This window comes from Taudactylus pleione, unplaced genomic scaffold (genome assembly GCF_031769625.1).
Source record: "Taudactylus pleione unplaced genomic scaffold, aTauple2 ptg000040l, whole genome shotgun sequence".
NCBI lineage: Eukaryota > Metazoa > Chordata > Amphibia > Anura > Myobatrachidae > Taudactylus > Taudactylus pleione.
The window spans coordinates 66532-125246 of record NW_028284442.1 but is presented as its reverse complement, the minus strand read 5'-3'; the positions used below and the strand labels follow the sequence as shown (position 1 = coordinate 125246).

General features: G+C 41.0%; 2 protein-coding genes across 3 annotated transcripts; one reads left to right on the top strand and one right to left on the bottom strand.

Annotated features, from left to right (window-relative positions):
* Positions 1-336: 336 nt before the first annotated feature.
* On the bottom strand, positions 337-28727 carry TDG (thymine DNA glycosylase). The gene is made up of 10 exons (XM_088454343.1): positions 28569-28727; positions 24400-24665; positions 16637-16863; positions 11918-11987; positions 10078-10213; positions 9900-9982; positions 9718-9812; positions 8395-8566; positions 8023-8151; positions 337-2278 (listed from the first exon to the last, which is right to left on the bottom strand). Exons 1-10 carry the CDS (start codon positions 28589-28591, stop codon positions 2154-2156), a joined length of 1326 nt encoding a protein of 441 aa, XP_088310469.1. The 5' UTR covers positions 28592-28727; the 3' UTR covers positions 337-2153.
* A 7492-nt stretch (positions 28728-36219) lies between these two features.
* UQCC6 (ubiquinol-cytochrome c reductase complex assembly factor 6) lies at positions 36220-44626 on the top strand. Of its 2 annotated transcripts, none has more exons than XM_088454341.1 (3): positions 36220-36331; positions 43290-43409; positions 44307-44626. In XM_088454341.1, the coding sequence occupies exons 2-3, from the start codon at positions 43302-43304 to the stop codon at positions 44391-44393; spliced, it is 195 nt and encodes a 64-aa protein (XP_088310467.1). In that variant the 5' UTR covers positions 36220-36331; positions 43290-43301; the 3' UTR covers positions 44394-44626. The 2 variants fall into 2 exon arrangements, with proteins under 2 accessions (XP_088310467.1, XP_088310466.1); XM_088454340.1 differs by having other exon boundaries at positions 36247-36331; positions 43286-43409.
* The last annotated feature ends 14089 nt before the right edge of the window (positions 44627-58715 follow it).

Genomic DNA, 58715 nt, shown 5'->3' with positions numbered 1-58715 from the left:
GCACACACACACATACTATAGAAGAAGTGCCCACACACACACACACACTATAGAAGCAGTGCCCACACACACACACACACACACACACACTATAGAAGCAGTGCCCACACGCACACACACACACACATACTATAGAAGCAGTGCCCACACACACACACTATAGAAGCAGTGCCCACACACACACACACACACACTATAGAAGCAGTGCCCAGTCTGGACAAATTGCATTGTTCTATATGTACGTACATCAATTATACATTTGCATTGTAGAGCAAAGTCGCTTTATTCAGATTAAAAAAAAAATAAAAGTAACACAACAGTCTTCAAAATACAAGATCAGCTCCAAAATGTTGCAATCTTTTATATTTAATGGTTAATTTGACAAGTAAAGGAAGTAGACATTTTAAAATGTTTGATTTCATCTTCAATATGCTAGTTGTTGATGCTAGTTTGTGTAGGCAACAAACAATCAGCAGTAATAAAGCACAAACAAAAAGAAAACACTTTCAAAAAGCAGTATTGGTAACAATGTGTAATGCAGTATTTTAACAAGACAGTTGCTAAAAATACAAGAAAATAAAATATATACACATCGTATATTTTTCAATTGACAAACTCACACTATGGGACACTGCTGTCCTCTTAGCAGACATGGATGTTAATACATAATATTAGAGGTGAGCAAAAATATAAAAACATTTCGCACACATTTGTGTTAGTCTATTTTTAGTTTTGACAGGTTTCTCATCTCTAAACAATATGTATCAAGGTCCAGTTATAGCACCAATCAATACATTATAATGTGGAATGTCACATATTTGATATTTTACCATGGAAATAGTATTCCTATAGTTTCAATTAGAGGTAAGCGGTTCGGATCTTCCTGCCAAGTTTGGATCTCAAAATGAGGCAGAACGAGGCAAAATCATCATCTTATACGGACAAAACGTCATCTTTGTCTGACATCTGTGCAGAGATGTCCGTGAAAGATGTTTTGCCTTGTTCAGAGATCCAAACTTAACGGGAAGATCTGAGCCAAAACCGAACCGCTCATCTCTAGAATGAATAAGTATTTGCCATTAAAACTCAAATATGCAGTACTTCAAAATGGATATTTGGTGCTCACTCTGTGTGAACTTACAATATCCTGTATGTAAATGAATACAACTGAAGTACAGCTCGAAGTCTGACTTGGATAAAACCAGTTCCATATTTTCACATATAAAGCACGTTGTGACCTCTCACAAGAGTCCGTTTGTGGAAACAGAATATGCACTACAAGATCGCAGCAGGGGCTCTAGTCCCGGCCATCTTTTCCATAGTAAAAGGATTCCATTCACACTACGGTCAACATATAAAAAATAAATACACGTTTTGAGACTGGATTTTAAATCAAAAATAGACATTGCTTTTAAATTATGTAGATACTTCAAGTACATAAAACACAATGCAAGATATTAAATAAAAATGTACGTAAGGATTCAGAATTCTTACTGCAGCCATTGAGTAATTTTTATCATCTCAAAGTATGAAATCAACTTGTAGCTGAAGTGACATTAAACTACAAGACATAATACAGTACACAAACCTTTCCCTGCAGAAGTCAACACTACTACCAATGAACAACAGTCACGTCCAGGTGGGTAGACCACATGCATGATATAAAGGCTTTCATGAGCAATTTATAGCTCACATGAAGTAAGAAGTCACATAATTATCCATTTTGTTAAAAGGAAACCACGATGCCCAACATTTACAGCACCACCTTTAAAATATACCCATACAAAGGCTAAAAGGTAGTTGTAACAGGTAAACGTTATTTTCCAAAAATTAAAACACCAGAATGTGCAGAACATGCAGTTTGTGAACAACTGCATTAAAACAGCAAATGTCAAATAGAAAAAATGATGTACCAAAAACATTTACTTTAGTTAATGCTCTAAAAGTTCAAATATATAATTGAAAACTACCTACTTTTAAAGGTAATAGCTACTACTAATGCTTACATTATAACAAAATAAAAAGGTAAAATTTTGAAACAAAAAAACAAACAAAAAAAAAACTAAAGGCTTCAGTTAAGCAACTGAGGTTCAGTCCCTTGTGACTGCAATAAAACTGCAGTGTGCTTGCATAGCTTGGAAAGCAGACAAGTCTCAAGCACTGCTGCCTTCCTCCTGCTGTTCTTCACAGTGGTTGAATGTAGACATCTGCTCAGCAAAAGGTTGAGACATCCACTGTCCATTCTGAACCTGGCCAGCAAACTCTGAGTTACAAGGTGCTAATAAAAAAGTAAGATAAAAAAATTAATCATAAGAATACTACTGCAACAGTTGAATTGCACAAGATACTCACTAGACTAAAACGAAAGCGGAGAGGTTCTAAACAGAAGTCGAGCTAAAAGAGCAAAAAATGTTTTAGCGGAGCATTAATACATCCTCAAAGCTTCCCTGCAGCATAGTGTAGTTTGCACTTCATCTTTTTCAAAGACCACCATTATATTTTAGTAAGTTTACGGTTCTGATGGCACAGTTGTAATACGTGAGGCAAAGTCAACACTTGTCAGAAAAGTGTGTATGCCTCCGCCTACCCCTTCTGTCCGACTCAAGACCTGCCTGTCTACTGCCCCACCAATCAGCACTCACTAGGGGTGGAGCCATGTAGTACACTATGGACCTCATTCAGAGTCGGTCGAAGCGGCCGCACGGTCGTACGGGAAAAGGGGCCGGATATGCAAATGATTCCCTCGCAAGTTGCATCTCTAAGTTCGGATCGGTAGCTGGCCGACCAAGGGGAGGAAGCGGCCGGAATTCAAAAAAATACGCCCCCTTCTCGTACGCATTGCACGTCATCTCCGGGCATATAAGGATTAATCGAGACCATCGGAACTGGTCGTAGAGCTTAAGGTTGACCATACCCTCTCTTAAGCTCTACGATCATATCAGTGTAAAAACCTCCCATGTCACATGTGCCATGACGCTACTTTGTTAATTATGCACTCCCATAAACCATATGCACTCCCATAAAACGCCATTTGCATAATTAGGCACGCCTGTGTTCGGATCTCCACTCCCCCGTTTTCATGCACCTTCCCCTGTTACCACCCACAAACACCTCATTCTGTCACTCAAACTACCGACCTGGCTGTGTTCAAGGAGAGAGAAATTTCTGATCGTAGCGGCTAGTTTGCGCACGCGCATTGCGAACTTTACGCATGCGCAGTATAGCGAACATCGGTGGCGTACGACCGTGCGGCCACTTCGACCGACTCTGAATGAGGTCCTATGTCCCCTGCAACCTGGAGCTCACTCAGACGAATTAGGTTATATGGAGTCTGATTCAGAGGTAGCCACTACTGCGTCTTTATGCTAATGCTGCAGCCAATGGGCTTCCATCTGAGACTCCCACTGGATGCGGCGCTAATCCACTACTGTGCGTATTAAGATGCACCATTGGAGACTGCACCTACCCTTTGGCAAATGCAATTTCTACGTCTGAACATGGCCGAAGGGGTCAGGGCAAGTGTGTCTTTGGATGCAGTCGTTGACCGGGACATGCCTGCATAAGGCTAGCCCCCACCCAGAACACTCCCAGAAATGCCCACCAGAATTGCATGGTTCTGCATCTTTGTGCGGTAACCATCCAGACACATATGCAGTTTCAATCGGAGGCATCCGCAGACTGTAAACATTGGCCGATTGTGTGCACCATGAACATTATGTGCACCTCTCAATCAGACCCATGATCTCCTCATGGAATCAAAAAAAGAAAGGAAAAGAAAACTCTTTTGGCTGGGGGCACAAACTTAATATAATCTATTAAAACAAAGTTTATTACATAATCTTCAACTTACGTACATAAAAGACATACCATATATAGACAGACAAATTACACAAAGGTTGTATATTTAAGTATCACACTGTTAATTAAACTATTGTTGGACAAATGTATCGTGTTCTGGTCACTTAGTAGTCATCTAAAATGCTTATTGTGATCCAGAATATGTCCTCCAAGTATGAACTGCCGTGTTCATATGTCAAGGCAAAAAATATTTCTAAAAAACATATAGGATGAAGTATCTGTAGGGAATGTCACCAGACTGCCCCCTTACAGTATGGGGTAATATCTGTCAATGATTTGGATTGCCGAAATGAAAGAAGGAAAGAAAGAATAGTGGGTATTCAAGAACTGCACACTTTTAGGAGTGAAATACTGCTGTTAATTCATCTGCATGCATCGAATGATATTAATGAGTGTTAACCTTCTCAGTGTCAGTTATAACAGTCAGAAAATTAAGATGAGTAATAGTCATACTGAAAAGAAAGAATCAAGAATGCCATTCATCTGCTTTCATATCTCTATGCTTCAGCGGTATCGTGCAGAGGAGATAATGATGAGAGTACATATATTGACAATAATTGATCCCTTTTAATAGTTGCATCTGCTTTCGGTCCTACTGTGCCCGGCTCCTGCGGGCCAGTACCGATGAGAGTGCGAAGAAAGATAGAAAAATTCGGCTAAAGTCTGTAGTATTCCACATACATATTAAATAAAGTAATGTACAAATACATATGTGTACGTTTAGATACTTCAAAAAATATCGTTCCGTCCCGACATGCCAGGTACCCAATAAGTAATTAAAGACATTTGCTAATGATATAATGCTCCATCCTCGATCATAGTATTCTCTCTAGTTTGTGTCTAAACTCCTAGCCAATGATATGTGCTGTGAGTGTTTATCCTGCTATCTATCCTGTGACTAGTGTCTTTCACTTTACATAAAGTAGTAGGTGAGAGCTCATGCCTTGTCTTGTACAACTGAGAGTAAATATAATCACAGCACACCTGAGGATCTAGACAGCATTAGGTATGATAGGAAAACTCTTAACACTATCGTTTGCTAGTAGATAGTGGCCTGGTTGATTTAATCGATGTTTCTCCTTTGATAATACCTAGAAAAAATCATCACGATAGCCATTCCCCCGTTAATTGGGTATTTCAACAATCGATGGTAGTAATGTTGTACTAGGTATCACTCAATATTATACACCTGTTGTCACTGGCTTGAATATACATTTCCCAATGAATTGGAAAGTATCATCACATTAGACATTTCCTTTGTGAAAGGGTGTGGCAACAATTAATGGTAATAACGCTGTCTCAGATATCACTCAATAATCATCAGTAGTTGTCACTGGCTTAAATACAGGTTTCCTTTGTTAGACAATGTAATAGATTCAATCTATATTGCCTCTTTTATACTCACTACAAAAACATCATGATTTACATATCCATTGTGAATAGATGCTGTGACAATCGATGGTAATGATACTGTCACAGATATCGCTCAGAATTTGATCTAAAAGTTATCACAAGCTTGAATACAAATTTCCCTTGTCTCTGTCACCTCATTCTCAATTCTTACAACTAATGGCATAAAAGGTGAGAGACTGTATGGCAACAGTTGTCACTGGCTCAAATATAGGTTTCCCTTGTCAAACAGCATATAAATATGGCAGGGAAACTCTCACGACAAACGTCAATAAGTAAACAGTGATGTGATTATTAACACATCACTGATTACTGACAGGGTACTTCTCACTACACATACACAATTGCAATGCTCAACTTTACTGCTACTATCAATTCTGTTTTCAAGCTTGTGATAACTTTTAGATCAAATTCTGAGCGATATCTGTGACAGTATCATTACCATCGATTGTCACAGCATCTATTCACAATGTATATGTAAATCATGATGTTTTTGTAGTGAGTATAAAAGAGGCAATATAGATTGAATCTATTACATTGTCTAACAAAGGAAACCTGTATTTAAGCCAGTGACAACTACTGATGATTATTGAGTGATATCTGAGACAGCGTTATTACCATTAATTGTTGCCACACCCTTTCACAAAGGAAATGTCTAATGTGATGATACTTTCCAATTCATTGGGAAATGTATATTCTAGCCAGTGACAACAGGTGTATAATATTGAGTGATACCTAGTACAACATTACTACCATCGATTGTTGAAATACCCAATCAACGGGGGAATGGCTATCGTGATGATTTTTTCTAGGTATTATCAAAGGAGAAACATCGATTAAATCAACCAGACCACTATCTACTAGCAAACGATAGTGTTAAGAGTTTTCCTATCATACCTAATGCTGTCTAGATCCTCAGGTGTGCTGTGATTATATTTACTCTCAGTTGTACAAGACAAGGCATGAGCTCTCACCTACTACTTTATGTAAAGTGAAAGACACTAGTCACAGGATAGATAGCAGGATAAACACTCACAGCGCATATCATTGGCTAGGAGTTTAGACACAAACTAGAGAGAATACTATGATCGAGGATGGAGCATTATATCATTAGCAAATGTCTTTAATTACTTATTGGGTACCTGGCATGTCGGAACGGAACGATATTTTTTGAAGTATCTAAACGTACACATATGTATTTGTACATTACTTTATTTAATATGTATGTGCAATACTACAGACTTTAGCCGAATTTTTTTATCTTTCTTCGCACTCTCATCGGTACTGGCCCGCAGGAGCCGGGCACAGTAGGACCGAAAGCAGATGCAACTATTAAAAGGGATCAATTATTGTCAATATATGTACTCTCATCATTATCTCCTCTGCACGATACCGCTGAAGCATAGAGATATGAAAGCAGATGAATGGCATTCTTGATTCTTTCTTTTCAGTATGACTATTATTCATCATAATTTTCTGACTGTTATAACTGACACTGAGAAGGTTAACACTCATTAATATCATTCGATGCATGCAGATGAATTAACAGCAGTATTTCACTCCTCAAAGTGTGCAGTTCTTTTATACCCACTATTCTTTCTTTCCTTCTTTCATTTCGGCAATCCAAATCATTGACAGATATTACCCCATACTGTAAGGGGGCAGTCTGGTGACATTCCCTACAGATACTTCATCCTATATGTTTTTTAGAAATATTTTTTGCCTTGACATATGAACACGGCAGTTCATACTTGGAGGACATATTCTGGATCACAATAAGCATTTTAGATGACTACTAAGTGACCAGAACACGATACATTTGTCCAACAATAGTTTAATTAACAGTGTGATACTTAAATATACAACCTTTGTGTAATTTGTCTGTCTATATATGGTATGTCTTTTATGTACGTAAGTTGAAGATTATGTAATAAACTTTGTTTTAATAGATTATATTAAGTTTGTGCCCCCAGCCAAAAGAGTTTTCTTTTCCTTTCTTTTTTTGATTCCATTGTATCTTAACTCTAGGAGAGCACCGCCAATCGTGTATATATAAGTTGATGGCATCAGAATTAGTGACATTTCCAACTACAATTTGAGATTGATCACTCACTGCCACACAACTGTAAACATTGGCAATACTAATTTGAATTTCTCAGCCTGTGCGGGGACACTCTTCTTCTTTTTTTGAATACAGCCATGATCTCCTCATGCCAGGCAGTGAAATGGAACATACCTGTGACACCCACACAGCAGCGGCAGCACAATGGACACTGTTTTGTGATGTGACTCACACAGCTGATGAGAATTTTTAGAAGAAGAAATCAGGCTTATATTTAATATCTAAGATCCCATGTTTCAAAGAACAGAAATTAATGTTTCAACCCAGAAAAATCAAGGTTTCACTTCCGATAGTTAAGTGATATCCAATGTTTTAAATATCTGATTCAAAACATTAAACCATCAATGTTTCTGATTTGATTCCCACCCAATAGAACACTGCTACTAATTGACAATGTCCATTTAATAGGTTTAAAGAATGTTAGTTAACCACTGAAAATTAATGCCTGTATACGCACGCGAGGAAAGTTCCCGGTGAGTCTACCTGATGTTTTAAAGATACAAACATTTAAAAGCCAAAACCAACCTGTTTTTTCTTTTTAAATATTTGTCCCAAAAAAAAAAAATTTGGACAGACTCTCCGATGCCTGTATCGTGCAGGATATTACATTTACCCCATAAGCTGAGTGTTACCTGTAGGATCAGGCAAGTTACACAATCCACCTTCCCCATCAGGTGCCTGTTCATTAAGATTCGGGAAGGCAGCAGCATCATATCCGGGATCATACTTCTCCTCCTTTACGGCTTGTTTCTTTGCATCCTCTGTACAACAGGAGAAAATGTACCAGATCATCAGCACCAAAATAATGCATTCAGTGTACAGAACAATTAGATACAAAACCTCCAGACAGCTTATGCTAATTATTCCTTCTGCACAGGACATGCCAGTGAACAGTCAATAAATATATTCACGGCTGCATGCATAGATTTATTCCAAGTCACAGAGTGGGGGTCAATATGAACAATTTTTAACTGCCATGACATTGGTAATCAGAGGAACCCTACCTTGTGCCAACTGCAAGTTGAAGGTGTACTGCACCTCCTGGACTTCCCTGGCATTTTCTGTACCCTTCATTTGGTCTCTCAAGTCTTTTAACTTGATGTAGTGATGTACCTTGTCCTGTGCTCGGGGAAACTGTGCGCACCTGGCACTTGATGAAGGCATGACGTAACACATCTTGTTCCAAACAGAAAGGGACAGTGGGAATGAAACAGATCATACAAATCACCACACTTTATATTCTAAAATGTCAGAGAATATAGGTGAGCTTCATTGGAGAAAGTACCTTTAAATTCTATATATATATTAAAAAAAAAAAAAAAAAAAAAAATAAATTTTTTTTTAAAGACTTACTATTATTTCTCTGTCCTTGCTAAACAAAAACACTGCTATTCCTATCTCTGGACCTTCTAGAATTATCCACTAAAGAAGGGACTACTTTGTGCTGCAGCTGGTCAGTGACAAATGACCTCTGTATCACCACTGCTCCCCACACAAGATACAAAAATACCCTCACCACATATACAGGGCTGTTAAAATGAAATCATTCCTAACTAGAGCCCTCAGGAGCGAGTTCCAAGGCTCTTCATGAACGAAAATTCGGACAGCAGGTACTTAAGACGAACTGCTAACCATTTATTAAAAATATTAGTTTAAAATGGTCACCAGATGGCAAAAACAAGTCACTTAAAGAGTGCTACAATTGCTAAGGAAACACTTTACTGAACAGGTAATCAGCCACTGCTTCCAGATTCTTGGCTGTGGGGTGTTTTGAAGAGCCAGGTGTATCAGGAAGGATGTCATACAGTACGCTGACAGATGTGAAAAACAGACCTAGCTGTCATAGGCTGGTATTGCTCCAGACACATTGCATTCTGCTACAGAGAATGCTGTTCTTCTAATGAAAACAGTTGTTAATTGTTTCCTTCACTGTGTTCAACAAAGTAATTTGTATAGCTACACCACCTCCTGGTGCCAAAATTTCTAATGAATACTTTCATTTTAACAGTCCTGTATTCTAAATTCTATAAAGGTGCCTACAAGCGGTACTAGATTTTAAACGATATTGCAGTTTTCGACCGATTGGAACGACAAATCGTTTAAAATCTGTTTTGTGTAGGCACGATAACGATTGAGAGATCGGATCGTTGCCTACATCGTTCCGTGTGTAGGGGCCTTAACTGTTGAATACTGTAGCTTTTAAAACTGGAAGCTATTTCTGAGGAGTACAACGAAATAAAATAGCCACATTATTATGTGACAATTCCATTGTTTAAAACATTTTAGAGTACAATAAAATGTATTTGTTCTTAAAGCCGTATACTGACTGTTTCGGTGTCTGGAATTCTGTGTGGCTGGATTCCAAATTCAAAATTTTTAATCTTGACGCCAAAGATTTCTTTACTAAAAATTTCATATATACCTGCAAGGAAGAAAGAACATTGCATCAGCTTTTAAACTGTAAACAGAAATATACTGAAATAGTTAGAAGTGTAGGTGCTCATCTCACATTTTCCATTAAAGACAGCAATACGTGGCTTATATTTTTGTAGCTTTTGTAAAAGAATTCTCCCTCCTTCTCGAAACTCCTTGCTAGAGAGGACAGAAAACAAAGAGTAAACATTACAATACATTGAAAGACAATCCAATAGCACATATATACCGATTTCCACTTAAATGATTCTCACCTAGAGAGGTCCTTGCTTCCTGGTGTGGTCCTCTCCACCATGTTGGTAAAGCCAATGCCGTAGTTCTCTGGAAGAGCATGGTCATCTAAGTGGTTGAGCTGCTTGTCACTTAGTCCTGACAGGAACAGACACTTCCCTGGGATAGAGATCTAGCATTACTACTTTTTCTTTGCAAAAGTAATTAAACACTTTTGTTATGCATCAAATATATGGTTCCTATAAAAAAAAAAAAAAAGGGGGGTTCTTCTCCCCGACTTTCTAAATAGATAACGAATGGGATGAATGTGTTAATATATATCCTATATATTGATATGGCTACCTGTACTATGCAGCTACATTTCCACATAATTCTCCATATTTTCTATAATTGGTACAGTGTCACCACCATTACAGGGAATGATACCAACTCTGCAAAGGTCTCAGAAGGCAATGGGATTTATTTTCCTATTCACAAATACAGTGGGAATCCTATGGACAAGACAAATAGTTTGAATAATTTATACAACACTAAACTGCAAAAGTGGATTGGGATTGACGGGTGAAATTAAATAGAGAGCATTATAATAATTCAGAGTAACAAAAGGTGATTATCTGGATAATTGAAACAACAGTAGCACAGTTAAGTGATACAGACTTTCCTGACATAAGTATTTTCTCAAAGCACTTTCTATCTCAACATTAAGGGCTGGTTTGACAAAAAAAAAAAAAAGTTGCAACAAAACATTTAAAATTACGGCTGCGTACATTAAAAGCTTTCTTTCCTAAGCATACTAGACGGCTTTTTACTCTGATGAAGAGTAAAACAGAGAAACGTAGTTGATACCAGACTTGAACAGCTTACAGTACAATACACACACAAGGACAACATTTTTAATTCTTGGTGTCAGAACCTTTTCAGAAATTCATCAAACAATATACTTTTCATTTTGGATAAACTTGTATTTTAGATTTAGTAGCCATTCGGTAATGTAATATTTATAGCCAAATTGTAAAATATTACAGAAATTTCAGGGAATCATGACCTCAGAATGTGTTTTCATTGGTTTCTAGCAAATATATACATTTTTTGTTCTCTCTTACAGGATATGAGCAATTTTAGGGAGCTATGTGCATCTCCATTATACACGCGTACACTTTTGGATCTCCAGACCCTCGCCAAATCATCATTACCTTCCTCAATTATGTTGTATTTGTACAGTATGTCAATGATGTTGTATCTATATATTGTGAGTAAGCCACATTCCCGAGCCAAGTTACTTGGGGGGAGGATTATTACTCTAAGAGGAGAGAAGACGGTAATAGAAAAAAGATGCACTGTACTGAATGGTACGTTTTGAATGCATACTTATACCTTTTTATAAATAGAAAAAAGGTCTATATAAAAAAAAAAAAAAAAAAAAAAATACATAAGAAAAACAAACTTCCTTTAGACAAACACAAAGCATAAAAAATGGTTTGGAGCCATTTTAAAAAGGCATAAAATACGAACTAATCTTGAGACTATAAACAGCCTTTATTTAGCTTGCTTTTACTTGTAGTTGTATGTTAGGTATCTACTTCAATAACCTGATGGCCTGTATTAAACGCTTCAAATTTCTATTTAATTGGTACGAGGTCACCAGCGCCAAATGGGATTGATACTAATTCTGCAAACCTCTCAGAACGCAATGAGATTTATTTTCCTATTCAACAATACACTGGGGAAGTCTGTTGCAAGACATAGTTCATATGATAAAAAAATAAATAAAAATACATCGTTAGTGATGTTTAACGTGTGATATTTTTGCAGAACGACACCAGAGTATTCATACACTTTACAAATGCACGCGCATTAACTTACAGAAGTGGTTTCCGGGGCCAGGGTAGTGATGGCCTTTGTAAGCTGCCATAAGACCTGGGTTAATTCCAATCTGAAAATCAAATTTGGAGAGGATCCACAAAATTAGCCTGTAGCATATTTTAATGCCTAGAAAAAGCAATATGTAAAAATGTATGTCAATGGGATGACGTCCGTTCTGTGAGTCAATGCCACCAATTTATTACACTATTTTAAAGCAACATGACAGGAATTACAGTGGGTTTTATAGACAGTTTATATACACAATTGTCAAACAGAGGTTATTGGCTAACATTTTTCTTTTTAACAGGTATATTTAAAGTTGTTTCCTTACATGGAGAGGCATAGGTCACATCCACAGGCGGATAAACAATTATTGGCTAACATTAACAAGATAGAATAGCATTTAAATAGCTATCCAGCATAGGTTGTACATAGCATGTATTCTATATAGTGGAGATTAAAATCAGTGAATGACATAAAATATATCAGTGATATTATATATGGGTCAGTACGAGCTCAGAAAAAATACATGTTTTGAGCTGAAAATACCATGGCTTAATTAAGTGACATTTGTAGATTCAGTGTCAGATGTGGATTAGCATATTTGCAAATGATCCTATGAATTTGGGAGATGCACGATTTTAATCGAAATTTTTCTTTACAATATATGGACTTGAATCAGGAATTTATAATTTGCCACTACTAGTCATGAAAAGTGAAAAATGATTCTAATTTCATAATCACTGAGCATAATAATTGGAGAGGACCCACAAAATTATTAAACATTGGGAATTGAAAACAAGAGCGGTTTAGGGAAATAACCAGCTGGCAATGGCAGGTACAGACAATTTGCTTAAGCTAGTTTATATTCTCCACAAACAATGGACTATATACTATAGTGCTGATTCAAAGTATTATGTGTACGGAACTAAATGGACCTCACTGCCCCATCTCATCTGCTTGTGGAAGGAGCAGTCACCATTATCGGTGTACACTGGCACCAGCTACCAGAGAACCCCGCACAGCCCACAATTCTGACTACATGACCTCAATCAACTCTGCTTACATGTGATTGCCAAGTTACTGCCCACTTCAGGCCCTTCAGCCTCAAATAGAGAAGAGGCTGTGTTGCATATGACTTGGGAGTCCCAAAATACATAATTGAGTGCATCAGCAATACAATTTGATAACTAAGTCGGAGTTACGCTGCAGATCTTATTTGTCATATGCGCACCATGCAAAGACTGATGTGACTTCTTCTCTGCATTCCACAGGTAAATTACAACTACTGCTCCCATCAGATGCTGTTTTAGTGATTGCCTCAGCACAGTTTTGAAAATTTATACTGGGTAAATTACAACTACTGCTCCCATCAGATGCTGTTTTAGTGATTGCCTCAGCACAGTTTTGAAAATTTATACTGGGTAAATTACAACTACTGCTCCCATCAGATGCTGTTTTAGTGATTGCCTCAGCACAGTTTTGAAAATTTATACTGGGTAAATTACAACTACTGCTCCCATCAGATGCTGTTTTAGTGATTGCCTCAGCACAGTTTTGAAAATTTATACTGGGTAAATTACAACTACTGCTCCCATCAGATGCTGTTTTAGTGATTGCCTCAGCACAGTTTTGAAAATTTATACTGGGTAAATTACAACTACTGCTCCCATCAGATGCTGTTTTAGTGATTGCCTCAGCACAGTTTTGAAAATTTATACTGGGTAAATTACAACTACTGCTCCCATCAGATGCTGTTTTAGTGATTGCCTCAGCACAGTTTTGAAAATTTATACTGGGTAAATTACAACTACTGCTCCCATCAGATGCTGTTTTAGTGATTGCCTCAGCACAGTTTTGAAAATTTATACTGGGTAAATTACAACTACTGCTCCCATCAGATGCTGTTTTAGTGATTGCCTCAGCACAGTTTTGAAAATTTATACTGGGTAAATTACAACTACTGCTCCCATCAGATGCTGTTTTAGTGATTGCCTCAGCACAGTTTTGAAAATTTATACTGGGTAAATTACAACTACTGCTCCCATCAGATGCTGTTTTAGTGATTGCCTCAGCACAGTTTTGAAAATTTATACTGGGTAAATTACAACTACTGCTCCCATCAGATGCTGTTTTAGTGATTGCCTCAGCACAGTTTTGAAAATTTATACTGGGTAAATTACAACTACTGCTCCCATCAGATGCTGTTTTAGTGATTGCCTCAGCACAGTTTTGAAAATTTATACTGGGTAAATTACAACTACTGCTCCCATCAGATGCTGTTTTAGTGATTGCCTCAGCACAGTTTTGAAAATTTATACTGGGTAAATTACAACTACTGCTCCCATCAGATGCTGTTTTAGTGATTGCCTCAGCACAGTTTTGAAAATTTATACTGGGTAAATTACAACTACTGCTCCCATCAGATGCTGTTTTAGTGATTGCCTCAGCACAGTTTTGAAAATTTATACTGGGTAAATTACAACTACTGCTCCCATCAGATGCTGTTTTAGTGATTGCCTCAGCACAGTTTTGAAAATTTATACTGGGTAAATTACAACTACTGCTCCCATCAGATGCTGTTTTAGTGATTGCCTCAGCACAGTTTTGAAAATTTATACTGGGTAAATTACAACTACTGCTCCCATCAGATGCTGTTTTAGTGATTGCCTCAGCACAGTTTTGAAAATTTATACTGGGTAAATTACAACTACTGCTATACTAAGAGCAATTTATCTAAAGGAAGTTAGGAATGTATTGTGAATCTGTGTTGGCCTCCCCCTTCTCACAAATTGTTTATCTTAGACTTTATTGCATCCCAATTTAGTGTGTGTTAGAGCTTTTGGGGTGGGGTCCCAATCAGTGAGCACAGAGACACATGTTTGTAACTTTAGATATTACTGCTCCCACAGGCTGCATAGCCGGAGGCTGCCATAGTCTGTGTTAAGATTCAAAGTGTTCTGATTATAAGTGTAAATACAATTTGATAACTAAGTCGGAGTTACGCTGGAGTTAAACTGGAGGAAAACGAAACTCAAAACCAGAGCACTTTCTGAACAACAAGAAGCAACATACTTATGTGAATGAACAAAATCAACATCTTCTGCTGTATCCAGGCAACTACTTACTGCACTCACTGCTTGGACACTGCAAGTGCTCCCCTGTCTGTGTGCTGCTCTTGTTGATTGATCTTTGTTGAACAGAACACTTTGGACTGGATCAGCTCGGGTACATTGTAATTTTGTCCTCATTCATTTTGTATTGCCTTTTCCAATTGTGTCACATCTATCCACATTAATCATTTGTTTATAAACTAATTCCTGCACCCACTACTCACATACCTCTCCTTTATATATCACTTTTGGAGCTGCGCTCATACATTAGCAGCACTGTTCTTTACATGTATTTTTGAACATTTAACAACTTTAATCCACACTGACTCTATATCTCACTGTCTCTACATCACACAGCCTCCACTCCAGTTTACATCTCAATTATTACCTTGTCCACAGCATGAACACCCTTACTTCACACAACCCCCATATTCTATGTCCACATAATCCTCTACTTTATCCGTCCCTCTCTTCCCCCTCCTGTTTCCTCCACTTGCTGTTCTTCCTTTTTTTCTCTCATCAGTCTGCTTCCAACCCTCTGCTTCTTTCCCCCACTTCTCCTATACCTCCACTCTCAACCACCTCCCTCCATGGTCTTGTTACCCCACTACTAAGCCCCATTCCCTCCTCGTTCTGTCTGTCACCTCCAGGGCTGCCAAGAGAAATTCTGGGCCCGGGTACTGCAACATCCTGTGGGACCACATCATGTATGGCTGCACCCATTTGTGAGTGGGTCTAGCATGTGAGATGCACCCACTCACAGGAGCATGGCATAGCACCCAGCAGCTGGAACTAAAGTAGTCACTACTGTATTAGGATGGCGGGACAGTCCCATAATAGCTGCATTTCTTGTCAGGCTGTATATAGATGCTAAAATGTAACACACAAATTAAAGTGCTTCTACTTTACTTTGTACATCTCTCATGTAAATAACACAAACAATCTATTTTCTATCATAGAGATAGATGTATGAAGGACTTAATTTTTACATAACATCAGGTCGTCTTATACACACACATTCCGCAGCACATATCCTAACCCACTGCTCCATGCTCCTTCTTCACTATCTACCCCTCTGTGTCGCCCCTGTCTGTCTGCCCTTCCCCTTTAGAATGTAAGCTCTCACGAGCAGGGCCCTCATCCTCAAGTGCTTCTCCTCCCCCTACTTATAGTATAATTTACTCCTAACTCCCTACAATGGCACCTACCACCTGGTTGCTCATGTCCTGCTGCTTGTGTTTTGCAGCTGAGTTTATAACCTTGTCCTTGTCCTGCATTGTTTTGTATTACTATTAACTGTTTTTCTTGTGTGCTCATTTATGTACTGTGTAAGGCGCTGCGGAACCTTTGTGGCGCCATATAAATAAAGGATAATAATAATAATAATAATAATCAGCGCCTATAAATTTCTACTATAAAATTTAAATTTGTAATATTTAGCAAAGTGTAATCCTATGCGTTACTCTTGTCCAGTATGAATACATTTAATAGTTGTTTTAGGCAAATCGGCTATAAACAGTAATAACTAGTCCAGTAATGTGTAAAACCAGTGTTAGCCATGTGTAAGCAGCAGTATGCTACAATGTGTCAGGTGATGCTTACTTACAATCACTATGTCCAAATTAAAGGTTAGAATATCTGGTAGAGTTTTAGTCATGAGCTCAGCCTCAGATACACCATTAAAACGGTCCACTTTTCTTTTAACTTTGAAGGTGTCTGTGATTTTCTCTTGTTTTCCCGATTTGGGGGTCTTTGTGCTCTTCGCAGCTGGTTTCTTTGGTTTGGGCTCAGCTGGAGCTTTCCCCCTCTTTCTTTTTCCCTTTGTAGGCTCTTCTGAGCAAGATACAACAACAAGATATAAATATATACATTCCCAGCAGGCATACAAATGAATGACAACCACAGATATCAGCATACTAAACATTTGCATTAGAAGGGATATACCTTTATGAAAGTACACTTTTCTTTGCAGTACATGGTACATTTATCATTTAAAAAGCAATTTAGTTCAACCTTTTGATAACGTCATTTTTTTTCTAGGAGTTCATTATCGGCATCCATTATTAAAAGATAGGTAGTCTTCTTGTGTTTGCTGGATAGTACCCTACTAACTTATTTAGAGAGGTATATTGCGAGCATGACTGGGTGTTAATGACAGTCAGGGCGGTATTCAATTGTTTTGCCCCTTTATGCGCCCAACAGGAGCTATTCAATTGTTGCTCCTATCGGGCACGATCAGCTGCCAGCGCACCATTCAGCTCACAGCCCCAAGGGTTCGAGCTGAAATGGGCGAAGAGTGACCTGTTTGGGTGCCCAAATAGCACTTTTCTCAATCGCGCCCAGCACTTTGGTTGGGGGTAGCCATTTTACGTGGCTAAATCCAACAACTTTGGGCGCGATCAGCGCGTAAAACAGCAACAATTGAATTGCACCCCGCGATCTCCCGTCACTTTAGATGGGAGGAGATCGGGCGCACTATAACAATTGAATACCGCCCTCAGAGTATAACTGAAAGCTCAGATAAAGCATGACTTGACAGGCAGCACTACTCTAATGATTTGGTACACGTGCAAGGCCTGATAGGGTTAGCATGCATTGAGAAAGGGGTATGGGAGGAGAAACAACCTCTTCAGGGGCAAGGACAAATCATTTCTTGGCCAGTTAATGTCCCATAAGATGTTCTTTCAACATTATAAATGGCTTAGGCCAGAGGTTCCCAAACACGGTCCTCAAGGCTCCCCAACAGTTCAGGTTTTAGAGATATCCATGGTTGAGCACAAGCGGCTTAATTAGTACCTCCATTTGATTTAAACAACTGTCCTCAACCATGGATATCTCTTAAATATGAACTGTTGGGGAGCCTTGAGGAGCGCGTTTTGGAACTTCTGGCTTAGACATTTGTATGAAACAAAAAATATTCCTAGGACTAAATACTTAACTCTTTGGAGATAGACAACGAATGGAAGTCAGGGTTTCCCAGAAATTAAACTACTAGTATGTTAGACCTGTCAATTGCCAGATTGCTAGCTTTGTGCAGAGATATATATATTTTTTTAATCCTCTCTAGTTTTTTTTTCCCCGTTTCACCCATCTCCCAATTTCCTTCCCCGTTCCTCATGTTTTTTTCCCCTTTTCTGCCATCTCCCCATTTTCTTCCCAACTCCGCCAGCAACACCTCCGCTCAAAGTTCAGGGCTCAGTAGAGAGTAAGGGCCTGATCAGCTTTGGGAATAGAGTGAGATTTAGCACGTAACTGATCATCTTGGGTGAAACCATACTGCACTGCAGGTGGGGCAGATGTAAAATGTGCAGAGATTTGGGAGGAGTGTGTCCAAACTGACATCTAAAATTGCAGTGTAAAAATAAAGCTGTGCAGTATTTGTGGGCTACATGCAAAAGCAGCCAGTATTTACCCTACATGCAAAATAAATTTTATGTATTTGCATCCTTGCATTGCAACATGGTTTGTCCTGGTTCAGTTACGTGCGTTCTCTCCACTCTATTCTCAAAGCTGAATCAGGCCCCAAGTACCAATCAATCAGCGCCTATTTGCCACGTCACAGGCCATGTTTGAAAAATGACAGGAGCCGATTGGCTGGGACTTTATCTCCATCCAAGGCTTAGTAAAATAGACTCCAAAGTCCCTCCTGCACAGCATCACTCTAGCTACCTTTGGTAAAGATAATGTGGCAAGTTATGAACCCTTATCTCCAACTGAGACACATTGTTGCCTTTTGTCATTGTCTAGTATCCCCACGCTGCTTGAATTCATTTGAAAGACATTGCCATAACAGGCCACTTTTGAAGGGCACGATTTCACTGTACAACTTACTAATGCATTCTCCCCAACCACCTACTAAATTTCAGTTAAGGGGCCTATCCATTACACAACCTTTTGCACGATCCGACCAAAGCCAGTAGGTTTTGGTCACATCGTACAGAAAGTTGTGTAATGGATAGCCGGCAAGGACCAGCGATGCGCGTGCACGCTGGGTCCTTGCCGCCCCAACTATCTACTGAACATGCCCGTCAATCTGACAACGATCGTCAGGTTCGGCAGATTCAGAGAAAAGAGGTTGGGTTCCTGCACTGAATGACGTTCAGTGACCGCCATTCTGAACGCTAGTCGTTCATTCTTTCAGGTCGCCTAGTGGATAGGCACCTTAACAGTGGTAATCTGGCCCCTCTGGAAGACTAGTCATTCTACACGGTAAGTGAGAGCTTCCCAAGTTCTTCAAAAGCCACACAAATATAAAAAAAAAAAAAAAATTATATATATAAGATAAGATCTTAGACAAACAGTTAGGCATCTAGACTTGAGGATCCGAGTAGCCAAATAAATAAGCCTCCTATCTGAAGTACAACACTGAGCGGATGGAAAAACAACAGCATCTCTTACTAATAAACTGCACTAATTTTCTCAGAATCAGTGGCTTTTGTGTGCTTTAAATAAAGCCTTGTTCCATTGTCCACGATCACAGGAACTACTGATATTCATTATCTCCATAATACATACACTTGCTCCTAGGAAGTGTAAATACCTTATTGCTTTCATACAAACCACATAAATCTCCTATTCCAACAACAGGCAAACTACACCTACTTCCATTTCTGTCCAACTCTAAGCTATCGTCCATTCTCCGTTAAAGAGTATTTATGACACACACACACACCTGATTAATTTCGATTCTCAGGAAGTTGAATGGTCCATATGCTTGTTTTCCTTTATTACTGTGTAACATTGGCAACTTAAAATGGTGTTGCTGACCTACTATACTATGTATGAAAACAAACAGAAAGAGAGTCATAAATGTCCATTAGTGTGCATATGAATGACCCCCTTCTAATTCACTATTACACTTCAAAATCAATAACAAATATAGCATATGTATAATGAATAGCCGAAAGTGGGACTGGTGTCATGAAAGTGGCAGTTTAACCTATTGTGCTTTTCATCTCCAGATCATGCAATTAGTGGATTGGTTTAGTTATTTCTTCTATGTAATAGATCAGCAATTTTATTATCTAGGGATAAATTTACTAAAGTGAGAGTTTTTAGAAGTGGAGATGTTGCCCATAGCAACCAATCAGAAAACACTTAACAGCACCTTCTAGAAGATAATAGCTAGAATCTGATTGGTTGCTATAGGCAACATCTTCACTTCTAAAAACTCACTTTAGTAAATTTACCCCCTAGTCTTGTAGTAATGACATGTACTTATAGCCAGTTAATTATGGTTTCATATAAAAAGTTTACCTTGTGTTTTTGTAATATTGGAATTATGATTTAATATATTGATTGATAGGCATTATGGTCCTCTATATATGATTGACAATTTTTGGGACCGATACAATTCAGCGTGATGCAGGAATCAGACTAAACTAGGGCAGCGATGCTGTTTTCCGGCTTAGCTTGTGCACCAACAGCATCGCGGCCAGCACTTATGTCTGAGAATGCTGGTTACTGCGACTAAACACCCGACTTAAGGCGGGGTAACCGGCATTCCCTGACCAAGTGCAGGGCACAGCATGGTCACTTGAATAGCTCCAGTAACACCTTCCCGGCACTATTGAAATCACGCTGAATTGAATTGCCCCCTTTGTGTATATACTTATGATGAATAATTTCTTTGCATTATAGTGATTTTCGGGATCAAAATCTGTCATTTCCATGTATGTCCAATTTGTCAGCAATTATTGTCCCTTATGTTAAAGTTGTGGTCAGCGACACACATTTTGGGGCGCATTCGGAGTTAGGTTGAATTTGAGCCTAAACTGCAAGTGCCAAAAGCACCCTAAAAAACAAACAAAAAAAAACACATTTTGCTTAGCTCGCAGAACTGGCCATATACACACTCAGGTAAGCAAGGATAGCATATGCGTTTCATTTATTCCTGGAGAGAATAGTAGTATTTAGACCACAATGCAGAGACAAAAATTAAAGTTTCTAAAAATCAGTCAAACCAATCAGTCACCGACTTCCCCTTTAAAAGATGAAATGGATTTATTGTTGCAGACCAATTGTTAATATCAATGCAAACCAACTGCATCAACAGCACTACTATAATATTAGTATAAGTGGGAGGAATACACATGCACTCAACCAATCTGAGTACCCCCAAGTGAACCACCTTCAAACAAACGTACAGCGACCTTGCAAAAGTATTCACACCCCTGGCTTTTTACCTTTTTTGTTACATTACAACCTGTAATGTATTTATTTTTTTAATCTGAATTATATGTGATGGATCTGCACAAAATAGTCTAATTTGGTGAAGTGATATGAGAAAAATATATATAAAAAAGAATCTTTATAAATAAAATTCTGAAAATTGGCATGTACATATGTAATCACCCCGTTTGCTATGAAGCCCCTCAAAAGTTCTGGTGCAACCAATTACCTTCAGAAGTCACATAATTAGTGAAATGAAGTCCACCTAGGTGAAATCTAAGTGTTACATGATCTGTCAGTATAAACACACCTTTTCTGAAAGGCCCCAGAGGCTGCAACACCACTAAGCAATAAGCATCACACCATGAAGACCAAGGAGCTCTCCAAACAAGTCAGGGACAAAGTTGTTGAGAAGTACAATTCTGGGTTGGGTTATAAAAAAAAATATCCAAATCTTTGATGATCCCCTGGAGCACCATCAAATCCATCATCATCAAATGGAAAGAACATTGTACCATAACAAGCCTGCCAAGAGAGGACCGTCAACCAAAACTCACAGACCGGGCAAGGAGGGCATTAATCAGAGAGGCAGCACAGATACCAAAAGGTAACACTGAAGGAGCTGCAGAGTTCCACAGCAGAGACTGGTGTATCTGTGCATGTGACCACAATAAGCCGTACACTCCATAGAGCTAGGCTTTATGGAAGAGTGGCCAGAAAAAAGCCATTACTTAGTGATAAAAATAGGAAGACACAATTTGAGTTTGCCAAAAGGCATGTGGGCGACTCCCCAAATGTATGGAGGAAGGTGCTCTGGTCAGATGAGGCTATAATTGAACTTTTTTGGCCACAAAGGAAAATGCTATGTCTGGCGCAAACCCAACACATCCCATCACCCCAAGAACACCATCCCCACAGTGAAACATGGTGGTGGCAGCATCATGCTGTGGGGATGTTTTTCAGCAGCAGGGACTGGGAAACTGATTAGAGTCGAGGGAAAGATGGATAGCGCCAAATACAGGGATATTCTTGAGCAAAACCTGTTTCAGTCTGCCTGTGATTTGAGACTGGGACGGAGGTTCACCTTCCAGCAGGACAATGGCCCTCATTCAGAGCCGTACGCTCTGAGCAGAGCGCACGCTCTGAGCAGAGCGCACGCTCTGAATGAGGGCCGGGCTCCATTTTCATGGAGCGTCCTCCTGGACGCTCGTATAGCTGTGGGTCACCACCCACAGGCTATACGAGCGTGCTTTGTGATGGCCGCGTTGGTCGAGACCATCGCGACCATCGAATTTGCGAGCCGGAGCCTGCGGTTGAGGTTTTCAACCGCAAGCTCCGGAGTGATTTTGGCTCTATCAGAGCCAAAATCACTCCCACTGACATCACTAGTGATGTCAGTGGGCCGGCTTCTGACGGGAGGCGTTCCCGTGGGAACGCCCCCGTCAGGGAGGCACGCCCCCGGCACGCCCACCAAAGGGGGCGTGCTGTCAATCAACAATCAACAGTCCTTCGCTCGGCGCGTCTGGCGCATGCGCACGACGGAGCTCCCTCCGTCGTGCGCATGCTCAGTGCATAACATCGACCCACTTGCGAGCGGACAGCCGCTCGCGAGTGGGTCTGAATCAGGCCCAATGACCTGAAGCATATTGCTAAAAGCAACACTCAAGTGGTTCAAGGGGAAACATTTAAATGTGTTGGAATGGCCTAGTCAAAGCCCAGATCTCAATTCAATTGAGAATCTGTGGTCAGACTTGAAGATTGCTGTTCACAAGCAGAAACCATCCAACATGAAGGAGCTGGAGCAGTTTTGCCTTGAGGAATGGGCAAAAATCCCAGGGGCAAGATGTGGAAAGCTCATAGAGACTTATCCAAAGTGACTTGCAGCTGTAATTACTGCAAAAGGTGGCTTGACAAAGTACTGACTTTAGGGGGGTGAATAATTATGCACGCTAAAGTTTTCTGTTATGTTGTCCTAAATGTTGTTTGATTTACAATATAAAAAAAAAAAAAAACTTCACAGTTGTAGGCATGTTCTGTGAATGACATGGTGCACACCTTCAAACAATCCATTTTAAATTCCAGGTTGTGAGGCAACAAAACATGAAAAATGCAAAGAGGGTGAATACTTTTGCAAGGCACTGTATATGCATCAGTCTTGTGGTATCTTATAGAATGTTCACAGCCCTTTTACGTTTTTGTCTGGTAATGCTAGAGAGAGTATGTTGGCACTGAATAAGTGTTACGATAAAAAAAAAATAAAAAAAATATTTACAAACCATTCACCCCTCAGGATATTTTCCTATTTTAAAAGTAAGTAGCTGGCCAAGGAAATAAAAAAACATGACTAAGATCAACATCTCCATAGCATAAAGAGGCTATCACAAGATATCCAAATGCTTCCAGCTTGGACTTTCCACTGTAATGCTGGGTACACACGGAACGATCTGTACCACCAACAACTTGAAAAATATCTCTCAGTGAAGTCATCCTGCCACATGTCTGAACAGGCAAAGTTGACGATATTGTCCAGATTGTCCTACATGTACAGACGATCATAGATATCGTTATCATTCATGCGGGAACACACATCGTTGGTTGTTCACTGCATAAAAATGAACGATATATCATTGATAGATATCGTACCGTGTGTACGCACCTCAAGAAACTCTAGGAAATGTCATATGAGGGGACTACTCAAGGCAAGACATGATCTGATATACCCAGAAAAACCTTTGATAAACTGTTCAGGAACACGTCATCATACATCTATCCTTTTTGTGCCATATGCAGCGTGACAGCCAGTGCGACTTAAATGCTCCACCACAGGTAGCGATTCCTTTGCTCGGGTACTTCACAAATTAAGTGGGAAATGCAATTGTTTGCGCCAGTGGCTTTAACTACTGGGCGACTGACAAAGCAATTAAATTGTTGCTCGGCTCGAGAACAGTAGCCGCCGATGGCAGCATTTTTGTTCGCACTCTTCTGAGGTGGCAAGCAGAAATTTGGGTGCCTAAGAAAAACTCTTAGCTGGCTTCAAGAAATATTAAAATTGTACTTGATGCCAAATGAGGTTTAAAGTAATGATTGATAAGAAGCCCAAACTATTGCACATGACAAATTCAACGTTTTATCATTGGTTACATTTTGCATCTAAATAGTAGTTTCCCCAATGTATACATAAAAAGATTTTGTTTTTACCTTGCACAGGCTCCTGAGCAACATATGGGACCTCAGTTGATGTTTGCATATTAAGAGGTTCATGGGCTGGCACACCAGTCAAAGTGTGGAGAACCTGAGGCTCGTTGGCCGGCATGCCAGAAAAAGCCTGCAGCTCATGTGTTGGGACTCCTGTAAGTGTGTGAAGAGTCCTCTGCTCATTTCCCAGTTCCATGCTTGAAGGAGAATTCATCATTTGGTGGAATGGATAGGCGTAAAATGCCTGGGCTTGTTGGAAGTTGTAATAGCTGAAATAAGGAAAACTATTGTTTTTAGGAATTACAGCTTCTTGGAAGAACAAATGAAAAGAGTGAAAAATTAAGACATGCCAGGACGATATCGCCAACATACCCTCCAACATGACCCTTTCCATCAGGTACAAAATGCTCTAGCTTATCATTAACTTCAGTGTTTAAACACAATTCTCACCAATTTAATTATTTTAACACAGGTGACTGTAATCATATTAAGTGGGAAGTCCAGGAGCAGAGCATTTTGTACCAGATGGAATGGGTCATGTTGGAAGGTTTGCGCTTTACCTGTACTAGCTTAACATTTTTTCTTGCCTCCTTGAGATGAGCCCATTTCTTCAGCATGTATCTGGTAATGTATGGGAGCCAATGACAATCAACCATTTGCTTCTAAACAATGGAACATGGACAAAACCGGTCGTTTAGACAAATTGGTTAAATCCGTTTGATTAACCAATTTGTCTGAATGACCATTTTTGTTTGTTTTCCAGATTTGAGAACAAATGGTCAATTGTTATTGGCTCCCATACATTACCAGATTTTCATTCCAACCAGCCAACTAGTTGGAGGAAAGTTGGTCTGGTGTATAGCCAGAGTTAAGTAAAGGATCCCATACATCAGGCGGCTGTTTCCACGATTCCCCAAATTTCTTCATGTTAAAAATTTCTGAAATGCTGATCACAATCATAATTTGGTCGAGCTCAGCAAATCAGGGAAATCCAACAATGTTGGATTTCACCGATGCCCCGATCCTGGCGTCTGGGGGCCTTTACACGGAATCAGTATTTGATGCCGGCGGCTGAATATCCGCCAGATCAAATACCGACAGCGGAACTTCGACGGACCTAATTTCCGACTGGGGCTGGTAAGTATCGCCCCCCCCAACCTTCTCTTGGTGGTGGCTAACCCTAACCTCCCGCCTAGTGTCTAACCCTGACCTCACCCCACCTAAACATAACCCCCCCCATCCCCGCACCCCAAGCATCCCTAAACCCCCCCTTTCCATACCCTCCCTGGGGTCCCTAAACCTAACCCCCCCGCCCGCGACTAGATGCTAAGACACCCAGCTTACGTTTGTTCGGTGTGTCGGGATTTTGTAGTGGAGCTAATGATAGGCCTCGGGATTTTGACGCCTATATTTAGTCCCGTCGGGCTGTCTGTGCTGGGATAGCGCCCGCGGGTATCCTGACTGCATCCCCTTTACACATATGGAACTTTCAGACCAGAAGGGGCTAATTACTGTTTCTGACAAGAGGTTCAATACATGCATTGTTGGGTGGTGGGGGTTCACAGAAACCAATGTTAGGAAACACTGGATTACAAACAGGATCTGTACTTTTACAGTGATCACAAAATATGCGCTATAGCAAATGAAGGACTCACTTTTTAAAAATGAGCGGGTCCTGCAGGACGCGCTATGTGCACGCCGCAGAAGCCATCTGAGTAACTTCGCCCAGTGTCATCCTAACCAATTGGCACAAGCGGCAGTGTTTCCTCATCCAACAATTATCCTTATTAGATGCCCACTATCTATGGATCACACAGCATGACAGCAAGCAGCAGCAGGGCACAGACATACCCAAGCATCCCAGTCTATTCCACAGCCTCCCACGCTGCCTTTCCCCTGCACTTTCTGGTGTGGCACAATAAATACCGGGAGCTAGAGAAGGAGATCCCAGAGAAACAGGTGGGTTTTATTATAATTTTAACCCCCTGCTTGCAAGTTCATTGACCACCCGTGGCTGGAAATGCTGCTTTCTGGGCACAGGAGAGGGCATGGGTGGCTGGCAGAGGATATTGTCATGAACAGGCATGTGATCTGCTGGTAAATGGTGACAGCATAGCTCACAGACTTGTTCTTTCATTTTTAACATTGCATATGTCATCATGACAGTATTGTAAACTAGTTATTTACATTTATATTAGAAATAGAAGTAGGAAATAAGTAAACCAGAGGTTTATCTTTGTAAAGGGAAAATAAATATGGGATTTGATGCATACAGAAGACGAGCTTATGCCTTAAAAAAAAAAAAAAATGTACTCAGGCACATTGACACCACATCTATCTGTGCGCGCATGTGATATACATCTATCTCTATCAGGAAAAAAGGAGCCAGCACATCCAAGGTTAAATATCTGACAATTTTTTATATATCCATAAAGTGCATTCCAAAGTGCAAAAAATGAGCGGAGCAGATTATAACATAGCAGCAAAGCTCAAGCAAGGCATATAATTTGTAGTGGCAAAGAAAACTGATACTTATCAGCAACATGTTCCCCTCAAAGAGACAGGATCAACTTGCCAGCTGTTTCGGTGTGAGTTCACAGTCGTCGGGAGCATATATAAAAGAAATTGTGTGGTTTTATATGGATTGTGAAGCTGAGAGGGAGTGGCAGGCTATATGCATGTGTAAAGGTGCATATACACGTAAAGATTTTCTGTCCAACCATCCAACTAATTGATTAGTTGGAATGAAAATCTGGTAAGGAATGAAAGCAAATGACAATCAGCAATTTGCTCCCAAACGCCGGAAAATGGACAAAAACTGTTGTTTGAACAAATTGTTTAGATCAAACATTTAACGAACTTGTCTGACGACCATTTTCATCTGTTTTCTGGCATTTAGGAGCAATTTGATGATCATCGGTTACTCCCATATGTTACCAGATTTGCTTTACAACTAATCAACTAGTAGGATAGTTTGACAGAAAATCTTTACGCGTGTACCCAGCTTTAGAAGTGGAGTGCACATATATGCTGTAACACTGGAGGGAAAGTTTAATTAAATCTGTCTATTGCTAGAGCCACATCGCCTACCTCATCTCCGAGCACCAGCTGCTTCAGCCAGCTGGGCACCAGCCCAGGGTACCGGCATGGAAGCATAAGACAGCACAACGTGTGGTGGGACCCCCTTCGGTGCAATGCCATTGAAAGCCACTAACCCCCTCCTTATCCTCCAGTACTGCACCAGCTATCTACCCTTGCCCCCTCCCTACCCCAAAACTGCCTGCCCCTAGCCCCTTCAGCACTGTTGCAACTGCTGACTGCACTTACCACCCCCCTAACACCAGCACTGCCTGCCCTTACTCCCCTCTACCCCAACTTTTTCCTGCCTTTAGCCCAGCTCTACCTCAACTGCATCGATACCATCCCCCTCTACCCCAAATGCTACCTGCCTTAACCCCCCATAATATGTGATGGACCCAGAAACAGTGGAGTAGGACCCCAGTTATTTAAAGTGAGGGGTCCCTGAGATCCACAAAGTTTTATATGCAGCGCAATCACTAATTTATAATAGATCAGTAATAAACATGGACATAAGATTATTGTACACAGCGGTTTATAGACTGTATATTGGTGATTTGTCAGAGATCTCACATCAACTCTACATAACTTTTTATACCACTGTCAAAGAAGTTTTGGCCAAGCATCTCTCAGGCACAGGAGTAATCTTTTCACTCAAAAGGAAGAGATCTGCAAATTTAATTTCCTTTTACGATACTTGATTGTTCCCTGCAATGGCCATGACGTCTGCTTCAATCCAATAAAATATTGTGTGGGCTATTCTCTCACAGATATGCCCTCAATATAAGGAGGTGTCATACAGGAGAGGCATGATGGCATTAACCTAATAACAGGGATGCGGCAGGCTGTGATCCCAGCTGCACCACGCTGCATGGCCACAGACCCCGGTATAGGGTGATCGGGACGAGGCTGCTAGACGTGATGAGAGAAGATGAATGGGATCATGGAACGTCCCCGCGTCTTCCCTCCATTACACACAATGGCCGGTCCCCGCTCAGCGCATGCGCACTGGGAGCATGGACTGGGCCGCTGCTCCTGCAGACCCGGTGCGGGGAGACAGGACGGGTGGGGGGTCCATCGCACTCAGAGCTCACCTGCTGAGATCCTGGGCCTCCATCTCCGCGCTCCGTGCAGGAAACAACCTAAATCCTTCGCACTCACACAGCGAGGCTGCTTCCGTACACTGACGCTGCTGCGGGGCCACAGCGCTCTCTCCCCTGCCAGCAGCAGCACAACAGGGGCTCAGCTCACACCTTCCGCCCGGGCCAGCCAACCAGTGGCTGCGGAGGGGAGACATGTGATCACAGCCAGGGGGAAGGGGAAGCTTAACCGCCTGTGTGCCGGCAGGGGGATGGGAATGGTATCGATGTTGAATGACTACTCGGGCTACAGGCTGGTGTGAAGTGTCACGGTGCCCATACCACACAAAGTACACACGCTACACTGCAGCATTCTTCCTATAGCATGTACATAACAGTGAGTGTATGCTCCTGCCTGTGTACAACTTTGCGGTCTGTTGCTATTGTCTCCATTTTAGAGAAGCAGACAACTCAGCCTCAGTACAGTGGCAGCTGCAGCCCCGGTCCCAGAACAGGACGTTCTGCAGCCAGGGAAGTAGAATAGGTGACACTCACCGCAGCTGCTGGCGGCCAGGCGTACACTAGTCACAGTCTGTGATGAATGATCACTCAGGTGCCGGCTGCCGCTGTACGATGCGCATGTCACTGTGTCAGCACCTGGCAGCTCCCATTATGTGTGAATCATCCAATCTGTTCTCTGCGGTTGCTGCTAGTTCCAACTTATTTAAAGGGAAAAAATTATATATTTACTAAACAATGGATCATCAAAACCCTAGTTTTTGTAAATGTTGCCTGACAGATTTAAAAAGACAATAATACTTAACGCAAAACAACCCTGCTTTTGAATTTACTATTATTGTCCTTTTAAATATGGCAGCAATATCTGCAAAATTTGTGGGTTTTGAAAATCCATTGCTTAGAAAATATACCACTAAATGACATAACATGGGCTGAATGAAGGGAATTCTATACTATGAATAGAACACATTGGTGACTTGAATTTCCTGAGCAGTTCATCAGTTCAAAGGGGAACTCATTCAGAATCAGAACTGGAGCTTTTTCCCAAGATGATTTGTACCAATACTACAGTATTTTCATTTTAGACAACATACATCAAGGAAATGTAATTAATAGATGGTAGCCCAAACTGTAAATTATAATGTTCCATGACCATATATTTTGCAAGACACAGAACTTTGATGTAACTTCTAAAATTCTTGGTTACATGGCTACACTATTCCATATTAAGCTTGCAAACCCTACTAACTTTATGTCTGTGACTGCTGGATCACCTCTGACATCCCTCAGGAACACTGGGCCTGATTCGGACTGGTTGCAAGCGCTAAGCACTCGCAACCGGGTCGATGGTGGCCCACAGCGCATGCGCACGACGGAGCTGGCTCGGTTGTGCGCATGCGCGAGACCCGGCTAGCGACGGGCAATCCGTCTCTCCGGGTCTCACACCAAAGGGGAAGAGCTGTCGATGTTGAGTGACAGCTCGCCCCCTTTGGTGGGCGGGCCGGGGGGGTGGCTGCCCAAACGGAGGCGTTCCCAAGAGAACGCTTGCCGTTTGGGGGCGGCCCCACTGACATCACGAGTGATGTCAGTGGAGAGCTTCCGGCTCTGTTAGAGCCGAAAGCTCTCTGGGGCTTGCGATGAACGAGACTACCACAAGGGTGTCGTCGCAAGCCCGATGGTCGCGATGGTCTTGACCATCACGACCATCATCATGGCCGCTCGCTATAGCTGTGGGTGGTCACCCACAGCTATGCGAGCAGCCAAGAGGCCTCTCCAAAAAAAAAAAAAGCCTGGCCCTGATTCAGAGCGAGCGGCTCTGAATCAGGCCCACTGTATCCTAGCTAAATTCTCACCTTGAATCCCTGGATAAACCTTGAACCCTGTGACGGCACATGCCCAAGCCCCTGATCTTAGCCTGGCGCGCCTGTATCCCGGTGTATGCGCAGTCAGGTCCTACTAGCCGAAAACATGATAACTGTAAGTACCTCACTTCTTTCTGGGATTGCGTAGGCACCAGCTTTTTGGATTGCTTTGTTAGAAAGACAAGTATTTGTGAATTACTAGCATTATTATTATTATTATTATTAATAATAATAAGCCTTGCTTATAGGGCACCACGTGTGGTCCCCAGCGCCGCACTGAGGGTAAATAACAAGACAGTACATGGTAACAGTACAATACAATAAGCAATACAGTATACATCAAATAACACTACAACTCTCTACTTATGCCAGTGGCGCAAGCAGAATATTTGTTACAAGGTGAAACCTGTACCCATATGCTAGAGCGCAACTATCAGGTTTAGAGACACTACAAGAGTATACGAAGGAAAGACAAAGATGAAGTGGAGTTCCACTCAGAGAGTCCAAGGAAGAGGTAAACTAATGTAGCTCGTGAGCAAGAGTAGTAGATGATGAGACAGGAGGGCCCTGCTCATGGCAATGTACATACTAAAGGGTCAGGGAGACAAACATGACACAGGGAAGCTGAGGGCAGGTAGCAAGAGTAGGGGAGACGGAAGATGGTGAGGTGAAGTTTGTGTCAACATGGTTAAGCAGTGGGCTGGTATGCTTTTATGAACAGGTGGGTTTTCAGTGCCCATTTGAAGCTATGCAGGCTAGGTGATAGTCTAATAGAACGAAGGAGAACATTCCAGTAATGGGGAAGATAAGTCTAGCTGCAGCGTTAAGTACAGATAGAAGAGGAAAGAGATGGGAGCGAGGGAGGCAAGTAAGGAGTAGGTTGCAGCAGTTGAGAAGAGAAATGATCAATGATCAAGATAGTCTTGGTGGCATCCTGGGAGAGGTAGGGTCTGATGCGAGCAATGATGAGGACCTGGAAACAACAGGATTGGGCAAAAGATTGATTGTGGGGGTGAAAGAGAGGGAGGAATCAAGAATAACCCCCAGGCAGTGGACTTGGGGAACAGAGGTGATAGTGGTGTTGTCAACAGTAATAGATGTATTTCGGGGGGAGGGCTCTTAAGGGAGGGAAGACAATGAGTTCAGTTTTGGCAATGTTTCATTTGATAAAGTGCATAGACATCCAGGAGGAGATGGCAGAGAGGCAACTGGACACCCGAGAGAGGTGGAAGGGGAGAGAGATTAGGAGAGGTAGAGTTGAGTGCCATCGGCATAGAGGTGATATTGGACACCGAAGAAACTGATGAGTTCACCCAGGGAGGGGGTATACAAAAAGAGCAGAGAGCACTGCAGGAGGCCTGCATGAAGTATGGATAGGGGAGGAGATGGAACCAGAGACAGAGAAGGAGCGGTTGGCGAGGTAGGAGGTGAGCCAGGAGAGCACAGTGTCAGAGAGTCCAGTGGTCTGGAGGGTGTGCAGGACTGTAGGACAATAGGATGAACTTAAAGTGGAGAACGTCTGCCCAGGGGCGTGAATTTCTCCAGTGGTGGACAAGTGCATTTTTAGAGGAACCAGGTAAGTTTGGAGTGCCAGGGTTGGGGTTTAAAGTGGCGAAGTGGGACCAAAGAGGAGGGGGCAGCAGAGTAGAGAGAAGAGGAGAGGGTGTAAAAGCAGGCCCTGGTTGGGGCAGGTCAGGGTGGAATAGGAGGGGAGGAGAGTATCAAGCGAGGTAGACAGTATAGCCAGGTCTGCATCTGGTGATGGTAGATTTGGGTGTGGGGTGAGATGTAGGAGAAGGGAAGGAGATGGTGGTCAGAGAGTGGGAAGGAAGAGTTGCAAAAGTCAGAGAGACTACTTTTCTACTTTAAACTACCATATATCGCATCGAAATGATGTGATACATAGTGAAAATTAACACTGTCCACACTGGGGACGGAATGTACTACATATCGCATTATGGATGTGGTACATCCTGCCACTAATTAGGTACATACCGGCGTTAATAACGCCGCTATGTACCAAGTATTGTGATTAAAAGTGCTGTCCTTTGCAAGGACAGGACTTCCAGGTGTATGACCCAGGAGCCCTATCTGCGCATGCGCGCCCAACACACATGCCGCAGGGAGACACTGGGAGGTATCCTCTCAGTGAAAGACCATAGGCGTCTTATAGGCAACGCTATCTATAGATGTCACTTCCTAAGGGAGCCAAGCTCTGGAAAGTATCACTGGCCAGGGCTTGGTACAAATGGGGAATGCAGGCAGAACTCTGAAAACTGCAGTTTTCTGCAATTTGGCCACATTTTAGCCGGGGTTGGAAAAAACACTGGTTGTTTAAAAAAAATTAAAATATATATTTTTTTTTTAAACTAGTTTTTTTGCATTAATGTTTTAATGAAAAAAATATGAATCCTGCTTATTATATTAATACTGTGAAACATTGCTATGTATTAGAAACCTTGATCTAGGGATGGACATCGGAAGTCCGGCATCGAATGGTTGCCGGGGCTTCCAACATCAAATCCAGCGATGAGATGGCAACTATACATCACATCGCAACCATCAATAGTATAACCACTGCGATGGTTATATTTGAGTCAGGAAAAGGTGGCAGAGATTTTTGGAAAGGTGTAGAGCCTCGCGACAACCCCCGTCCACATATCTGTGGGGGCGCAAGCTCCCCCTACACTGTGACTAGATGCTGTGCGGCATCTATTCTCCTGCTGCAGGAGAGTTTGGAGGTATGATTTAGGTGAGCTGTGGACACCACTTCCAGGTATCCGCAGCTAAAAAAAATGCCAGCCATTAGATGGGCATCGAAAAGCTGCATCCGATGGCTGGCAATCATCGAATTCCCGGTATTCAATGGAAAAAGTACTTCCATCAAATCGGAAACATTGAAGGTTACTACCTTGTCCATCCCTACCTTGATCAAGCATGCTTTAATGCTTTCTAACAGTAAGGGCGGTATTCAATTGTTTACGCGGTCCGGATCTCCCATCTAAAGTGACAGGAGATCGCGGGCCGCTATTCAATTGTTGCCGTTTTTCGCGCTGATCACGCCCAAAGTGGTCGGGTTTAGCCGCGTAAAGCAGTTACCCCCGACCAAAGTGCTGGGCGCGACCGCAAAAAGTGATGTTTGGGCGCCCAAACAGGTCACTTTTCGCACATTTCAGCTTGCACCCCACTAGGGCTGCGAGCTGAAATGGAGCGATGGCAGCTGATCGCGCCTGACAGGAGCAACAATTGAATAGCTCCGTCGGGCGCGAAGGGGGCTTGAAACAATTGAATTCCGCCCTAACAATCCAAAGATATTAAGATTTTTTATCTCATCAAAAGAGAGCCAGATTGAGGGCCTGATGCAGAGATGGATGGATTTAAGAGCTGCACACAAGTGACCATGCAATTCCGTCCATCTCAGATGCAGAAGGAGGTGTCAGACACCCCCTTGCTGCATTTGCGATCGTAGCACTGCGACCGACGTTGCAGGCTGAGATCACCACGGCAACCGATGGTCGCAATGGTTGCTCTCTTGGTCAGGCTGTGGGAGCTGAATTTTCCCACAGCCTAACCAGGTGCTTGTCACTTAAGAGGCCAGGAATCTGCAGACCCTGGCCTTGTCCCTCCCGGAAAACGAGGGCGACACACCCCCGTTTCCGGAAACGGTGACCAGGTATGGCCCCGCACTGCCCCCAAATGCTGCAGCATGTCAATCATGCTGTGGCTTGGGGGGATCTGCAAGCGAGATCGCAGGACCCATTCTGCGCATGCGTCCTGCACAGGCACAGATCCATCAACATTGGAGATGTACGTTAATCATTGGATTAATGGTACATCTCTGAATCAGGCCCTAAGTCTTTCTTCCTTCCACTCATCTCAATAGGACTGAAGGTTTTGAATTGAAATAAACATGAAGGAGATTAAACCATAAGGTGTTCCTCTGTTTATTGCCTCTTTAATGTACTGGAGTTGTTTAGCCTTTAAGATTGAGAATGTTAATTGTGGTTTTCTCCTGGACCGTGTGGGAGGAAATTAGAGTACCTAAAGGAACCCACATAATCATGAGGAGAACATATAAACTCCACACAGACGAGGCCCTGTCTGGAATTTGTTAATTAGAGGTGAATGGGGTGAAGGGCATGAATGACTAAAGAGGTGTGAATGTGATGTAGGGTGGGTAAAGGATGTGACAATTTGAATGATGACTCCATGGAAATATAATAAAATAAAATTGAATAAATATAATGGGGCGATTGGATAGGGAGATAACTTGTAGCAAGGGACTAAGCTAATAACACAAACTAAATAGATATAACTTCAACAATTTCAGATGAGAAGTGCAGTTTTAGAATGTAACAGATGAAGTTTGTTCTTTGTAGTGCTCAGATGTTGTTAAGTGTTTGTTAAATTGTTTTGTTTAACACTAATACCCCTTTTCCACCAAAATTCCGGGTCTGACCCAGAGTTGGAACAGAGGGCCTGATTCAGACCCGCTTGCAAGCGGGTCGATGTTGGCCCAGTGCGCATGCGCACGTTGGAGGCGGCACCGTCGTGCGCATGGGTGAGACCCGGATAGCGACAGGCAAGCCGTCGCTCCTGGTCTCGCTACAAAGAGGGCGTGCTGTCGATGGTGAGTGACAGCACGCCCCCTTTGGTGGGCGTGCCTGCCCAAACGGAGGCGTTCCCATGGGAACGCCTACCGTCTAGGGCCAGCCCCACTGACATCACAAGTGATGTCAGTGGGAGTGCTCTCGGCTCGATAGAGCCGAAAGCACTCCAGGGCTTGCGGCAACGAGACCCTACCACAAGGGTCTCGTCGCAAGCCCGATGGCCGCGATGGTCTTGACCATCGCGAACATCTTCCTGGCCACTCGCTATAGCTGTGGGTGGTCACTCACAGCTGTACGAGCGGCCAGGAGGCCGCTCTAAAAATAAGAGGGACGGCCCTGATTCAGAGCGAGCGCTCTGTCAGAGCGTCCGGCTCTGAATCAGGGCCAGAGTTCCTATCTGGATCAGACCCGGAATTTAGCCGGCACCGACTTTGGATATTCCCGAGTCGGCGCCACTAACACCAGTCGGGTCTGCATAGACCCGGCTTTCCCGACGTGAAAGTGGACGCTTGGAGATGACGTCATCTCCGAGCGCCACTGAAGCTGGACCAATCGGCCGGCTTGCAGCGCACTCCAGGTCATCGTGACCCAGAGTGCGCTGTTCTCACAGCGGGGTTTCACGGGCTAAGCCCGTGTTAAACCCTGCTATTTACCTGAGTTGGATTGCCGGGTCACTCGACCCGGCAATCCAACCCTCTCCCCTTTTACACCAGGGAGCTGCCCGGGTTAACGCTGCAATAACCCGAGTTTTAGCTCCGGTGTAAAAGGGGTATAACAGTTATCTTCCTGCACTTTAGAAAGCAGATGTACAACCTAAATTTGGCACGTCTGACAGTGGCACAAACACCAAAAACAGTCTGACAGGGAATCTCAATTTTATAATATTACCTTCCTACTCTGATATTTAAGGCGTATTTCTGTAAGTATTGGCAGTAGCATTGCATATAATGTGTTCTAGATTATTTGTAAGTCAAAACAAGTTAAAATGTTTCAGGTAATGAATGAGAATGGAAGAAGGCTGCAGAAAACCCTCATAAAAGATCATACACTATTGGCTTTTATGGATGTGATAGCTCTGTGATACAGCCATTTTGGAGAAGCTACTATTTTGTACTTTGTATAAGTAGCTGTTGGTCTCCGGGATAATGGCGGCATGAAGACGCAAGCTTGCGTAACCTGTGTGTCTCTTGCAGGAAGTCATGTAGGTGACACAGAGGAGACGACGCCATCACGTGCAGCGGCCGGAGTTAACGTCCGTAGTCGGACTGGTGACGCGGTGTTCCGCCTGGTGAGGTTACACTCGTAGTTAGGATGCATGTGTAATAGTTACTATGAGTGTATATAACAGTACATGCACTGGTCCTTATCCGTGGCAGTTATGTATGTATATAATGACATGCCCGTCCTATGTGGGGATCCGCACTTACATGCATTGGATGCTTTGTTTGTTTCTGTACACATATTATATTTGCAGTGCATGCAGGACACCTTATCTCTTTACTTTTCTGTTCTCTCTCCAAATCCTGAGCTCCCTGCTGGGACAACCAGCTGCTAGAGGGACACATGGTAACATGCTATGTTAAACAGTAACTACATGGTTGCTGCTATTTCCTAGTTGGAGAAAGGACCTCTGTGACGTATCCACAGTTTTGGTCCCCCATTAGCATCCCCGCCCTCACCCTTTCAGGCCGAGTCACGTGGGTGTGACGCCACAGGTCCATCAGCCTTGTATAGTCTAGTCCTAACCGTAACTACTTGGGTGCCTCTTTGTAATTTTATTTTTCATTCTGGATACTATTTAGTTTCTATATCTGTTTTTCTGAAACTTTTGGGTGACGGGATCTTTTAAAGAAACCTTTTGAGGAATACACATCGTGTTTCTGCTGTGAGTGGGGTACGCTGTTGTGTCACGAGGGACTTGGGGTTATTGGCCTTTTTCATGAACTGATATTAAAGTCTATCTCCAAATATTTATACATGGATATATTTTTCCACATGTCAACTTATTCTGAGGAGAAGATCATTTAACATCAAGTTTGCTGCTCAGATAAGAGAAAGGAAGAAAGGAGAAAAGTTTGCAACTTTGAAAAGGGATGTATACACCTCTGATTATTTAAACATATCTATATAGTGCCTAGGTGTAGCTTTTTCTAATATTTGTGTATAACAATTGTCCATGCACTTTCACATTAGTTTTCTGTGAGCCTCAGCCTTTATAATTCATTCTTATACCTGTGAGCAGGTGATTATAGCTTATTATTAAGGCCCGTTACCCATTAGCGTCAAAATACAAGTTTGTAAAAGCATCTAAACTGCATTATTTCTTGAACGTAGGCTTATTCATTTACTTATGTGTGCACCAACTCTTTTGGTCTCCAAATTGTCATTAAAATGGAATGAACATACATGCTCCTGTATAGATAAGTATCAAGAGATTGTTTTAATATTTGAGGCTGTTTATTATGTTATTGTGGCGAACTCAGATAATTAAGTTGTTTTTACATTAATATGCTCATCACACTTTTTCACCCTTTACAGCAGGTTATTATGTTAAGATGGTGGTATTCTCTATCATACAATATTCCTAATCAGCAAAATGTGAATGACCGTGCATACAAAACAAGTTTGAGAGCCTGTGTGGTTATGATCACACACAGCGACAGGGATGTCACTATAGCTCGTCTGCCAAGATCACTCATACCCCTTTCACAGAGAAGCACTTTTACCTGGTAATTTGCAGATCAACATGGGTATTTTTTCTGTGTGAAAGAAATACAGAAAAAAAAACTGTGTCGATCTGGATTTTACTGGGTAAAAGTGCTTTACCCAGTAATTTTATTTTCCGTGTGAAAGGGGGGTAAGTCTTTAATACCCCTTTTACACCAGAGCTAAAACCTGAGTTATTGCTGGGTCTACCCGGGTCGCAGCTCAGTGTACCCCTTTTACACCAGAGCTAAAACCCGGGTTATTGCAGGTTAACCCGGGTAGCTCCTTGGTGTAAAGGGTTGGATTGCCGGGACGAGTGACCCGGCAATCCATCACAGGTAAGTTGCAAGGTTTTACACAGGAATAACTTGTGAAGCCCTGCAGTGTGAGCGGTGCACTCCGGGTCACGATGACCTGGAGCCCGCCGCATGCCAGCCTATTGATCCGGCTTCAGTGGCGCTTGGAGATGACGTTATCTTCAAGTGTCCACTTCAACGCCGGAAAAGCCGTGTCAATGCAGACCTGGCTCCGGCGCCAACTAAGGAATATTCTGGGTCGGCGCCGGGGAAATTCTGGGTCTGATCCGGGTTGGAACTCTGTTCCAACTATGGGTCAGACCTGGAATTCCGGTTTAAAAGCAGTATAAAAGGGTCCATGAAAAATAACCCAGGTCAAGTCACCTGGCAATCCAACCCAGGTAGCTACCAGGGTCGGACCCAGGATGGACCTGGGTAATGGTGCAGTGTAAACGGCGCAAACCCGTGTTATCCATCCTGGGTCATGCCTAAAATGAGCTGATTGGTGGTTGTGAAGCAGTCATCTGCCACATTTTATGACCTCACAAGCTTAGCATGGCAGACCCGGGTTCAGTGTGAACTGGGCTGACCTGAGAATAATCCAGGTCGATGGTGCTGTGTAAACAGTGTCTGACCTGGGTTGGAACCATGTCTGAAAACCAAGGTCGGACCCGGGTTTTTGGTGGAAAAGAAGTATAACGGGCAAACCCACCCGGCATTTAAGTGCCGGGTAAAAGCCGGGATATTTCACACATGTGAAAGCGGTATCAAATTGTGACTATAATGTTTTAGCTTAGAAAATGAAACCTGATAGTCTTCTTGTGCATCAGTTTCCATAAATGTCCAAAATAACTAATGCAAAGATGTTTATAGTTATGTAAAAGAAAAAAAATATTACTTGTGTGTTTCTTACAATTATGCTTCCTATATGAAACTGTTTGGGGTGCAGTAGTCCCTTAGTAATCAGTATTATTCCACAGAAACATAGAAAAATATAACATTTTCTGTAGCTGTTGAATTAATGATTTAGGGTTTAGCACATCTGGCTGTTAGACATTTGTAAATCTGACATAGACGCACCTCCACCGAAAAGGTGGTGTGGTCACCCCTTGCTGGGGGCATGTCAGATGTTTTTGAAGCACTATATCACCCCTAACTCCACTCCCCTAAAATACCCTTGAATTGCTGCACACAACAGAGACCCAATGGTGATTGGGGTCATACCTCCTAACTTCTTACCAGTCGGGACAAACATGCTGACATTTGGGAGAAATGTGCATAGTTTAACTAAACAGTGATTTCATGTATATTCCAAAAAGACTTTACATGAATATTGGATGTACATTATCTGAAATAATACTTTTCCGACTTATGCATTTCTGCGTTGAGACAAACATCAAATAAAATGTACATTGTGCTGTGAAATATCTGAAAATGAATTTCAATAGAAAATATATAAGATTGAGCACTAATAAGCTGTCCATTGTAATATGATGCCCTGGCAGTTGAGGTGTTAATGAGATTACATTCATTGTACCTTGTTATTGCAAGGCATGTCAGGAACATGATGCAATAAACATGTCTGCTGTCTGGGGAATTTGTAGTACACACTGAAGAGGAAAAGCATCATCATTAGAAATAAGCAGAGATACTTGCATTAGTTGTCATGTGCCAGCTTTGTATGAGCTCTGTAACAATCAGCTTGTCCTTATTTGTGTGTCTGCCTAAGCAAGTCTGATCGGTACAACTGGCTACGTCAGGGGAATCTGGTCACAAATTGCATAACTGCATGTAACCAGCTGGCACTTGCATGCCAGCTGTATTGGGGACTTTGGAAGATTCTATTTTGTGATATTTATTTATTACCAGTTATTTATATAGCGCACACATATTCTGCAGCCCTTTACAGAGCATATTTAGCCATTCACATCAGTCCCTGCCCCAGTGGAGCTTACAATCTATATTCCCTACTACATGTACACGCACACACATACAAACTAGGGTACCAGGAGGAAACCCCTGCAAGCACAGGGAGAATATACAAACTCCACACAGTTAGGGCCGTGGTGGGAATCAAACCCAGGACCTCAGTGCTGTGAAGCAGTAATGCTAACCATTATACCATCTGTGCTGCATATATTGCCTGCAAGTGCGTTTCTGCAGTGTAGCTTATATATTCATGCCAAACCGTAGTAAACTAACCACCAAGAAACCAATTGAGCAACTATGTCCATTGCTTTTAGTTGTAGTAGACTAAAGCACTGCTACCTATGCCTGTAAAATCAAGAATCGCATGTAGAGTTGGGCTCAAATATGTAATATTTGATGCATTTTAGAACAAATGTAATTGAATCCACATAAGGGACACGTGTGAGATTTCTTCTTGTAATCTAGAATGATCTAAAAACAAGAGACAACGCTATAGATTACTGCTGTTCTGCTGTAGTTTCATAATCTGAGATAGGATTATTTATTTTCCCCTTCCTAGATCATACATTGGGCCTGATTCTGAGACGGAGTGGCTGAGTCTTTGGGCGGTATTCAATTCTCTCCAGTCCCTATCGCGCCCGACGGAGCTATTCTATTCTTGCTCCTGTCGGGCGCGATCAGCTGCCAAGCGCTACATTTCAGCTCGCAGCCCCTGGGGGATGAGAGCTGAAATGTGCGAAAAGTGACATGTTTGGGCGCCCAAACATCACTTTTCGTGATCGCGCCCAGCACTTTGGTCAGGTTTAGCTGCTTTACGCGGCTAAACCTGACCTCTATGGGCGCGATCAGCGTGAAATTCTGGCACAATTGAATAGCGGCCCGCGATCTCCTGTCACTTTAGACGGGAGATGCGGGCCGCGAAATCAATTGAATTCCGCCCTTTATGCTAATGGTGCTACAAAGCCCTTCCCTGAAAATTAACTATGCTAAAACAGAGGCCTTGGCCTTTTTTGGGGAGGCGAAGACAGGATGAGAAAATTCCTTTCCCTTCAAATGGGCAGATAAATACATTACTTAGGGGTCAATGTTCCTTCGCACCCTTCTCAACTATATGAGGTTAACTATACCCCACTATTGTTAAAAACATATAATGATTTCAATAAATGGGCCCATCTTCCACTATCCTACATAGGTTAGTGTCACCTTTACAAAATGATCAGTTTCCCCAGATTCCTTTACATTCTCCAAATGTTGCCGATTATCCCAGACAAAAGAGACCTCAAATTTTGTAATCAGGCTCTACGAAAATTTATATGGGCAGGAAAACGACCCAGAATTTCATTGTTTAAATTGCAACAGCAGACACATTTAGGAGGGGTAAATTTGCCATGTCTCAGACAATATGCTATGGCTGCTAATTATCGAATAGCAATGGACTGGATTGGAGGTCATAACATTTATACCACATACTCTATGGAGCAGGCGTTTATTCCCCACCACAACTTGGTATCTCTTTTACATACCCATCCTCGTAATATACCTTCAGAAGCTAGAGAAAACATATTAATAAATACGACATGTATAGCATGGCGAGTTATTAGATCACAATCCCATTTATCCAAATTGTCCTCAATTTTTTTACCATTATGGAAAAATCAGTCTTTTTCACCTGGTAACTCTGCCCAATTTAAATGCTGGCACGCCAGTGGTGTTCGGTACATTTACCAATTTTTACACAACCAAACACTTCAACCTCTCACTCGTTCACAAATGCAGGAGAAATTTCCTCTGGTCACTATCCGTTTATTTCCATATTTACAGGCGATGAGTTATATTCAAAATATGTTACGTGGACTTTCGGAAACCGATCTAAATTGGTGTCTAGATAGCACAATACGCTGTAAACCAAAAGGACCCTTTTCAACATCTTTTATATACTCTCACAATGGATTGACCCTCACCCACCTACTCTTACATTATTACACCCTAGAATTATATTTTTGTTTACAATGGATTGGACAGAGACGTCCACTAATAAAGAAAAATATACTGAAAGATTTTTTGGCATATGGTTGCCCTATATTCCTCTTTCCCCATCACTTAAAGACTCCATACGGAAATGCTTCCAACTAACATCATGGTATAATTTGGAAGTGCTTGATAATGGCCCCCCTTTTTGACCTAACTCAATCTATGATTTTGATCTATACCTTTAATGGTAACCAATTTACTGACAGTAATAATATATGTAACAATGTATGTAAATGTTTCTTATATGTGCAACTACAATTTATATCTGGATTTCCGCACTGCAAATATTATAATTATTTTGTTGAATGATTGTTCTTGCAAAGTGATTGTTCTATTTACTATGTTGAAGATGATTGTGCATATATCTGTATTACAATATTTTGTTGTCCTAACAATAAAAATTATTTTTGAAAAAAAAAAAAAAGCCCTTCCCTCGTGTACATCAGTGCATCTGACAGTGCAAGGGCTGAGTCAGTGTCCGCAGATGCTGAAATCTGCTTTATGCGCCTTATGGCAGGTGCAGTTTCTCCTTCTGAATATGGTCTCCTATGTGAGCGGTACAGTGTCTTTATATGCAACCTCTTTCAGCTACACGCCCTGTTACTTGCCAGTCACTGTACAGAAACACCACTTACATTTCTAGTACCGTGCATTTGAATTTGTACAGCTACGCTGTCCGAACTGAAGGTTCCCACACACTAGGCGTTCAGGTCACGATCCCTCCCCCTGCAGTCGTGGGCACGATTTGGTGTTAAAAATAATGCAAATTGACCCACGATCTATCATGCATCCTATACTATTCTAGTGCATCGTTATAAGATTTTCAGATCTTGCCTGCAGCAGGCAAGATCTGAAGATGCGATGTACGACCAGCGGGTACGCGCATCGTAATCGTGAGTAGAGACTCAGGATTAGGACATATTTTACACGATCTGTCGTCCTGATGTGTCGGAATCGGGCTGATCATGTAAAATATTGCCTAGTGTGGGGCACCTTAAATCAGGATGCATGCGGTGTGTGCCTGTAGAGAATACAATGTCCATATGCGTGAATATCGGCATAGTGTGCGACTGAACCAGGCCCATTAGAAGCATGTAAATAAGGAGAATGGATTCAATGGCTAATACTCGTCATTCTAAAATGTAAGTGGTATATTTTGTGAATTGTGATCCAAAGAACAACAAATCCTCATTAGGGGAACTGCAAGTTGCATGTTTTCTCATACCTGTATAATTCTCTAATATAGTTTTAAAAAATAATTTTTTTTTTTTTATTCAAAGGTAGTGCCCCATCACAATGCCTGCTGGAGTACATTGGCCTCAGTATTTGAAAATGCTCAGTGCTGGTCTTCTTTCCATGTTTGCAGGGGCAGAATTTGTGCACAGATACTACAGGCCAGATCTTGTAAGAATGCATGATACAACTACGCTTTTTAAACAGTTAAAGGTCTTGTGTTTGATTTCAGTGGAGTTGCATCAGATTTATTAAGTTCATAATAAACGGTAGAGAAAACATCAGCATGTACTTATATGTATGTGTAGAATATATCCATTACAAATAAAACATAGCGCTGAGTTCGAAATATCTGATGAATCTATTGCACAATACATCACACTATATAAGACACTGCAGGTACAGTCAAAGAAGAACATTACTATCCTCCAGAATTGTATTACATTGTCATCAGGATCTCCCTGCAGGAAGCCTAATAGCAGCCAGGAAGGTCCTAGAGTGATTTTTTATCTGCTCATTTTCCCTGTTAAAGCCAAATAAAATAAAGAAATGTATTCAAATACAGGTGTAAGATTTCTTATCTGGAATACAAACTACACAAAGAAAAATGTTTATTAGAGCTTCATCTGTTATTTAGTTATACATACAGGTATAGTCACCAGTGATTCCTTCTATAGTAACTATGAGGAAACCTGTTTAACAAATGACTGATTACAATTCCCGAAGTGCGTTATATGACCTTCACTTACATATTCATGCTTTGTGGTTACCTCAAAGCCCTTCGCATTGTTCCTGTGTTTCAACCATTGGGAAGATGCTTATAAATTAGCTTCATACAAATGTAAAGGATATTTTTCTCTTGCTTCCTAGTTATTCATATATCTAGTACAAAGTTTCATCTGTCTTCAGGATTTATTATTTTTAATCTTTCATTTTTCTGGAAAAGGTATTATTATGTGCCCATCAGAGCCAGAAGTTAGCCACTGAATTTTATAGAAAGAATAGTATTTTTATATGACTCCTAGAATAGGGGTCCTAACTTATCCAAACTCCAATCTGTATTTTCAGAGTGTGCCGGAAACCCCACCGAAACCTGGAGAGTTGAAGACAGAACTACTTGGATTGAAAGCAAAAAAAGAAAATCAGACAAGCTAGTGTTTTGAATTGTGAACACTTACTTTTTATAAAAGTGAAAAAAAACCCACTTTATTGTATGTACATTGTTCACTTTTTGTGAATGTTCTGCATGATTTCTCTTTATAATGTTAATCTTTGTATAAATCATTAGATTATTCTCCCATTGCAATATATAAAGGAAATATTTAAATGTAAATGGTGCCATATTGTATTAGATGGGGATATGCACAAGATAAAAAATGTAAATCTCATTTTAGTATTTACTGGTATGGACTTTCAAAGTACAGGAGTTTATAAAAAAAATGTGGTGTATTTAAAGAGAGAACCCCTTCCCACCCCCACAAAAAAAATAATCCCAAAATGTACATTACCTAGCACAAAAAGTTTAGAATAAAAAAAACTGTTCTGCAGCAATGAAAAGAGACTTGCCTGGGCCATGAAGCACTGTCAGTGGACTACTGAAGACTGGAAGAAGGTTTACAGACTTATAAATACAATTTTTTAATTTTTGATTCATTACGCAGGTATTTTGTATGTCATTGAGTAGGAGAACGTATGTAGCCTAGAAATAAGAGGCACAAACAAATCCCTTAGAGCTATGTCTGCAAATGCTAGGAGCTTAGGAGATAAAATCTTAGAGCTAATAGCAATAGTGATTAGGGATGATCAACATGACTGGGACATAGCTATACTGGGATATACAAGGGTTGTCCAAAATGTAATGCCTAAATGCTCATAACTCTGAAATAATACGCAACATTTATTTGAAACTTTGTCAGTTTGTACTTTAATATGTCTGTTAACTATATATATATATATATATATATATATATATATATATATATATATAGTTTTGTTTAGGTAGTCCAAGAAATACCATGGAATCGAAGATGAAACAAAGAGCCGTCATTGAATTTCTGGAAAAAGAAGGCAGTGCTACAGAAATCCACAGAAGACTGAAAAAAGTGTATGGTGAGCGTACAATTGACTATAGCAACGTTAGAAGGTGGATGAAGAGTTTTCAATTGGGAGAATCGTCCGTGTGCGACAAACCTCATGGTGGCAGACCATCAACTGCAGTGACAGCAGAGAACCAACACAAAGTCGATGCCATGATTCAGAAAGACCATTGTGTGACCATCAGAGATATCAGTGATGAATGTAGCCATGACACTGTAGAAACACTAATCAATGATTTGTGATGTCGTAAAGTGTGTGTGCTAAATGGGTTCCAAAGCAATTAACTATGGATCATAAGGCCCAGAGGGTGGAAGTGTGCAATGACCTTTTGACCAACTTTGAAGCCAACCCTGAGACGTTTTTGGAAAATGTCATTACAGGAGATGAGACCTGGGTTTTCCTTTATGACCCAGAAACAAAGGCCCAATTAATTCAATGGAAACACCCAAGTTCACCTAGGCCAAAAATGTTTAAATCACAGCAATCTGTAAACAAAGTCATGGCCACATTCTTCTGGGATTGCTGAGGTGTTATTCTCATCGATTACTTGGAACAAAACCAATGAATCAACAGTGATCGATACATTATTACACTTAAGAAGCTGAAAGAAGCAATCCGCAAAAAAAGGTCAACAATTCGACTGTCAAATGTCATCTTACACCATGACAATGCCAGACCTCACACTTCGATGGCAACATCTGCAGCCATTGCCAAAATGGGGTGGGCAATCCTCCATCCACCATACATCCTGATTTGGCCCCTTCTGACTTTTATCTGTTTGGCCCTCTTAAATACTGTCTCTGTGGTCAACATTTTGAAGACATAGAGGTTATTAAAAACGCCATACGTTCCTGGGTCAAACACCAACCACTGGAATTTTTCCAAAGTGGATTCACAGCTTGGGTTGAGAGGTGGAGAAAATGTTTGAGGGCAGATGGTGAATTTTTTGAGTAGAGTAATTCTGTTACTAAGACTTCTATAATAAAATTTGAGTTGTGAGCATTTAGGCATTGCTTTTTGAACAACCCTCGTACTTTATTTAGAAAAGACAGAATGGGAACAATTAGAGGAGGGGTAGTAATGTATGTGAAAAACAACATAAATACAAAATTTTGAAGAAAAAACTGCCGCACTTTGGGTGACAAAAGAAACGGGAGAAGGACATTTTTTGCACTGGGGTGTTTTACAGATCACCAGACCAGGGGGAGGAACTGAACAGGAACCTTTTGCAAGACATCACTAAAATGACCAAAAGGAGAGGTAATAATCATGGGAGACTTTAATCTACCAGGCATAAATTGGGAGGGCTCTTTTGCAAATTCCACTAGAAGTGGGGACTTTCTAAATGCCTTGCAGGGAGCAACCCCCAAGTAACTGGTGAGGGAGCCCACTCGCAAAGATGCTATAATAGACATCATACATATGGTGATAGGATATCAGATGTAAGTGTTGGAGAGAATCTAGTATCCAGTGACCATCAAGCAGTATGGTTTAGTATAAAGACAGAGTCTAACTCATGCCACACAAAAACAAAGGTGTTAGATTTTAGGAAGGCTGATTTTGCAGAGATGGGGAGATGTGTAAGCAATTCATTGGCAGATTGGAGGAACTTGGAAGGAGTGCAGGAGACGTTTGAAAAATTAAAAAGGGCAATACTGAAAGCAACAGATCTTTATATAAAAAGGGTTACAAAAGGAACATGGAAAGGAAGCCAGTATGGTTTACAAAAAAAGTATCAACCAGTGTGAAAGCAAGAAAGAGGGCATTTAGAAAATATAAGTAGACTCAGAATAATGAAGACAAAGAGGAGTATCTTGTCAGAAGTAAGGAGGCCAAGAAGGTGATCAGATGGGCACAGGCTGAAGAGAAATTGGCACAGTCAGTAAGTAAAGGGACCAAAACTTTTTTTTTAAGTATATCAATGAAAGAAGAAAATGAAATGGTGGAATAATAAGAATGAAGACAGACAGTGAGAGTCTTGTGGATAGAGACAAGGCCATAGCAGATCATCTAAATGGTTATTTTTGCTCTGTATTGACTACAGAAGGAGAAGGAAAGGGGCCACAGTTAAGTTGCAAGGATATACATGAGGTAGACACAAGTATATTTACAGAGGTAAAGGTCCTAACAGAACTGACAAAACAAAGTGGATAAATCAATGGGGTCATATGGGATACATCCAAGGATACTAAAAGAGCTTAAAGGGGTGCTGGTAACATCATTAACCAAATTATTCAACCAGTCTCTAGCTACAGGAGTAATTCCAGAGGACTGGAAAAGAGCTAATGTAGTCCCACTGCACAAAAGTGGAAGCAAGGAAAAGGCAAGAAACTACCGACCAGTGAGCCATCAGTAGTAGGGAAAGTAATGGAATTGCTGTTTAAAGAAAGACTTGTGGAACATCTCAAATCCAACAATTTACAGGAGCCCAAATCTTATTGACTGGGTGACTAAAGTAATAGATCAGGAAGGGGGGGGGGCGTAGATATAGCTTATCTAGACTTTAGTAAGGCTTTTGACACAGTTCCACATTGCAAACTGATAAATAAACTTGAAAACTTGGGACTGGATTCTAAGATGGTTAAATGGATAAGAACTTGGTTGCAGAATAGGAAACAGAGTTGTAGTAAATGGAGTGCAGTCTCAGGAGGGAATTGTGACAAGTGGTGTACCCCAGGGTTCTGTACTTGGACCAGTGCTTTTTAATATCTTTGTTGGTAAATTGCAAATGGTATTAAAGGTAGAGTAAGCCTTTTTGCAGATGACCCATAAATATGCTACAGGGTAGACACACCTGGATGGGTAAGACAAATGATGGAGGATCTAGGTAGACTAGAGGAATGGTCAAGTACAAGGCAACTACAGTTTAATACTAAAAAATGCAAAATCATGCACTTGGTTCTCAATAACCCAAAAGCTAAATATAGTATTAAGGGTACTCTAATGGAAACTACAGAGGAGGAAAGGGATCTAGGAATCACTGTTTCAGGTAAGGCAAGTAAGCATTGTAACAAAGCAATGAGAAAGGCAAGTCAGATACTTGGTTGCATAGGGAGAGGAATCAGTAGCAGGAAGAAAGAAGTAATAATGCCACTGTATAGATCATTGGTACATCCTCATCTATCATACTGTATTCAGTTCTGGAGGCCACATCTCCAGAAGGATATAAATACATTAGAGACTGTACAAAGAAGGCCAACTAAAACTATAATGGTACATGGCCTACATCACAAAGCATACCAGGAAAGCCTAAAAGATCTTAATATGTATAGTCTGGAACAGAGAAGGGAAAGGGGAACATGATAGAAACTTTCAAATATATCATGGGTTTCAGCAAAGTGCAGGAGGGAGACATTCTTCAAAAGAAGAGAAGTACTAAAACACGAGGACATGCACTGAAACTGGAGGGTGGTAAATTCACAGGAAATTTGAGGAAAAATTACTTCACAGAAAGGGTAGTAGATAAGTGGAATAGCCTCCCATCAGAGGTGGTAGAGGCTAAGACAGTAGAGCAATTTTTTTTATTATTATAAATTGAAGCAAGGGAATCATTTACATATACATAATGTAAAAAAATACAATACTGAATTCAATTACATAGTTGAAATCTATTAGTATTTAAATTTTACATTAACCGCAAGCTCAATACTATATGTTTCCACATATTAAATCTTGCGATTTCTTTTTACTAAACAGCTGGAAATATTTTAACAATAATTTCTGTCAATCAAATAGCATGTATTTATATTTAATTAGCTCTTGACAGTATAAAAATAAAAGAATAAAAACATGATGAAATAAAGTTCCGTCTGACGTCCACCCAGGTAACATCAGTTCAGGTGCACAGTTCACCTTTCTGGTAATTGAAATGGTGAGTCTCCCATCACTATCCGTGTCTCATACCATTGTGTCTTACGCATACAGTTATAAATTTGCGTTTGCATTGTGTCTGACAAAGTGGGGATATAACTTTCCCAAGTCTCAAAAAAAAGTAGAGGCGTTCCTTTCTCTATTAAACATGGTCTCCACCCAATCCATTCTAAAAATAAATCACAGTTTTTCTTTGTACAATGTGAAAGTTATGGGAGTTGGGTGGATCCATTCCTGTAAGATAGTTTTCTTAGCTGCAGTGCTCATAGCTATTAATAGTTTCCTGCTGCCTTGGGTAAGTCTCTGCCCCTTTGGCAAAATACTTCGTACTGCCCATTCTGGTGTGAAGGGTACGTAGTTTACCAGGTGTAGTTCAGCATCTTGTTTGACTTTTCTCCAAAAGCCCTGAACTACTGGACACTGCCATATGCAATGATATAAGTCTGCCTCTGTTGTATCGCATCTAGGACACGTATGAGTGTCCGACAGACCCATTCTGTATCTTCTGTGGAGAGATAAATAGGTTCTATGGTAAATGTTTAAAAATAACTCATTGTATGTGCTAGCACTCAATAGTGCACGTGATCTTGATAACCCTCATATTTAGTCCTCCATTGAGAGGGTTGGGAATTGAGTCAACCACTGGTGCATACCCTGACTGACCAATGTATGGTCAAAGTGTTCACCAAGAAATGTATAATACAGTATGTAAATTTGGCCTTCTTGTTGGGATTCTGTCTACGTACTAATCTATCTAGTGGTTGTTCCAATCATTGGGTGAGAATGCACGCACTATTGATGCAATATGTTTTGCCTGGAAATATGCCAGGGGATATGCCCTTAAAGTCTCAAATTTTTCCATTGCCTATAGGAACGTCAGGGGTCTTTTCTCGTTACATTCCAACAAATTGCCTATAGTATGTATACCTCGGACCCTCCATTTTGTAAAGGGGTATGTCGCCTGTCCTTCTTGAAAGTCCAGATTGCACAACAATGGGAGATGTATGATTTGTGCACATTAAGTCGTAGTCTGTGATGCAAAATGTGCCACAAATGTCTAGTTGTCATGAGCAGAGGATTATCTCGGATTTCTATTGGTACTTCCTGGTCATGTATATGTAAGAAATACTTTAAATCCATAGTGGGGAGAAATTGTGACTCTATTGATGTATTGGCATAAACATCCCTGTCATGCAACCAGTCCGTCAATATCCTCAGCAGTGACGAGTGATTATAATCAAGGACATTCGGGAAGTTTATCCACCCTTTTGCTTTAGGTTGATATAACTTTCTTAAACTTATCCGGGCTCTACCATTCTGCCATATAAAAGACCTAAATAATTTATTCATAAATTGAATGTCTTTTGATGTGAGTAAAATAGGTAGTGCCTGTAACACATAAAGAAGGCGAGGGAACGTCATCATTTTTATTAGTCTCTCTACCCAAATATGAGAGAGTCAAGTGTTGCCAAATCCGAAACTCATCTGTAATATTTAGAATTATGTGGGTGACATTTTTTTCATATAAAAGACCAGGGTTTTGAGTATTTGAATGCCTAGATAATCTAGATGTGAGGAGGCCCAGGAAAATTAAAATGAGGACCCCACGAAGGGACGTGCAGAGTGGGATGTAGTAATATCGCTGTGGATTTATCTTCATTAATTTTAATCCCCGAGATGTCGCCAAACTGCCCAATCTTATGTATAATTCTATTAAGAGTAAACTGAGGATCAGCAATGTATAACAGAATATCTGCATAAACTGTAAGTTTTTAATACGATGTGTGCCTATCACGACCACACAAAATTCTGGCCACTGCTGAAGGATACGAAGGAGAGGGTCTATTGCAAGATTGAATAATTGGGGTGAAGTGGGCAGCCCTGACGCATACCTCGACCCAATTTTATTGGCGAGCCACTTATTCCATTTACTAATAATGAGGTAGTGGGTTATTTATATAAAAATGTAATCAATCCGATGAAATCAGGGGCAATTTGTCTTTGAGAAAGGATTTCACATAAATGTGGCCAAAGGACCGTATCAAATGCCTTGTGCGTATCAAGGCTGAGAAGCTTGTTTTGAGCATTAGGCAATTTACTGGATGCCATAATAGCAGCCAGAGCAGCGCGAATACCCTTCACTGAGTGTCAACCAGACATGAATCCTAGTTGGTGTTCAGCCAGCAATGACTAAAATGTTTTGTAGACGTGTGGCCATTATTTTTGTTAATATTTATAGGTCCATATTCAACAAAGAAATGGGGCACTCTGGTTTAGGTATAAGAATGGAGTGTGAGTTATTAAATAACGGAAGAGAAGGATAGTTACGGTGGATATGTCTATACCTGATCCAATAATAGTAGGGAGATATCCTCTTGGAGAATTTTGTAATACTCCCCTGAATAACCATCTGGCCCAGGAGCTTTTATTGTTGGCAATGCCTTTATGGTGTCCCTTAGTTCTAGTTCAGTGATATCAGTGTCTAGAGTCTCCCTATGACCATGGAGGAGCATAGGAAGGCGCGCCTCATCAAACAACAATTTCTGTTGTTCCGTATCAATGGCTTGCGGGGAGTAAAGGGTAGAATAATACTCATTGAATAAAGAAAGGATATTCTGTGAATCAGTGACAAGGGATTTAGTTGTGGGGTTAAGTATTGCTTTTATGTGATTTCTAGGTTTCCTTGATTTAGCCATATTAGCTAGGAAGCGGCCTGCTTTATTTCCCCACCTATAATATTTGTGTTTAGAGATCTCTATGTTCTGTTTAGCTTGAGTAAGAAGAAAATCTTCCAGAAATTGTCGAGCTTGTTTATATTGGCTTAAGTTATCTGGGGAGGGATCTGTGGTATACATATTAAATGCTTCATGCACCATTGCGGTCAGGGAGTTCCTATTCACCGACATTACTCCTTTGCGCTTGGCCATATAGCTAATGATATGTCCCCGTAATACAACTTTAAATGTCTCCCACATTAAGCTAGGAATGTCCCATTGCTCAATATTATCGTCTACAAAATTAGACCACTTTGATTTTAGATATGCCTTAAAATCCTCTGATGAGGTCATATTTACTGGAAAACGGCAGATATTATCTCGAAGTTATCACAAGGGAAGGTTAGAGTTATTGATATTGGTGCGTGATCTGAAATTACAATATTATCTAGATTTGTTTTTTCTAATCTAGCTATCAGAACGTCCGACAACAAAATATAATCAATTCGGGACAAGGGGCCATGCGCTGCTGATAAATGGGTATGTGAATGGTCTGTAGGATTGAGCAGCCACCAAGGATCTGTCAAGTTTAGTGTACTTAGTAGGGATGGAAGTATTTTCCATGTGGCTGTATCTTGTCTAGGGGGTGGAGGGGCCTTATCCATGTGTGGGTACAATATTACATTATAGTCTCCACCCATAATCAAGGGATAATTGTCTCTTTGTTGTAATAGTTTTGTTAAGCGGTTAAAGAAATAAGGGGAGCCTGAGTTTGGTAAATATATACGCGCCAAAGTAAACTTAGAATGTCAAATTTCAATATCTAGTATTATAAACGACAGTAGAGCAATTTAAACATGCTTGGGATAGGCATAAGAATATCCTTACAAAGTACTGAGGATCACATAGGGTTGAGGTTACCAAAAGGTAAAAAAGGGCAGACTAAATGGGTCAAGTGGTTGTTATCTGCCATCAAATACTTGTTTCTATCTAATCACATGTAAAATAGTTGGTACCATATGTGGATTTAAAAAAAAATGTGTCAGTCACTGATGAATACACCTATGCTCCAGCAAGGAGATCGGTAAAACATAAATTTTTGGGGTTTGTTGATGATGAGTTGGAAAACACTGGTCTAGTGTAAATTAAGTAGTCCAATTTATGAAGAATTACTCCGAAATCTTTTAATATTCCAATTAGATTGTAAAATCATTTAGGAACAGGGCCCTTCCTACCCTTTGTGTGCATTTAGTTTACCCTGTGTGTCCTGTTTTGGCCATTGTCCGTCACTGTGGATCGCCTTACAAATCCAAATTAAAAATCGTAATAAATTATGCTTCCAGAAAGCTCAGAGTTTACCCTAGCAACAGTAGAGTGTTTATTTTGGATTGATTGTTTTAGAGTATGATGCTTTGCATTTGCATGCTAGAATGAGAATAAAGTTACAGATTACAGAATGGCATAGCTACTGTCTAATATGAAAAGTAAATAACTTTATTCGATTTTTGTTCAAAATTTTTTTTTACTTGCAAATCCAATAGTGTGCAGATTCTTTTTGTCTGGGGATAAAGATCATTTTGATCACTTCTACTCTTCCTAAGGGGGCATATTAAAGACAATTTACAGGATATCTCCTGAAACATCCATTTTTGAGAGGTACCTGCGACAGTTAAGGTCCCCTGGATTTACCATTAAGGGACTGCAGCAGATATCTCTGATAGGTTCCTACGAGGGCTGCTATAGGAACTTGGCCCCGGCAACTAACGCTAACAGCTTGTGTTCCAAGCGGGTGTAAGAATCACTAATGAAATGTAACATGTATCAGAGTTGATCTAATATGCTGATGATACCAGTATAAATAAAATAATGCAGGGGAGTAGAGTCGTCTTACTCCCAACAGCATTATTCCTTACTGCAGTGGAATTATCAATTTTTAACATAAGCCATTACTACTTCATTAGTAAAGGTGCATTTAAACGTAAAAATTCCAACCACTCCAATCTAACAAGTGGGAATCAAGTCTCTGTTAAAGCGTCTCATATACAGTAGATGTATCGATACAACATAGCTACAGTGTGACTCATTTCAGTCTGAACCACAGGCAATCAAAGTATTGGATTGAAAAGTTTTTATGTAACAGAACCCAAAACATATCTATATATATATATTTGTGACAACCCAAAAGCTAATTTACCTGGTGGCTTACAAGGTTCTTTATACTGAAGTGGAAGTGCATATGGTAAAGGCCGTTTCCCTTATTTTTTTTTTTTAATTACCCACTTTCTCAGAGAGGCACGTTCCCCTACAAAACCTTAATGCTGGTATACTTAGCCACAAGTAATGAACAAATTTGTTGCAAAGAATTTAGCATTATTTCTCCGGAATGGAAGAGATGATGCTTTCCGGAAAGGAAAAGGTAAGTTCATATAACACACATTGCAATATTCTTACTGAATGCAATAACAACTAATTACTTGGCTGTACTGTATATAGTTTTTAGTTTTATAGTAATCTAATGCCTTATTATACTGAATTAATTATCTAATGCTTTAATACATAACAATACTCACTAAAATGATCTAACACTTTACTACATTTCATGCATGACATTACTCTTAATAACGAAATCGGTATGCAATACCGCCGGATGTCAGCCCGGCAGATGTTATACCAACGCTGGAGAGCAGAACAGCAGGATCCCGACTAAGGCAAGTTCTAACTATCCCCAACCCTCTCCCCCCCAACCCTCCCTTAGGGTTGCCAAACCGAACCCCCCCTTCCCGCAGCCTAAACCTAACTCTCGGGAGAGGGGGGGATGCCTAGCCCTAAGTCCCCCCCAGGAGCCCCTAACCCTCCCCCTCCCGCGGCTGTCCGCGCCCGGCTTACCTTCGTTCGGTATGCCGGGAGCCAGATGTATAATGACAGGTGTCGAGATTTTCGATGCCTGTCATTAGTCCCCTGCCAGGAATTGACAGTCGGCATTTTGACCGTCAGCTTCTTGACTGCATCCCTTAAGAACACCATATAAAACACTATTGAGTATCTCCCTGGAAACCAAACAATGTTAAATAGTTTTATACTGCAGTATAAATTGCTACGATAAAGTTATTTTGCTCTAGAGCTCGGTGGTGCACTATGTTGCTTTATTTTTCCCTGTGTCATATGTGGATAAAAACAAAATTAATAGCTTATATAAGCGTTACTGGGTGAATTCGCTATTGAACATCCAGGTAATATTAAACTATTCCAAGGAAGTTCCTGTGTTAATTCCCTGCAACTGTAGCTAATTGCTTAAATTCAGAGGAAAGTTATAGTTCATCTTTGTGCGATTTTAAGGTGCGTATCAACTAGCAGATAGAGGAATGACAGTACGATTACAACATTGTAATCGTATAGTCGTTCCTCATAATGTACAGTGCCTGCACTGAACGATCTTATCGTTCAGTACAGGCACCCTCCCTCATCCCTGAACATGCCCAATCTGTCGTTATCGGCAGATTGACCTGCATGTTCAGGCGATGATTGATGTCAAACGACCAGCAGGAGCGTGCATCGCTGGTCGTTACCATCATTATAGTGCACGATTAATGAGTGATTGAACGAATAACGATTTCAAAATCGTTCATTTAAATTGCCCAGTGGATACATGGCACAAGTCTGGACAATGGGCAATACAATACAATACAAGTCTGGACAATACAGCTGGCCTCCATACTATGAGTTGTTGCTGGCTAAATCTCCCTCTGCGGAGCCTTTATTTCTCTCTCCAGTCGGCTGCTGCTTTCTATGCATATATCCTGAGTTAAAAACTGGAGCTCAGCCCTGACTCCTGTTACATGTGGAATTAACTATGAATTTAATGTTATACCATTACATTAATTCTTCAGTCCTGTGAAGTCTTATAATGTTATAGGGGCAGTACTATGGAGTCTCTCTCTGCAGTGGTTGGCACTGCTGTAAGTGGGTGCAGGCGGTAGTGTGCCCTGTTATAGATAGGTGCTGCAGGGTGAGTGTAATCAGCAGGGTCCTTGCTGTACTCACTGTCTCCCCCTATGGTTAGCTACAGCACTTCTCTCTGGGTGACTGATCACTCTCCAGCCTGTAGGAGCAACCTCAGCATCGCAGATCTGATCATTAAGCAGACACCTCAGGGCTCCCCTTCACAAGGCTGCCAGCTCTCCTTTCAGACACTGTGGGGCTGGGGTTTCAGGGATTATCAGCAGCCCCGCTGAGAGCTGCTGCGGGCCTGGGTAATAGGGGGCGTGGCCTAATCACAGGAGGCGTGGCCACCCCCCCTTCCCGGGGAAAAAAAAAAGATATGCAGCGGCGCTGGGGAGGGGGCGCTCTGTGCCCCCTCAGCCCTGCTCAAAGCCAGGGGGGGCACGATCAGTGTGATCGCTCCCCCCCCACAGGCATAAGAGACTGATGTGGCTGCTGCTCAGCAGCCACGAGCAGTCTCCACTGCAGCTCAGCACACGCTGAGCTCCCCCCCCTCTTGGCGCCCCTGATTATCAGTGCCACCTGTCACAGACTCCCCCTGACCAACTTTTGCTTGCTTCCCCGTCAGATTACTGACCACCTGACACTGCTCCTGACCTCTTCAGCAGATGCAGCTGGAAATTGTGGTTCTGCCTGTGCAATGGCATCCAGCGGGGTATTACATAATAATGTGAATGCAGTCCTTTTGTTGGACAGTTTTGGGTCAAGATTGCATATTAATACATTTCTATGTTTTAAGACAACAGCCCTTAAAAGTTCCAGGGCACAATGGTAGTGTTGAATGAATAATAAGTCTTTATACAGTACCATATTAAGTGGGTCTATTAGTAATGACCTTTGGATGTAACATGAATTATAAGGTTGAAACAACTTTTATTCAATTGATTAAAATGCTTTTTTTTTTTTTCTTTTTAACTAAATAAATTGAGATAGATCATTAAATCACTGGTTCGAAATACATCTTTCCTACTAGTGGACCACTTGTTGTGGTCCAGGGAAACATAAAAGGACAGCCTATTTAATATTATTGAATTTTCACATGGAGTATCTTTGCACTAAAGTTTGTGCGCCTGCACTAAAGTGGGAACAGGCATTGTCTGAATCTAGAACCTCATCCTCAAACACACCTGAAGTGGAACATGCATTCCTCTAATGAAGTGAACTGAGAAAATCCTAAAATTTGGATAATTTCTTTTATTTTGTGTTATACATCACATAAAAAGAGATTTCAAATGAGATTGTCCAACTCTCTAGCTCAATTAGGAGAGCTGCAAAAGCAATTTAAATAAAAACTTAAAAAAAACGCAAATTGTCTGTTAAAGAAAGGACTTCAAAACCAGTGTATCAGCCTAAAATTTTGAGGGTTTTCTTTACACCCGTGGCAGGATTTACTATACCAAATTTCATTGAAATTAGAGAAGGTAGAAACTGTTTTGGAAATTGTGTTGATTTGATGTGGAATGACCCAACCACTGCTGTAGAGACATTGGCTGATGTGAATTTTTATTTAATTGTAGTCCTATTCTTATTGGTCTGGTATTGGACCACTTTATAAAACATTTGGAGGTGAGTTTCTGTGGTCTAGTTTTGAGTAATGCAGCCTCTTATTTTTATATAGAGCTATACTGACCCTTTCTGTAGGCTGAAATTTATTTTTCTGGTACCTCATTTCCTCATGCGATTTTTAGTTCACGTTACGGGATCCTGGACGGCACTTTTTTTGTACCTGTGGACTACCTGCAAAATATTATTTTACACTAATATGGACATATATATATATGTGTGTGGAAACACCCTTATAAAAAGGAGTAAGGAAATATTAATCCAGTGTCTACACACAATATGGGAGTGAACTCTGCAACAGAAGCCACAATGTCCACAGAAGACAAAACAGTGGAAGATAATCACAGGATCCTGTTCTTTGTAAAGAAACAAACTTCACAGCATTCAGCTAAGTGAAGCTCACCTGGAGATAGGCATATCATTAACCAAGTCTACTATAAGGATAAGGGGAAGACTTCACAAGAGCAAATACAGGGGGAGGTTCATCACAAGATGAAACCATTCATAAGCCTCAAGAACAGAACAGCAAAACATTTCATAAAAAAGTCATCACATGATCACCCCAATCGAGCATGCGTTTCACTTGCCTAAGAAATAACTAAACAAAAAAAAAAAAAAAAATATTGAGGACAGCTGCCGTAAAGGCCTAGTGAAGCATAACAAAGGAGGAAACCCAGCATTTGGTAAGGTCCACAGGTTCCAGATGTCAGACAGACATTGCTTGCAAAGGATTCTCAAAGTAATAATAAACGTCATTAATTCATCCAACTTTGAGCCCCTTAAAGTAGGGGACTGTATAAAAATGGTTGCAATTCTTAATTTTTTTCATACAATATTTTTGTTCAACCTCATACTAAAGCTGAAAGTCTGCACTTGCATCTCCATTGTTTAAATTTCAAATCCATTTTTGGTGGCATGCAGAGTCAAAAATTCTGAAAAATCAGGTCAGTGTCTAAATATACCCTAGTATGCAGGTACACAAAAATGGGCAATAGGATGAAATCCCTCACACGAGACTTCTTGAACATATAAAAAAATAATGCACCCAAGGGGTAAGCTGTATAAAGTTCAATATTCTTAATAAAAATAAAAAAAACGCATCTGCAAGATGGACATACCAGATAAAAATCACATTACAAACAAGTCATGAAGTTCTGAATGCGATCTACAAGCCAACTGATGCCAGTCCTGTTTTCTCGTCCAACTTCTCCTTCTGCTCTGATGTTACAGAGCC

Bases quoted from the DNA above. Each gene is read 5' to 3' on its own strand.
- UQCC6 (XM_088454341.1), top strand. From the start codon at position 43,302: ATGCCTGCTGGAGTACATTGGCCTCAGTATTTGAAAATGCTCAGTGCT. The intron at 43,410-44,306 runs GTAAGAATGCAT...CTGTATTTTCAG, and splicing joins GATACTACAGGCCAGATCTT to AGTGTGCCGGAAACCCCACC.
- TDG (XM_088454343.1), bottom strand. From the start codon at position 28,591: ATGGAGGCCCAGGATCTCAGCAG. The intron at 11,988-16,636 runs GTAAGTAAGCAT...TTTGATTTTCAG, and splicing joins TTAATTTGGACATAGTGATT to ATTGGAATTAACCCAGGTCT. The intron at 9,813-9,899 runs GTGAGATGAGCA...TCTTCCTTGCAG, and splicing joins TGCTGTCTTTAATGGAAAAT to GTATATATGAAATTTTTAGT.